The sequence below is a fragment of the Phasianus colchicus genome, chromosome 4, assembly GCF_987193195.1.
Source record: "Phasianus colchicus chromosome 4, bPhaCol1.hap1.1, whole genome shotgun sequence".
NCBI classification, from domain to species: Eukaryota; Metazoa; Chordata; class Aves; order Galliformes; family Phasianidae; genus Phasianus; species Phasianus colchicus.
The window spans coordinates 35,389,628-35,461,500 of NC_143439.1; the positions used below are offsets into that span (position 1 = coordinate 35,389,628).

At 40.9% G+C, this 71,873-nt stretch overlaps 1 protein-coding gene across 3 annotated transcripts; it reads left to right on the forward strand.

The window, feature by feature from the left end:
• The first annotated feature begins 1,294 nt into the window (after positions 1-1,294).
• On the forward strand, positions 1,295-27,857 carry ANXA5 (annexin A5). Of its 3 annotated transcripts, XM_090139181.1 has the most exons (14): positions 3,959-4,097; positions 4,179-4,228; positions 11,160-11,214; positions 12,485-12,569; positions 13,718-13,812; positions 15,693-15,806; positions 16,591-16,681; positions 17,515-17,594; positions 18,000-18,056; positions 21,337-21,430; positions 23,339-23,434; positions 23,986-24,044; positions 26,146-26,268; positions 27,279-27,857. In XM_090139181.1, the coding sequence occupies exons 4-14, from the start codon at positions 12,557-12,559 to the stop codon at positions 27,339-27,341; spliced, it is 885 nt and encodes a 294-aa protein (XP_089995307.1). In that variant the 5' UTR covers positions 3,959-4,097; positions 4,179-4,228; positions 11,160-11,214; positions 12,485-12,556; the 3' UTR covers positions 27,342-27,857. The 3 variants fall into 3 exon arrangements, with proteins under 3 accessions (XP_031452746.1, XP_031452744.1, XP_089995307.1); XM_031596886.2 differs by lacking the exons at positions 3,959-4,097; positions 11,160-11,214 and adding an exon at positions 1,295-1,355; XM_031596884.2 differs by lacking the exon at positions 11,160-11,214 and having other exon boundaries at positions 3,958-4,097.
• Positions 27,858-71,873: the final 44,016 nt, after the last annotated feature.

A 71,873-nucleotide genomic window follows, 5' to 3' on the forward strand; every position in this document is an offset into this window, starting at 1 on the left:
AGTAACTTGAAGCTCTTTGTCTTTTTGTAGTCCAGCACCACACTCTTCACAGCAGCTGTGAGAGGCCATGCTTCTAAAAAAACTACTTTTGTGCTAACTTTTTATCCTCTAAGGCTTTCACCTTGTTTCTGAGAATAGTAAAAACAAGAACAAAGAAACAAACAAAAAATCCATGTAGATGCTATTTAATATTATAACCAGTCTTAAACTCTTCAGTCCCTCAGAATTCCCTTGCCAAGTTAATTATTTCATATACCTAGTGATTGTTTTATCTTGTCTCTGCTTCCCTTTTACAGCTATGTTGGCAATTTTCAATAATTGATACAGTGGTCAGTGGCCAAGGAAAGTCTGCTTGCTTATTTTGAATAAATATGTCTAGGCTGACTTGCACATCTGAATTTCATACAGAGGCCAGAAGGTTTACTGAACTCATGCTTCTTTGGGTAGTGTTTTGCAGCCCTGCCTGCAGGCTCTTGATCCTTGGAAGTGTAGTTTACATTGAAGCGGCTCTTGGTTTTGTTTGTTTACTTGTTTTTCTTTAAGAAGAAAACAGAGCAATAACTTTGGAGAACAAAAGGTGACTTTTGAAGCCAGAATACAATCATACAATCACAGTGACCAGCTGCCTCACATCTCCTTGATGCTGATGTTCTGTCAGCTGCCCACCCTGAAGCTGAGCATATCTTTGGGACGAAACAAAGCCCATCTTCTTCCAATAGGGAATAGTCCTCATCATAGCCTTCTGTCCTCTTCTCCTGCCACCTCCTCTGCAGGAAGATGCTGTGAATAAAGTGGGATTTCAAACCAGCCAATGGTCCTCAGCTTGTAGGAATGGAAATGTGCAGCAAGCAAGAGTTGGTGTGCTTTAATAATCTGACTTGTTGTTATTGTGCTGTTTTGCATTAATATATAGCTTTTAAAATCCCTTTTCAAGAGCTTAGGTCATGGAAGTGCTGAGGTCTGACACAGCAGCCAATGTATCTCCAGAACAAAAAAAACCAAATTCAGAATATATCCCTACGTTGATTCATTCCCATCTTTTCCTTCTGAAGAAATGTGAGGTTGCAGATGTAGTCTGTGCTTCTGAAGTTACTTTGGTTTACAGGCTGCTGAGCACTTCGTTCTTTAACCAAAGCACGCACCACCTCATGAGGTATTCCACCATTTTGTTACACTTTGAAAGCATGATTTTGAGACCAACTCCAGAATTTCACTCTATGGATAAGATCCATAATTTGAAGCACATTTACTTTGATTGTTTTCTTTCATTCCAGGTGTTTACAGCTCTGTGCTAAGGACGGATTGGAATTACCTTGTGCCAGCAGCAGCACTGGGGAGCAGCGTGCTACATCCTGGTAAGATGCTTTAGTGGTTGAAGGAGGGGGAATGACTGCTTTCTCCTAATGTTTTTTGGTCATGTAAAAAACAGGCTTTATTAAAAAACCAAATCTTTTTTGTGGTTTAAATGTGAATGTTATTTAATACTAGAACAGCAACTAATAGTGTTAAATACTTGCACATGGTAACCATAAATGTTCTGATGCTGGGAGTCACCATCTGTAACTTTTCCAACCTGACTTATTTTTTTTTCTACTGAAGGTAATCAGTGTGACTTGCATTCCCTTCTAGCTGTATGTTCATATCTTTTATGTTCATTCAGGATTTGTTGATATTGCTATTTTCACCTCTTCACTTTGCATTCAAATCAACACAGAGTAAAATTCTGTAATTAGGAGAGTTTTTCAGAAATCTGCTCTTGGCAAATAGACTGGCAAATCATTAATAATTTTGTTGCAAAACTCCTCTAGGCCCACTCACTCCATGAAGTTATGCAAATATTTACTTGCTTAATCAAATCTTGCAAACATTTTAGTTTTAACTAGAAGTTTTATTCCTAACTTTGTCTGTTGGCAACTCTCTTATGCTCAGTTGAACTGTGGCTCCAACCGTGGAAAAGGTTAATCTTGCAGCATGTATTTCAGACCCCTCCAAAGAGGGAAAGTGCTCTGTTCTTGCATCCAAGATTCTTTTCCTCCTTCTTCATGAATTTGAAAGCCAGAGGTTATCTTTGTTTGGCTGAACAATACCTCATCTTCGGCTGTGGGTGAGACTGCATGCAGGACAGAACAACAAGGTACTTTGTGTAAGCTGTTCAAAGGTAGAAGAGATGAAAACTATTTCCAATAGCTTGAAAAGAATGATGAACTTCCTCCATGATATGTGATAAGCAAAGCATACACACTTCAGAACAAATGTCTTAATTTGTTCCCAGATCCACAGATTCCAGCATGATGTTTATGGATGAAATGGAATGGGAGTACAAATTAGTAAAGATATTAAATAAGGTATAGGAAACAAAAGACACATAATTAAAAAAAAAAAATCTATCCTCCGAGCTCAGAATAGATGAAAAAAGTTGGGAAGAAGTACCATCTCTTGTCTTTTTAAAAAATGTATTATTACAGGCACAACAACTTTGCAACTCCTTCATTAGTCTAGCAGAAATTTGGTATCATATTGCCAGTCTAAACCATGCTTGGTGTTATGGAAAGCCAAGAATTCCAAGTGTGCATTGCAGCTCTGTGGGAGCCAGGAGGGGCTTGCTGCAGCATGGGGTGGGACTGCTGTCTTTCTGAGGTGGTGTGGTGACTTTGTAGGTGGTCAGATGCTATTGCTAAATAACATGTTAGACCAATGTGCAACTTTTTCTAAATTGTTTAAAGGCTGCTTTTATTACTTGTAAAGCTTAATAGATGCATTTATGCCATTAAAGGCACTGTATCTGTGCATTGCTGAAACAGATTTTACTAACCTATTTCAAAGTGAAGAGGACTAGAGCTTTATCAGTTTCTAGATATCTGACTAATAGTTCAAATAATACTGATAGAACCTTTAAAAAATTTCTCATTACCCAATAGCTGCTCCTTATCACGTGTCTGAGTCACCAACGAAGTTTGAATTCCTTTTGGCTGTGCTCACATCTGTGGCTTTTGGCACTCAGAATGCAATTAGCTTTGTTCACATGCTTCCATCTCATTAGCAGGATTGTGGAGTGCATTAAAGAGGGCCCATTTACACCTTTTTGTGCCTGCACGTGTACACTTTCTAGATAGTAGAGCTTGAAATGTGATCCCGGTGTGACCTGTATCTGCTCTGGATACAATGTGGAGGGAGAAAAGGACTTCTGCTTTCCCAGAAGGGGATGGGTGTGTGCAAGCTCAGTTGTGCTTAACGTGACAGCAACAAGTCTGAACTTTAGCTATGACTTTTGAAACCATTTCAAACTCGGTGTTTCCTTGAAAACCCTGATCCCACGTCTAATCTATGTGTATGTTTTTAGATGTACATAATGAGCAACTCACTGTTCCCTTCATCCATCTTGCAGCATGTGCATGCCGCTTCAATAGATTAAAAGAAAATCAGGCTTCGGTTAGGAAATCAGGGCATTTTCTCCAACCATGTGGCTTCTGGTTCTGCAAATCAAACCAGCTGGGTGATTTTAATGTTTTTTTTTTTCTGAACCTTATGTTGCTGGAACAGGAAATAAGAGACAAAAGGTTTAAATTTACCCTAAGATTAGTGAAGTCGGTGTTTTCTGAAGAAAAACACGACCACGGCACGTTAGAAACATCACGGAATGAGATGATAGCGTCTCATTTTGGCAAAGGCGCTAGATTCCATTTGTGTACTCTTTTTCCTCCTTGTGCCTAACGCCCAGCTGCATCGCATCGGTGCGGGTGAGGGAGCAGCTAATGCAACATCCGCGCAGCCCGCCTCCTCTATGGGGAAGCACTCGGGCCCCTGAAGCGCTCCCTCTGTAAGACGTTGCAAAAGTAAAAGCCCTCGCAGGGAGTTCCACGTCCGAGCTCACGGTGCTGCCCGCCCGGGGGCGATCCCCGCCTTGCGGCCGCAGTTCTCCAGGCGCCGGGCCGAGCACACCGCGGTCACCGCCCGCTGGAGGCGGCCGTGGCTCTCCGCCCGCCCGAGGCGGTCCCTGGCCCGGCCCCCGGGTGGAGCAGGCGGCGGTGGGGCCGGCGCTCGCTTCTTTTTCTGCGTCTCACTCGGCGCTCTGTGCGGCAGCTCGACGGACGCTCGCGGTGAGGGGCTCGCAGCCGCTGTGCGGGCCGGGCGGGGTGCGGGCGGAGGTCGGGCGCTCACTGTCGCGTCTCTCTTTGCAGACTCGGACTCGGCTCTAGCCCCGACCCGGCGAACTGCGGAGATGGCGAAGGTGAGGCGGGAGGCGTCGCGGGACGGCCGCCCCTCAGCGGGCTCCCCTGCCTGGCCGCGGGCACGGCGCTCCTGCAGTTTCTGGTTTCTTTCTGGTCTTCCTTAAATCGGCCCGTCCCCGAGCCTGGCGGGGGATGTGGAGAGAAGGAGGAGGACGGGGAAAGTGGCCGATCATGTGAGGAACACGTCATGCGCAGCTCACTCTTTTTTTCCGTCAGTTTCCACTAATTTGGCCAACTTTTCTGGGCCGCGGGTTTATGTAGCGCCTGGGCGGAGGCGCTTTCCGCTGGAGGAGGGAGGAGAAAAATCCCGGGGCTTTGGGCGTCCCTTATTCGCTCTGTTCTTCTGCAGGCTTTGCGGTCGCGAGTACGGCTCTGCATCGGCTCTGCATCAGCTCTGCCTTCCTTGAACCTGTGCTTGAGCCTGGAGCGGGGCTTGGGATGCGAGTCAGCCGCATCGCTTGTCTATACCCCCGTGCTCTGAGCAGCAAAATAGAAACTTAGTTGCTTATCTTTGGGCTTTGTACGGCTGTGGAAAGTGTAAGGCGCTTCCCAAAGGTCGCGCTGACTGCGGTGCTGTACCGTAGCTCCGTGGCGGTTGGACTGAATGCTCCGCGAGGTCCCTTCTGACAGAGCTGTTCCATTCCTAAGCAGTAACGTTTTAGCTAGGACGAAGTTAGGATTAGTTTAGGACAGAGTTTTGCCCCCCAGTACAAAAAAGTCAGGAACTGTTGGAGAGAGTCCAGAGGAGGGCCACAAGGATGATCAGGGGACTGGAGCACCTCCCCTATGAGGACAGGCTGAAGGAGCTGGGCTTGTTCAGCCTGGAGAAAAGAAGGCTGCAGGGTGACCTGATTGCAGCCTTTCAGTACCTAAAGGGAGCCTACAAAGAGGAGGGGAATCAACTCTTTGAAAGGGTTGATAACTGCAGGACGAGGGGAAACGGTTTTAAGTTGAGGGAGGGGAGATTCTTTACAGAGAGAGTGGTGAGGTACTGGAACAGGCTGCCCAAAGAAGTTGTGGATGCCACGTCCCTGGAGGTGTTCAAGGCCAGATTGGATGGGGCCCTGGGCAGCCTGGTCTAGCATTAGGTGGGAAGGTTGGTGGCCCTGCGTGTGGCAGGGGGGTTGGAGATTCATGATCCTTGAGGTCCCTTCCAACCCTGGCCATTCTGTGATTCTGTGAGTTTTGAATTTCATGAATAATAGCTCATAGGAGCATCATTAAATGAAAGTGAGCTGAGTCAGTTATTTATTATTCATAAAATGATTTGACTTATGTTTGGGATTAGGCGCTCTCAGATGAGCGTTGAGCTGAGTTGATAGAAAGGCTGGCACCTGTGCACAGACACTGAAATGTGTATTTGTGCTCTGATTTGTCTCACCTTTTGAAAGGTTGTTGCATTTAGAGAAGGGAATTTCATAATTTATTTGTTACTTTGCAGCCAGTGCATGAACTGAATATATGGTGATGAGGATTGCTGGCATTTGATTAAATGCTTAATGTATGAATAGACAGTTAAGAACTGCTTGATAACACTGGGAAAGAAGATTCAGAGATAACTTCCTCTTAGTGAAAGCATGCAAATTTGCAATTCATTTGTAGTCTGTTCCACCAAGGCGTTAATTCTTGATCTTTGTTGAAGCCCTTGGAGCTCACTGTCTACATGGTGTTCGAGTGGTGTCTGGATGACGTTCTGCAAAATATGGTTTTGAAGCTCAGAGGTAGTAATGGTGATAGGAGGACTGTTGGACCAGATGATCTTATAGGTCCTTTCCAACCCTGTGATTCTGTGATTCTATCAAGTCTTGTACCAGGGAGGTCTTGCCCTCCAGTTCCCACATTCAGATGGCTGCTTCCCCCTGACTTCTGTGACACTCTGCCTGTGAGGTGATGCAGCCAAAAAAGAAAGAAAGAGTGTTAAGCTTTGCAGCCTGTCATTCCTTTAGAAACAAACAAAATATGCTCTGATCCTCATGGCAGATATCTGTTTTTAAATTTGTTGCACCATGGAGTAATGGCTAAGAAATGAAAATAGGCATTAATTAATAACAGAATGTAGATCAATTATCAGTACTTATTTATATGTGAAACCAAAGGTTCAGCATTCGAAAAGGCTGCACGGCACAGTGTACTGAAGTCCCGTGTAGTCTGGATATATCAATGAAGAACAAAACCTGAAGAAGGTGAGCTGTCTTTGGAGTCTCTGCCACTGCGGTACTTGTTCTAGCTCAGGAATGGCAACAGTGTTTTTTTTTTTTTTTTCCATGTTGTTGAGGGGTTTTCCATGCTCTGTGTCCAGGAGAAAAAGGCTAATTCATTTTGTGGAAAGCTGAAGCGTGCCATATTGTGCTGTACAGACTGGTCTCTCCATGCCTGTATTTTTTCCCTTTCTCTGGAGAAATAGTGCAGTCCTAAGACACAGTTCTTTTCTTACACATCTATATGCGTAGTGGTCTTTGTTTATGCGTCGGCATGTATGAGGCAGTCCCTTCCTGCTTGATAAACTGCCTTGGAAGTACTACTTTGTGCTTGCTTATTGAGAAATCTTGTAAGAAGGCAACAAGAATATTTTCTGTTTGCATGTTGTGGACCGGTCTGTTTTGGCCTGTAACTCCCCAGCTTTTTCTGGAGGCCATTTTGCATCTCCATTTGTAAATTGCCAGGAAGGGACTGCTTGGAGTTGGTGCAGCTATAGCTGCTGTGTGCTGTACAGTGGTTCCTGTTCTGCCAACCTGTGCGTGACTTGGTCTAGCGGTTGGTGACCCTGCACATAGCAGGGGAGTTGAAACTAGATGATCATTGTGGTCCTTTCCAACCCGGGCCATTCTATGATAGTTGTACTTGATCTCAGAGGTCTTTTCCAACCTTAACGATTCAATAACTTAGAGCACAAGAGTAGTATCACTAACTTCAGTGTTGCTTTAGAGGATTGTTTCTCACATTCCAAACTGCAAACGCTTTTCCAAGGCTGGATTCTGAGCAGCTTGTTGGCTTTGCTAGGGTTCTTTGCGAGGACGAGTTCTCTGACTGTTTCTGCACATGTCCCTGCACTAGTTCCCATGTTGCTGTTGCTTGATCTTATCTTTTCCCTCTCTCTTTTCTGCTGTCTCTACCCTCTCTCCCCATCCCCAGTCCGTTTTCTGTCTTCCCTGTCCTCGATACCTCTGTGGTATGCTGACTCAGATTTCAACACAGAAGTTGAGTAATTCCCTTTTGTTCTCTGAAGTTTAAATATAGTAGGACAGTTGTGAATGTAGTCTCCTCCCCAGAGCTTATTCCTTCCATTCAAGTGGATGATCTGAAGCATTAATAAACTTATAGAAGTGTTTTATAGAAGTGACTCGGTTGCGGACTGATAATAGCTGTGTGCCTGTACGCATCCACTCATGGCATTGTTTCTGTCCTTACTGCCATTGAAATTTTGGTAGGCACGTATAATCTTATTCTTATGTGGCTTTCAAATATGGTTTAACAGGTATCTATGTCTGGTCTTCAGTAAGCCCAAAGGCTTTCAGTTGGGCACTCCTTTGTGCTTTGTCTGCAAGATGGGTATATTTATGTGAAAAAAATATCAAGTTAGTCTTTCTTTTATTCAAACACATGACATTCTGGGCTCATTTTGGTGTCCTGAAATAGCATGTCCTTTTTGTTTGTTTGGAAGAGGTTCTCCATTTCCATTCTCACCACTTCACAGTTCTGTGCTACCTTGTAAACAAATGGAGGGATACAATAAAAATGCTGCTGCATACCACCTCCTGGTGGAGGACTGGAGCACCTCCCCTATGAGGACAGGCTGAAAGAGCTGGGCTTGTTCAGCCTGGAGAAAAGAAGGCTGCAGGATGACCTCATTGCAGCCTTTCAGTACCTAAAGGGAGCCTACAAACAGGAGGGGAATCAACTCTTTGAAAGGGTGAGTGACAGCAGGACAAGGGGAAATGGTTTTAAGCTGAGGGAAGGGAGATTTAGGTTGGACGTCAGGGGGAAATTCTTTACGGAGAGTGGTGAGGTACTGGAACAGGCTGCCCAGGGAGGTTGTGGATGCCCCATCCCTGGAGGTGTTCAAGGCCAGATTGGATGCGGCCCTGGGCAGTCTGGTCTAGCATTAGGTGGAATGGTTGGTGGCCCTGCATGTGGCAGGGGGGTTGGAGATTCATGATCCTTGAGGTCCCTTCCAACCCTGGCAATTCTGTGATTCTCTTACTACGTGCTGGGCTTTCCAGTAGGAAACTGGTGAGCATCTACTTCTGTAGCTGCTGTGACATTGTGAAAGGGGGTTAGCTCTTCATGCGTGGGAAACATGGCTATGAGTGGGTATGGGGCAGAAATAGCTGGAAATAAATCTGGATCTGTTCAAGTATGTTTTTTTTGTTTGCTGGTAATGACTACTTTTTATTGAATAGTAGGTAAGTGTTGTGAATGGGAAATTGTGTGCTTGGTTGGAAAAAATAAAGGGAACCTCATTAGGTGGCTATTGTTGATGTTACAGATAATGCTGTTACCTGGATATGTGGCCACATGGTGCCAAATTGTGAAATAAAGTTGTCTGTTGGGAGAAATAAAAATAGCTCTGAGGTGCTGCTCAGGAACAATTTGCCTGATGAGTTTGTAACTTGTCCTTCTGCAAACTTCTGCTAGAGCAGAGTAAACAAATATATGAAGAAACATGGATTTCCTTGCTGAAGGGACGTGAGCTAGATCTTCTCTTTCTTGAGTCTTTTGTTTTCTTTCCATCTCTACCGTTTCTTTTCATGCCAACTTTGTGTATCTAGAAGCTTCACCAGTCCTGTTGGCAAGTGTCTTGTGAAAATGGAGGCTGCTCTTCATTTCTAGTGTACCATCTCAAATTGTTGTCTTGCTACCCACAATTGCTTAACAGTCAGCATGGTGGGGCATGAAGAAAGAAAAACGTGTGGTTAGGCTTTGGGTGTTACAATCCTTCAGTATTCTTTCTGTCAAGGTCTTGCCTATTGTTTTCCCCTTTGTTTTACTGCCCTCTGTGTAGAATGCTGATTTTTACTAAGTGATCCAGATTACAGGTGGATTTATATACAAGTTGATTTGTGTTTTTCTTTCCATTGTTCTTTGGGTGGAGAGAGGAACTGCCCTGAAAGAGGAAATTACTGACCACAACAATAGTGTCCTATGAGGCTGTAGTGTTACAGTGCATCTAATTTGCACAAACAGCAAGCTGCTTGAAGATACTATAAGTATGATAAGTTATTTATCTGTGTAAAAAGTTATGAAGTTTGTAAATAAATCTGTTGTTGTCTTTCAGTTCACTACTTTTCGTGCTATGCCACTAAAGATGGCATAGCAGTTGTGAAGCTGTGATCCATCTGCAAAAAGGAGTCTGTTTTTGATAAAGATGAAACTAAACGTTAACACTCACTTGGATGTCTGACAAATGTCTGCTCTCTGTCAGAAACTCTCTTGTATCAATCTGTTATTTTGTCGGAAACATCTGGTTCATAGCTCCTGCTGCTGATTCTCCAGGGCTGCAAGTTGACTTCACTGGTTCAGACAGTGACGATAGTTGTGAACTGGTGCTTACTTTCTCTTTCTGTGACCCAAAAGTGCTGCATTTGGGAAAGAAGATGCAGCTTTTCCCTCCCTGGGCTCAGTTTCTTGTCACTGCTGATCTTTCTGCCCCTGCCCATTGATTTTTGCAAATAAGAAGCTGAGACCAGGATAACTGATAAGGGCACTCCTTGGACAGTGGAGCATTTTGGATGGATTTGCAGTTATTAAACATAACATGAGATATGCTGCTGTACCTTGACTGCTGAGTCATGCATTGCTCTAAAAAGCTAGATGAGTGGTTTCTTGACAGGCAGGTTGGCTCAACACTTTCTCAGTGCTGGGGCATGTATTGTCAGCTCATAGGTGGAATTTGAAGGTGCTTTTAGAACTCAGGTCTGACTAGGACCCATAAAGCTATGTTCAAGGTTGTCTTATGTGAACAGTCCCTGCTGGTGCTTGTGCTCGATGTGCACGGATGGACAGTATTAAGGTCAGCACATGTAACTGAAGGTTCTGCCACTACAGATGCTGTGTCTGTGGTGCCCAACTGATGAACATTTCTGTTGTCCTGAATGGCAAAGCTGCAGCAGGATTTCTGATCCTCAAGTTAAGTGCCTCTCAAGTATTGCTTAAGGGTGATAGCGTAGCCAAAATGCAGTAAATAATGTGTGCTTGAAGAAAGCGTGTGGAATGTAAATGACATCCAGGCATCGAGATAACATTTATATTACAGCAGCACTAACAACTGTTCATCAGATTTTGTGTATAGTGAGGTTTTCCCCAGTGTGTTTTGAAAAAGAATTATGGAAGATTGTTTGGTTAATAAAAACAAGAAGGGTTGCGCAGTGTGATTTGTAATCTAGTGTTTAGTATTTGCACAGACTTTCTCTAGAAGAGCCAAAGAGAAATGCTGAGCCATTGTTGCAAGTCTTAGGAATCACTTAGGGAAATGCTACTTGCTTATAACAAGATAAGCCAAGGAAAACTTTAACATAATAACCATTTTATCTGAGATAGATTGACCTGACAGGGATTTCCAAAGGAGGATCATGGTAGTTGTATAATATAGGCTTTATAAGGTGATATGAGGCAAAGCAGCAGGAAATACTCTTTTGAATAACTCCATGTTGGTTGGTATAGTAATAATGAAGGAGGAGGAAAACATACACTTTCAATCTTTGTCTGTTCTAGCAGATTAAATTCAATTTTATGAAATTGACACCTAAATCCTTGGGATTTCTTCATGAAAATTTTTGGAGTTATCTAGGAAAAAGACAGTAAGTACAGACTGATGCACCTAAATTTGAAATACCACCTAAAAACATGCTTGTAATGTTGTTGTAACATTTGTTGTTGTTGTAACGCTGTAAAAGAGAACACTTCAGGGGAATTGACATTTCTTTGATGTAGGCTGGCTGCTGGAAAACATTTACTGGAAAGAAGTTTGCTGTTGCTCTCAAACACGGTGATGCTTTGTGTTCTGAATTTCTGATCTAGAGTGGGGTATTCCCAACCTATTACTGCTTCTGCTCTGGGAGTGCTAAGGTTTCTTTGATAATAACACACAGATGGCCTGAGAGGCAGTATTGCTTCAGGGCAGTTTCTGGTTAGTGCTTTCCAGTTCTTTCTCCGTGCTTTTCTGCTGACCTACTCTAGATGAGTACATTGACGTGAAACCAAAACACTGCGAGGCTGAACTTGCTAACTCAAGGGAAAGGGAAAGACTGTGTCACAGAGGCCAGATGGTTGTTCTGCCCGTGAAATAACCTGGCTTCAATCTTAGTGGGTTTCTTTGCGTTTCCTTTTGTACACTTCCTTGAAAATGGAAAAATGCTCTTCCTATGCTAACTGCTACTTCAGTATGACTATACCTACAATGAAAGTTTTCTCCTTCTGCTGTTAGAAAGTCTCCCTGTTCCTAAAAGCCATCTGTTTCCCCTTTTGGCTGTTTCTTGACCTCTGTAGTTCTTTAAATTACCTATATATATAGAACACAGTAGATTCTTGAACTGTCACATTTAAATAAAGGCAAGACTTTTCTGTAAGGATGATGAATATCTTTCTGTGTTTGGCCCAAGCACTAACTCCCTGAAGAATCATTTTCCATGGAAACCTAGTGGAGTTATGTTTATGTTTGGATGGACAGATCTTTTATCTTTCATTTGAATTGTTCTTTCCTTTGAATCTGATTTAAAAAAAAAAAAAAAAGAGCTTATGCCAAAAGGAACACGATGAAAAAATTGAACGATGTTGCACAGTTTGATGGGTCACATTTGCAGCAGGATGGAAGGAATCAGTGTTATACTGACTGAAAGCTCCAGGAGGCTTTGCTTGAGGAAAATAAGTTCTTATTTCCAAATGTGTCTTGGATCTTTGTGCAGCTTTTCTGGCCCACGTAGTCTGTGCAATTTATTTCCCAAACTGTTTTAAGTTATGATAATTTCAGTCATTTTCCTGCATTAAGGCTCCAGTGCAGAACAAATTCTGCAAACTACCTTTATGCAAATAAACCTGAATTTAGTTGGTCTACTGCTGGATGAAAATACGACAGAACCTTTAGCGAGAGCTGCGTTTAAATACCCACAAATTGCTACTTAGACAAATGCATGGAAAATGCTATTTGCCTTTGAGTCTTGGATTCAAATTTAATCTGAGCTCACATGTGGAGAGTTGAAAGACACTTTATCTTCTATTTCACGGCTTTTTCCCTTTTTCTCACTCTCTTTTTTCTCTAGTACACAAGAGGCACTGTGACAGCATTCTCTCCTTTTGATGCCAGAGCTGATGCAGAAGCCCTTCGCAAGGCCATGAAGGGAATGGGTAAGAAGAATTTAATATTTTAGGAAAAGAAAAGGACTCTCACTCCTGCTTTGAAAACATCCTTTCTGAACTCATTTTTTTATACTAGCAGAAAAGGATATGGTGTGTGTCCACATGTTATAAATGACAGCCTCAGAATTGCAGAAATCTGGACATGTCCTAGTTCTGACTGTGCTGCTCTTAATAACATTTATTTTTAGATGAACACAAGGAAAAAAAAATGGCTTGGATAGACCTTATTTAAAAATTAATACTCCACAGTCTTCTCTACATGCAGGATTTTATTGCACAGTAAGTTGGACTATGAATTGAAAGGGTATAACTGTGGAAATTTATTGCAGTGTAGTAGAAGCTCTGTGCTTGGAAAACGTGTGAGTGCTCCCTTGATCTGGAAGTGAGTAAGTGTATTATGGTTGTGATCAAATACAAAGCACGCAGAATGGAAATAAACTAAGGAGTGGTCTATTAACTCAGGTTGTGACTTTGTGCCCCAAATTGTAGTCATGATAACAAATCCTAATTGATACTTTTGAAGCTGTCTGTGGGAATGAGCAGAGAAGGGGAGAATGGAATGCAGTAAACCTCAGGTGTTGACAAATTCAGTACAGCTAGCAAGATGCTGTGCTGTGGGGATCACTATGTAACCTATTGTATATAAAATGGATAATAGCTCCATATTTTCCTACCCTGGGACTTCTAGGGGTACTGGACTGAGTTTTTCTCGGAGTTGACTGAGTGAACAGTCTTAAATATACATTATGTATACAATGTCTTGATACACTCTTAAATTTCTTGGAAAACCTGAAAGCAGGCTCTTCTGTAAGCTACAGCCTGCGTCTAAATGTTTTTTACCTGATAGCTGGAGTGCTGGGTGCACTGTTTGGAACTGGGCTCTGATGGAAAGCAGTAAATAGCAATACTTGGGTCCTCTGCCATATTTTTGCTGTAGGAAAGCACCAGACATGGTGGCTCAGCTAGAGGTCTGGTGACACTTGTTATTTATATGATTATGCTGTTTATCAGTAGATTTTTATTTTCAAAGCATCTTTTATTCCTGTTTGAGTTTGTGCTACTTCTGTGTTTTCTTTTTGTTTGTTTGTTTTCTTTGGAGTTTGTTTATAACCGTTTCTTGGTCTTTCTATCTTCAGGGACTGATGAAGAGACTATTCTGAAGATCCTTACCAGCAGAAATAATGCTCAACGTCAAGAAATTGCATCTGCTTTTAAGACACTATTTGGCAGGGTGAGAAAAAGGAAAAAAAAAACTCTAGAAATTAGCTGTATGTGTCCTTTGATGATTAGTTACAATAGTGAGGCACATTCATCATGGTTTTTGTAAAAGATTCCTTTGAAGAAAATCTAGTTTAGCTTCTGTTTTCCCTTCTTCTTCGTATCCTTAATGGCTAGCTGTTTAGAATACTCAATTTAGATTATTAAAAGAAAGAGATGTTTTTTCTTATGTACACTGTTACAGTATGTCTTATGTTTTAGTGCAAAACCTTGCATAGTTTCCTGTTAGTATGCTTCTAGTACTGATCTTATCCTCAGGATAGAAGGAATTATCAAATATTTTGACTTAATATCTGCCATGTAAAATGACAGCAGAAAGATAGTTTTTTAGAGCTAGAAAATGTGATAGAAACAAAGCAGTCTAATATCTTAGGAGAGGGTGACACCAAATATAGTGGTCAAGAAAGCCATGAAGTTGTTTAAAGGAAAGACAGCTTTCTTCCAGTAGTTAACCATTACTTAAAATAATTAGTGCAGTTAGTCAGTAGTGTTTAAAGAATTTAAATGTTAAATAACATAAAAATCCCCAAAGCATAATATGATACCCCACAGGATCCTTCTCACCAAATTGGAAAGATACAGGTTTGAAGGGTGGACTGTTTGGTGAACAAAGCACTGGCTGCAAGATTGAGTCCAGAGAGGGGTGGTCAGTGATTTAGTGTCTGGATGGATATCAGTAACGAGTGGTGTCCCCCAGGGGTCAGTGCTGGGACAGATACTCATTTAATGTCTTCATCAATGACATTGACAGTGGCGTCAAGTGCACCCTCAGCAAGTTTGCAGATGACACCAAGCTGTGGGGTGCTGTTGATCCACCTGAGGGATGGGATGCTGTTTAGAGGGACCTAGACAGGCTTGAGCAGTGACCCTTCACGAGGTTCAACAAATCCAAGTGCAAGGTCTTGCTCCTTGGTTCCCTACTGCCAATGGGAGTTGGGAGATGTAAGGATGGAGCACAGCCCTGTTGAAAAGGACCTGGGGGCACTGGTGAGTGGGAGGCTGGATGTGAGCCAGCAGTGTGCCCAGCAGCCCAGGAAGCCATCTATGTCCTTGGGCTGCATCAAAAGAAGTGGCATGGGAGGTGATCCTGCTCTTCTGCTTTGTGCTAGTGAGGCCACACCTTGAGTACTGTGTCCAGATGTGGAGTTCTCAGTACAGGAGAGATATGGACTTGTTGGTGCACGTCCACAGGAGGGCCACAAAAATGATCTGAGGAATGGAACACCTCTCTCCTATAAGGAGTGAGAGAGCTGGGGCTAGGCAGTCTGGAGGAGAGAAGCCTCTGAGGTCATCAAAGAGAGGCCTTTCAGTATCTAAAGGGGGACTGTAAAAAAAGAAGTGGACAAGTTCTTTAGCAGGGTCTGTGGTGAGAGAACAAGGGCAAGTGGTTTTAAACTTAAGTAGGGTAAACTTAGGTCGGATATAAAGAAAAAATGTTTTACAATGAGGGTAGTGGGGCACTGGAACAGGTTTCCCAGAGATACGATGGCTACCCCATCCCTGGAGACATTCAAGACCAGGCTGGGCAGGGCTCTGGGCAGCCTGATTGAGCTGTGGATGTCACTGTTCATTGCAGGAGAGTTGGACTAGATGACCTTTAAAGGTCCTTTTCAACACTAAGGATTCTATGATTCAGGTTTGCTAAGTACACAAGCATCTTTTTTTTCCTTTTTATCTGGTTACATTTGTTTAGGTCGTGTGCCAGTTAAAACAAAGAACCCTATCCTGTGTCCTTTTTGATATATCTCCAGAGTCTTCTAACTTGCAGACACATGTGGTGTCCATTTAAAGTCTTTAGTCATTATTCATTATGGTACTTTTGTTCTGCACTAGGATCTTGTGGATGACCTGAAATCAGAACTTACTGGCAAGTTTGAAACATTGATGGTATCTTTGATGAGACCAGCACGTATTTTTGATGCTCATGCACTGAAGCATGCAATCAAGGTAAGAGGGAAAGGATTGAATACGTTTGATAAAATTTTTGTTCATATTTTTCTGTGTATTGGAATGAACAAAGAAAAGGAACATTGGTAAAGGAAAAGCTGATAAAGTTCTTTTTAAATTCTAGGAAGAATTGTAAATAATATGCCGCATTAAAAAAAAATGCACAGTATTGTAATTAAGTGTTGCTTTTCTGAAGTCACTCCTTTTGATGTGTAAACAGCAGTGGTGAGTGGCAAAGCAGACTCAGACATATGATAACAAGATATTACTTTGGCATTTGTAAATTTTATCCTTGTGAAAGTGAGGAGATCCTCTTTTAGCTACATGTAATGAGAGGACAGCAAATATTTGAGGGTCTCAGTTTACAGTTCTGTTGTCAAATGCACTTATTTGTGGTGGAAAAGGGGGAAGGTTTAAACACAGCGCAACCTACAGAAGGGTAAAGATCAATGAAGGACAGCATATGAACTACAGGTAAGATGGAAACCATTCAGTTACCTTTATGTCACTGATGGTGACAGTGAGGAACAGAGATGTCTCGGATGGGCTTATCTGAATCCTGCAGCAGTGAGCTTTTTGTAAGTATTGGGTTGGTTTTGCATATAATCATGCCAGAATTGAAATGAAAAGTTTCCACCTCTCTACTCCCAATATATGACATAATAATAAGAAAAAAATTCTCTGTTTGATCCAAGTGTATAAAGTAATGCTTGCCTTTTGATTGTCAAAGGGAATAGTTATTTTCCTGTTGTTATCAAATCAACTGTTTCTACTTGCACCCTAGGGAGCAGGAACCAATGAGAAAGTGTTGACTGAAATTCTTGCCTCAAGAACACCTGCTGAAGTGCAGAATATTAAACAGGTTTATATGCAAGGTAAAATTCAGTATAAAATAAAGTTCTCCTGGGTTCTCCTATCAGGTCTTTTAATATGATTTTAACACATTTCAAACAAGACCTATGTTTGAATGGAGGTGTGCGTGCAGCAAGTGGAATTTTGTTCTGCTGACCTGGGAAACTTCATATTGCTAGAAACTAGTGTTTGGGCTGTAAACAAAAAATCCTTTTTATTTTGGGCCTATGGCTAAGATATGCAAGGTCTTTTGTGCCTTGTGCTTAGAATTCATTCAGATATATTTCTTTCTTCTAGCCAGAAATTTGTGTTTGGAAATTAGAAACCTGGTATCAGGGTTTTTTAATTATTTTTTCCTTTTTTTCTTCTTTTCTTTTTTTTTTTTTACTTATCATTTTGGTAAAATGCATTTATGTTAAAGCAGGTCCAGCTTTTTGGTTGTCCACAAGAGTATGAGTATGTGCATTCGCCCATAAGGCTGTGTTTATTTCAGCACATTATATCTGTCCTGGTTTCCAGCACAGAAGAAATTCTCATGTTTTAATTAAGTGTAGGGTAAAACAGAGTTTTCAAGAACAAAATGTATGGACACAAGATTTTTCTGGGCTTACGCTTGTTAAGTAGACTGCTGTATTTCAGTATAACCCCAGATGTATATGGTCTTCAGTTCCTTGAAGAGCTGGGCCTGTGTGTGTCACCCTTTATTTCAAAATATTTTTGGCAATCTGCTGATAACAGGTGTGAGGTACTATCTTTTTATCTTTTTACAATAATGCATGCTGTAAGGCTGAATATGCCCAGTTGTTAAAGCTGTTTCTGATGGACAATTCCACAAGAGTATTGCTTTTTTTTGCAGAATATGAGGCCAACTTGGAAGATAAGATCACAGGAGAGACATCAGGACATTTTCAGAGACTGCTGGTGGTCCTGTTGCAGGTGTGTATCTCTTTGCATGCATGCATGCGTGTATGATTTTTTTTCTGTTTTGATGTCTGACGTGTGCTAGTTGTTTTCTGCTTACTGACTAGGGTTCATAGGCCAAATGATAGGCAGGATTGGTACTGAAACTGAGTTAGTTCCTCTGAACCTACAACCTTGAGATCTGCTACAGGCCATTTCTACAACTCTGGCTTGAAAAGCTTCTGTGGTGTTTATGAAATGGATACAGCAGAATGTATCTCTGTTTTTGAAGGTAATAAGGCAAGTAGAAGGGAGAAATAAGTTGGTTTTGAAGAAGGTACATTATGGATTGACTTCTCACAACAACGTTTACAGGCTTAACATAACAGTTTGGTTTTTGATTCAACTATAAGTTTAACAGCTTGTAAAATTTTTCTTTAGGGAAATAGAGATCCTGATGGCAGAGTTGATGAGGCTCTTGTTGAGAAGGATGCTCAGGTGGGTGAATGACTCTTTTGAGGGGAGGAGGGACCATTTCTACCAGTTCTCTTGTAAAGACCCTACACAAATAGAGTTTAAATGTCAGAGATAATTTTTTAGGATTCTGTGTGCTGTTTTGTTGTTGTTTTTTAATACATTTTGCTGTGATTTTATGTGTTGTAGGGAAAAGAAGTGAAAAAACTGGAATGTTGGGATCAAAACTTTTGTGTTTCACTGTAAAGTATGACTTGTTTTGGTGATTAAGTCACTAGAAGAGAGAATTATGACTGCTGAGTCTTTGTGATGCTGAGACCCCACTGCTGGAAAACTCAGATGTGTGAACAGTTTATTCTTTAATGTTCAATTTGGGCTTTTCTAAATTCAATACTTATGTATCAAGTGTTATGTCCTTGTTATGGGGAAATGGTAATGCTAATCAGCAAAGGATGCCTCCAGGGAGGGTGAAACAATAAAAAGAGAAATTATTCCAACTACCCTGTGCTACTGTAACAAAATGGCAATCCAATATTTTTCCTCTATAGAGTTTCTAGGGACACACCTGTTGCCATTTGTGTGTATGTTCCTTGAATGGATTGCTGATCATTAAATTGTGCTGTAGGCAGGAAGAGGCAGTAAACAATATCCTTGAAGAAGTATTTTTCTAGTTTCTGTTGGCTTTGCTGTAGGTCTGGGCACTATTTCAGCAACTGGAGTACAGAATGAATTTAATGCATGTTTCTTCTCAATAGTTTCTCCGGATTACAGATTTTCTTTCATAAACTGTCAGCTAAGATGGAAGAAAATATATAGATTGTTCAAGATGACAAGGAGGAAAAGCAGCATACCAGATCAGATAAACATTCTTTTGATAGTAGAGCAAGATGCACAGAGACATTGGCAAAATATCTTCTTGGCACTGGCCTATATTTTGTTAAGTAAAATAAGAAAGCATCTTTCTCCTGTTAAAATTTGTATGGGGGCCAACCAGAGCCTGGCAATTAGTGAAGCAAATATTTAAATCACTAAACTGACTCTTTCATGAAACTGTGTCAATTTTATCTTTAGCTGGGTTTATGTAGCTGAAGAAAGTAATGAACCACAGTCCTTGCTAGATAGATGCCTCTTCTTGGCTGTCTAAATTTAATAGGCACCATACCTAAATATAGAAAAATTCCTTCTTTTTTAAAATGTTCTTTGTGGTCTGCTGTGTGCATTTGGCTTGAGCTGGGTCCCATACAGAGTGGTGTTCTGTCACATTTCTCCTAATGATATCTTTTGTGTTCAACAGCTAATGTAGCTGGAATAGATTCAGAGCATTTTCTAATGATTATTGCCAGGTACAGATGGTCAGAACTGAAGTATGTGACTGCAAATGCAAGGCTCTTTCTGGCTTCCAGATGTTTAATTGATTACTATGACATTTTGGGAGGGATATGAAATATTCGACTGTAACTTTTTAAATTCAGTGGTAATTTTCAGTTATCTCAGACAAAATTAAAAACAAACAAACATAATTTAATTAAAAGTGGTTGGGGGAAGGGCATTTGAGATGGTATGAATATGTAGGGAACTATTAATTTTTTTTTTTCTGAGAATCCTTAGAAGAGAAAGTTTAACTTTTTGGAAAACGTTTTGTACTGCTTTTTTAATAATAAACTATGCAGGTGAGGCACATCTTGAGTTTTGTACAGTAGCAAGGCACATGAAAATTAGTAGTGTGGTTGTAAAAGATTATTTAAGACTTTTTTATTGTTTATGAACTGTTGCTTCTGGCAGTGATAAGATCAGTAGGAGTAGTACCTGGCTTATCACCTGCTTTCAGTTTCTTTGTAAACGAGTGGGCATATCCCCAGTTGTTGGACTCTGATCTGATTTAATGGGTATTTGAACCATTATTCAGAGTACTTCTTGGGATAGCTATTAAACTCATTGCTGACTCAACTAAGGGGAAGAAATTTTTTATTTGTGTATCGTGATGGGAGAACGTATTGAGATCCATGACTTGTAATTAAGAAAACATTTATAGGAGTCTGTGAAATCAGGCTTGATGACTGTGCTTCAGCTATAAGACATTATTTCTAGAACTTGACATTTGTAAGTGTCTTTACTCCACGGGAATGTAAGGCAGTCTAGTTGTTAGCAACCATTGGAGCTTACATAAAATGTAATTCACAACTTCTAGTACCTCCAAACAAGTGTATTTTTGGAATTTCAAAATGCTGTAGTGAGACTTCACATTTGCTACTGGATAAAGAGCTTAACATACGTTATTTTGAACTGGATATCCTTGCAGTGCTTGAATAGCCCCTTTTTCCCACCCTTTTCCACTCTGTATCACAGTTTAAAAACAGCATTCAGCAGTCACAGATGCACTTTGAATAGGATTGTGGCAGAAAGAGAAATAGGAAATTCATAATGTCACATTCAGATTTTACTATGTGAGCAGATGGTTGGCATACAGTATGGCTAAGGAGCAGATGTGGTTTCTGTGGGTTTTTTTAGGAGGTATTTGATGACCTTAGTACAGGTGGTAACTGTTTGCCCCTCTGAGGAGGGAGGAAAAAGTCTATATACTCTGATATGCAAAACCTTTTTCCTTACATCCAGTTGAGCACACAATTTGGAGAAAGGCTTCTGAGTTTGAGATAGAAGAATTAATTTCTTTTTCTAATTTTTTTCTGATTATTTTTCTTTTTTTCTTCTTCTGTTGCTTATTTGAATTTCTAAAAACATTCTACTTTACCATAGGCTGCTAATAGCATTCAGACATAGCTGAAGAGCAATCACTGTGCTCTAACATAATTAAAACCTGTTATCAATGTAATTTTATATTGGTTAAGAATTTAGCATCTCACAAATACTGTTTCTGAGAGCTTTTGAATCCATTTTGGCCCCTCTGTTTTGGAAGACTCCTGAGCCAAGTGAACATAGTTGTCCCATTGAGATGAGTCACATTATAATGACGTTTTGCCAGTTTGATTTGAAAAAGGGAAGAGATAAAACAATATTAGGAATGGACTTTATCTCTTAGATGATGGCAGTTTCAGAAAACTTGGGGCTTATGAAAGGGACTATGCACACATTCAATTTTAGGGCCTTAAGCAGTATTATTCATGTAAATGCTTTCACAGTCAATTTCAGAATTTATCATTTATTTGCTTCCAAAGTCACGTTAGTATTTTATCTCATCTTTTTCCCTCCAGCTATTGCTCCTTAGATTAAGACAAATGGAACTTTTCAACAAGATGTGTGAACGCATAACAAATTCTGTTGTTTTGTTCTCTTCAATTTACAACAGGTCTTGTTTAGAGCTGGGGAGCTGAAATGGGGTACAGATGAAGAAACATTCATCACCATCTTGGGAACTCGAAGTGTTTCTCATTTAAGGAGGGGTAGGTGATATAGTTCAGGTATGGCTGAAAACTTCTGATTGAAGTCCTGGCATTACCCTGACGATGGTAAAAGTGGTAGTTGTTTCTGGTACTGCATTGGTGAAGTCCAGCAACCTTTATTCACTTCTTCCCTCTTTTTAGCACTTTCGGTTTTGTTTCCTCTAATTTTCTTTCCCCATAGCAAGAAGCAGAGCTGATCTGCTGCTTGAGGGAGTGGTGCAGTAGATCTGAGGGACAGCTGCAGTGCTTCTTGCTGGATGTATGTTTACATTTTCTTTTGAAAGAGGTCATGGCAATAAAGTGACGACAACAGTCTGTTATGAGTCACCATAATATGAAACGATCAGCCATTTCCTAGGTGCGTGTTTTATTAGCTCTTAATAAATAAACAATATTTTTTTTCCTGCTCCTCACCTGTTAATAAGTCTGTTTTACCAAGCTGCTTAGGCTGCTGGAATTAGTGACCAGTAAACTTTTCTTTGGTTCTCCACTCTTTGTTTTCTCTTTATCATGGGATTTTCTCTTTATCATGGGATTTTCTCTTTATCATGGGATTTTCTCTTTATCATGGGATTTTCTCTTTATCATGGGATTTTCTCTTTATCATGGGATTTTCTCTTTATCATGGGATTTTCTCTTTATCATGGGATTTTCTCTTTATCATGGGATTTTCTCTTTATCATGGGATTTTCAAAGCTAATTTTATTTGCAATTTTATTTTTTAAACTGCTGTTGGCAATAAAGTAATCCTAAAGTTTGTTTACCTAACATGATGGGTATGTAATATTTTATAACTACTGATAAGACAGCAGTTTTCTTTGAATGCAGAATAGACTGCCTACAGGGCAGCTTGGATGAAGCTAAGTGGATGTAGCAGCCCAGCATAGAAAAGGTCTCAGATTCAGCGTGATGATAACGTTGCCCTGGGAAAAGTGTTTAAGGCTTCCTTCTCATCTTCCCTCTTTCTGCACTCTCAGTGGGTATGTTCACAGAATCCCACTGTAGCTGAGACTGGAAGGGTCTGCTGGAGGTTATCTTGTCTAAACCCATGCTCAAGCAGGGCCATCTGGAGCAGGCTGCCGAGGCCCCTGTCTGGGTGACTTCTGAAGATCTCCAAGGAGACTGAACAGCCTGTGCCAGCACTCCAGCACCTGCACAATGAAAAAGTATTTCCCAGTGTTTAGATGGAACCGCGTGTGTTCTAATTGATCCTACCTGCCTCTAGTCCTATCACTGGGTGCCACTGAGAAGAGCCTGGCTCTATCTTCTGTGCACCTCCCCTCTAGGTATTTATACACATTGATAAAATTCCCTTGAGGCTTCTCTTTTTTAAGTTGAACAGCTACATCTCTTTCAACCTTTCCTCATAGGAGAGAAGCTCCAACACCCTTAATCACCCAGCATTTCCTTTGCTGGAGTCTCTCCAGTATATCCATGTCTGTCTTGTACTGGAGAGCCCAGAATTGAACACAGTACTTCAGGTATGGCCTGACAAGCCCTGAGGAGAGGGGAAGAATCACCTCCCTCTCTTCTGGCAATACTTGTCCTGATGCAGCCTAGGATACTGTTGTCTTTCTTTGCAGCCAGGGCACACTGCTGACTCATGTTCAACTTGGTCCTTGGTCTATTAGGACCCCTAAGTCCTTTTCCACAAAGCTGCTTTTCTGCTAGGATGTCCTCAGCATGTTCTGGTACAAGGCATTGCTCCTCTCAGAATGTAGGAATGTGCTGTATAATAGCAATCCAGTAAGAAATAAGTAATTAAAATATTTCAGAGCAAAGAAGGAGTGAACAACAGCATTGGAGGAGTGGATAATGAGATACAGATGACATTAACCTGTACTGAGGAGAATTCTGGGAAAAATGCTGACAATATTTATGACTGTAAGCACGCTTTCTATTTTCCAGTGTTTGACAAATACATGACTATTTCTGGCTTTCAAATTGAAGAAACCATTGACCGTGAAACCTCTGGTGATTTGGAGAAGTTGCTTTTGGCAGTTGGTAATTACAGTCTTAACAGATCTAGAACTGGCCTTTCATTTACTCCCAAGTCTTCTTAAATTGCAGTTGTTACAGGATTTGGCATGAAAACATGGCTCTATCTTAAGTTACTCACCTGGGGTCTATTTTTGTATTTAGAGAATAAGCTTTTACTCTTTATGAGATGGAAGCAAGGAAGGAGGATGGGGGGGGAATTGGGGGTAGGAAAAAGTGAGAGCAGTGGTGTTGCTAACTGTGTTCTGTTCAGTAATGTGCAGAAATTGAGAAACCAGAAAGTGAGACAGAGCTCTGCCTTTGGTTAAATTCTTGGCATTCCACTTACAATGCCATAGTAGGTTTGTAACTGGGAGTAGAATTTGGCTAGTGGTATTTCTTTTCTATTATAACTTCTAGAACCCAAAGAGTTGTAGTAGAGGAACAGTCTAGCTAACTGTATGCATAATTGCCCACGCTGGAGAGAATAACACAGAAGTGCACAATTTGTCTTGCCAGTGAAAGATTGCCTTGTGGTTTAATAACAATCAGTAATTTAATCCTTTGCCCTTTTTCAGTGAAATGCATCCGAAGTGTGCCTGCCTATTTTGCTGAAACTTTGTATTATTCCATGAAAGTATGTATATATTTTTCCATATGTCACTTTTCCTCTCCCCTGGCTATTGTCCTCCTTTTTATTTGTTCATCATTTCTTTTTCACTGCAAATGCCAACAGGGTATCATTGTATCACTAAGCATCTACAAAAGGTTTGGGGTATGCAGATCTGGGACAGATCAATTCATATGCTGCTTTTTTTTTCCTTCTGAGATCCCAGTAAATTTCTCAGACCACAAGTATTTTACAGAAAACATCAGCCTCATCAGCAGCTTTTGGACTTGATCTTGTTATAATGGAAAATGTCTGGCTAGATTCACTGAGCACCTTTGTCTAAATAAAGACTTCATTGCCTATATTTAAGTGGTGGATATATTTAGGAAGTAAATATGACCAAAGCTGAACTGTCACTTGTGCAGATCTATTGGTCTTTGCTTTGGATGTGAGTGTTTAGAGACTAAAGGTGCAGTAACTTTGAAACACAAACATAATGACTGTCCTATTTTGAAAAGAAAAAGGAACTTGTAAGGGAAAAACAAAAGCTATCTAAACAGCTATAAAAGCTTTAGCAGGGGAACCCCGTCAGTCACACAGCTATGTTTTTCTTCGCCTCACCTTATCCTAGCTAGAAAGAGATAAGCAGGGAATCTGTATTACTAACGTAAGTTGGACAATAGTAATTAAACCCTAGGAAAGGTGAAGTTGGTGATCTTTTGTTTTCAAGTATGTTATCAGCTTCCCTGAAGAAATCCTTCCTTCCCCTTGCTGAAAAGCACTGAAGTGTGTTTGTTACAAATGGTTGTGGCTGTCAGGTGTCAACATGAGAATTAATGAAAACAGAACAAACGGTAGCTTAATTTTTAAAAGCTGCTTTACTGCTTTTACCACCATCAGCATAAAACAATGTTTAGATAGAAAATACGACATATGCTAACAATATGCTGATTACTTTTACTTATTTGTCTATTTACTATTATTTTTTTTTTTTCAAGGAATGCAGTAGGAAATTTTTTTTTTCCTATGGGTTTAATAATCTTTTTAATTTCTATGATGCAATGCTTTACTAAAGGCTATGGATGAGATCCCAGAGAGATATATATAAATAAAATGGTTAACCTCTTCCCATAAGAAAGAACTTCATCGTTAGTAAATTTGGCAGAAGAATCTATAATTGTAGTTCAGCAGTTTGATATGACAAAGTTCTACAATGTCTGCTTTCACGATAAGGTGGGGCAGAGCCTAGCTTTTACCAGATTTTACTATCAAATCCTACTCAGAAACAACTGGACTCATGACATAACTTCTGAGCAGCTTTAGGGCACTTTTAGATGTAAACCAAGAATGTTACACCCAGTCGAAGGATTGAGTGGCCCTGGACATTAGGCTGAAGATGATCGTGGGGACTCTGCCAAGTCCTTCCTTGAGGTGCACTAGCAGGTCAGCATGTGACAATCTGTATTGCTTCAGCTTGCGTGCAGTCTGACATGTCTGAGCAGGAGGGGTCAGGATGTTGGTCTGGCAGTGCTTGCTAGTGCAGAAACTTGGAATATTTAAAGCTAGAAGAATAAAAGAGATGCATGGTTGGGAAAGGCACAGGAAGTTGCCTTCTAATAAACAGCTGGATAACTTGTGGAATGGATTGGTCTGCCTGTGCTTGCTGTACAGTGTTAAATGCTTCCATTTAGTATTGTTGAGATTTATGTACCCACTTCCAGAACTCACTGTAGGTCTGCAGTGACCTGTGACTTCACTGTAAAGATGATTTCTGTGTGATTCTGGTTGTAGTGATCAGACGTACTACTGTGTAATCTTGGAGCTGGAGGGTTTAAAATTTATCTGGGCATTCACAGTTGGAGTCTGTGAAGATGGAACACAAAATAAGAGGGCTGACCATATTGCATTTCACAGATTTCTGGGGCTTAGAGCACCTCGCGTTGCTGGTCCTCTGTTCTACACACTGCAGTGTGGATGTCTTGTGCTACTGTCCCATAAATCCTGTTTTGGTATAGAAATGTAATGCAGGAGTGTTTTGAGATACCACTTGTTTTTTTTTTGTTGTTGTTTTACTACAGTATTTCTCTAGAACAAATGTATAGTGTAATATTTGAATTCTTCTCTTTAGGGGGCTGGCACTGATGATGATACCCTGATCAGAGTCATGGTTTCAAGAAGTGAAATTGATCTGTTGGATATTAGACATGAATTCAGAAAGAATTTTGCGAAATCGTTGCATCAGATGATTCAGGTAAAACCACTGTTTTGTTGTCAGGAGAAGCAGGGGTACTTAAGAAGTAACTGTTTCCACTGTAAATGAGAGGGAAGCAGTAATGCAGAACAGCATAGGGCACTCTGAGGGCAGCAGTGGTTGGCCTGCAATTCTGTGAAGTACCAAACAGCATCATTTAAGTGGGAAGCATTTCTTATGAAAAGCTAAGCTGTTTGGTTTTCTTTTCATTTTTTTTTCCCTCAGTGTTCACTAGGAGAATAGACGTGGTCTTCCCTAATTACAATTTTACAATTACAAAATTACAATTGCTCATTTTTTCCCCCACTTTTAGTTACTGCATTTCCTCCTCCTTCTCTGAGTTCCTTCTGCTTTTAAGTGCTTTAGAAAGGATGCTGGCTCCAGAGGAATAGCACAGGGGGGTGAAGAGGAAATCTATGATTGAGATGTGGAACCATTAGCACCACTCAAAAGTAGGAAAAAATCTCACAGTGGAATCACTGTCTGTGTCAAAATCTCCTCTGAGTGGATGTGAAGGAGTAGAAAGTGTAGGAGCAAGCAGGAAATCCAGAGCCAGCCGTGGGAGGATTGTCATGGATTTGTTGCAAAGTTAGATCCCGAATGCTTTTTTTCCTAGTAATGTTTTGGGGAATATTTTAAATGCTCTTGCCAATCCTTAGGTGCTGCTCCATCAATTAGGCTGGGTTACAACATAGAGGCTGTTGCTTTTGGTGCTGCTTCCAGATTCTTCTTTGTTTGCAGTTGAATGCTTTCTAACATGCAGTAGGTAGCTCAGTTCTACTAAAAGTTTCAGGGGCATTTATTGTTTCTGAACTTCTTTCTCTGTAAATATAACTCTGACAAAAGAGGCAGAGAATTTCCTTCTGCTGTTCCCAAGTGGGGAGTCATCCACTGATTGGATTTCCCGTGGATGGGACAAGTGTGTAATCTGTTTAGTCTTTCCTTGGCAGCTGCTTTTCCTTGCATTTCTGTGGCTATGACTCATGGTGACTGGTTTGTTGTATTAACAGAAAGATACGTCTGGGGACTACAGGAAGGCACTCCTGCTCCTCTGTGGTGGAGATGATGAGTAATGGTGGCAGAAACATGAAGGATTTCTTGTGCTCCAGCTTTGCAGCCCTTTAGTTAGCATGCCTAGCTAAGATTTTGCATCTTAATGCTTTATGGCTGTTTGAATTTATATTCGTATCGCACTTATTAAAAACAAACATGTTACTACCCAGCTGATAAACAGTCTCTCTTCCTTAGACATCCCAACCTCTGGGAATTTCAAGTGCCTTCTGAGTGTATGCGAAAGTCTTCTTCATGGAAGATGAGTACTGAACACAGAACCCAGTTATTTGCAAGTGTTTTGCTGAAACATAGAGAAAAAAAAAATCATGTATTTCCACTAATAATGTATTTCCATTAATAATTTAAAGACTTTTTTTTTTGCTTTTATTCCTTAAATTTCCACTGAATCTTAAACTAGTTCTAACACTGCAAATGAAGAGAAGATATCCTTTGTATGTAATATTTGAATGAATTTGTAGAACATAATGCAAGCAGTCATTGGAAATCTAAAGAATCAATAAATTTTTTCCCTCTTGGCACTGTTGTATGTGGTTTTCAACGGGCAAAGATTCATTTTCATTTAATTCCACTGCTTGAAAGAGTTGGTGAATTTTTCCTACTAGTTTGCAGGTTTGTAAGGATATATAATGCTTTCCAGCTGCACGTCATGATTTTCAGCCTAGTAGCAGGCAGTATATTGTTGCTGTGGTGATGCTGCTATTTGGTATAACTGCAATACCAAATTATTGATACCTACTGAGCACTGCATTCTCATTTTGTGCTTCTTTTCTTGTTTTCCTTTCCTCCAAAGCTGAGAAAGGAGGAGAGCTGTTAGCATCAGTGCCAGAGTACAGCTGATACGCTGCACTTACATGTAGGATGAGTTGAAGATTTCTGGGATAGGCTCAGTGAAGAAGATGGGAGGAAAGTTGTCTGTATTCAGGGATCTTGCATGAAAAAGGGATGTTGCAGCACCATGCTCTCATCAGGTTAGCAGGGAGCAGAGCATAGTGTTAAAGAAACAGCGGTGCTATTTAAGCTGCCTTAAAATTGCTGTTTTCATTTACCGTTTATGAATGGCTCTGAAAATTAAATTGACATGTGTGAAGAAGAAGAATCAGGAGACTGTTTCGTGCATGATGAAGTCTAAACACCATGGTTCTAAACTTAGCTTATCAGTTAGTCACATACAACAGCTGGAGAATCTCCACATTTTAATAGTCCTGATGAAATTGATTCTTCGCAAATTTAACTTTTTAACTTCCATATTGAATAAATATGAAATTTGATGTTTGGGAAATTATAATGACGAATTATTACTGTTATATCTTGTTAATAAGCACTTGGTTAATCAAGTAAAATATGAAGAATTCTTTTAAGTAAACATGTTAACTAAGGCCTAATCCACTGTAAAACAGTTACTTTCTGTTCTCTTGCAAGCGTACACTCTCACTCAGTGTTCCACTCGCTCTGTCTCTATTTTGTCTATTTTTGGGGGGTCCAAATTTGATACTTACAGACTTAAAACCAACACAAATGATTTTCTCATGGGCAGTTAAGTGCTTCTTTCAATTCTTCCTGGAAGGTTTCCTGAATTTTCCCCGTCACTGCCTGTACGTGAGGATGGCAAGGGGTGTGGTTTGTATTGACGAGATGATCTTAGAGGTCTTTTCCAACTGTAATGATTCTATGATTCTGTCTCCACCATAGCTTAAACTGATGTATAATGCTGCTGCTGTAATCCTGTCCTGCCCTATTTGTCAGCCTGCATGTTCCTCTGACCCTGTGGTGAACTACTGCAGGGCCCCGGAATCCAGCCACAGAAATACAGCTGGAGGCAAATGGTTCAAAAGCATTTAAAATTCCATTTTGGATTGAGAAACAGAGTCTGAAAACTTGAGCTTTCTCAAAGAAGTGGAAAAACAGTTTATTGATTTATGTTTCCAGTATTTGCTACTTAACTTCCCTTTAGGAATACAAAATATAGATTGTTCAATACACTGCAATTGTAAGATAATCTTGAACTACAACCACCTGAGAATTAATTACTCTCTTTATGTCAATTGCTCATAAGAGCTGTGTTTGTTTTCGCCTCTACATCTTCTGATTTTGATTCATATAAATTTGTGTTCAGTTTCTGGCATGGTTATGAAGTGCTCAGAAGTTGATAGTCCTATCAATTTTTTAGTTATTGAAGAGCCAATTATCACATGAGTAGTAGAATCAAACCTCTTACTTATGGAATTCTATTTTAAAGCTGATTTAAGAAGTTGGATTTTGTTGTTTGTGCCTGAAAAGCCTACTGTTCCTCTTTCTTTATCTCTTCCCATCACAAAAAGGTTTTTCTTTTTTCATTGCAGTGTTGTGCTGTTGCATATGGTGTATTGGACAATTTTATGTGTATGGAATTTGCTATCTTATTCACTTGATTTTTTTCTTTCTTTTTTGTTGATGCATATAGAAATATTTTTCTTCGTGATAAATGTTGGTAAAAGAAATGGAGCTGTTTAATTTCTTGTTATAAATATACAAGTCATTTAGATAAAATATTCTGGTTGAATTCATCAAATAGAAATTAAAATAGCAAAAAGGACTTTTGCTGAGCATGGAGCTAGTTTTAAGAATTAAAAAATTTCGTGGGCCTATATCACCAAATCTCCCACTTTGGTGCTCTTCATGTCATCGCTTTTTCATCTTCTTGCTCCTTCATCTTTCCTTGCTGACCTGTCAGCTGGAAAGAAATGGTTTGACATTTACTCTGAAACTCATCTTGAGAGCAGTAATTTAAGAAGAAGGCAATGCTACAAGTGAAAGCCTAACTGATAACATTTTTTTCCACTCCCTGATTTAATGTAAAAGCATTTAGAAGTCACAGATCAGCAAAATACATTCAGACATTGTACTGAAGAGTGTGAATGATAACTTTTGCATTGTGTAGGTGTTTTGATCTCCTTTAGAAGGGCACCTTCACATCATTCAAAGCTGGTGCTTTGTTCCCATTCCCCTGACCTTTGAGGGAGGAGAGGTGGGGACCAGAAACAAGGCAACAGCTTTTGAACTCTACCTTGTTTTCAAGTCAGAGGATGATTGAATCTGAAGAAATGAGATTTCATCGGTCCTTAAGTAAGTCAAATACAGGTTTTTCTGCTGAAGCTGCTAATAGAAATGCTGACTTCAACATTTTTTTTTTTCTTCTCAGGTATGTAATGAAGTCTCTCAGAAATGGGATGTATTCAGAGCTCGTGTTTTCCTTAATGTCATTGCTATGGCCAAAGCTATGTATTTGTCTACTCTTTAAATAAATTAATATCTGTTCATGGAAAATCTGTAGTTGGGTGCTCAGGTCAGACAGAACAGTCAGGCACTTACCTTCCTCCTTTTGGCATTCAGAGCGGGGTGAGGTGATTGGTGCAGAACACACAGCTGCCCTGGGTTGCTTTCATCAAAATTGGTGCCTTTCTCCTCTGAAATGAACAGTGGTGGTTTGGTTTAACCCGCAGCAGGCAGCTCAGCACCACCCAGCTGCTTGCCTATGTTCCTCAGTTAGTACTGGGGAAAGAACTGGAAAAAAGCAGGGGAGCTTGTGGGTTGAGACAGTAAAACAAAAGCTTTGCTGCTAAAGCAAAAGCTCCGTGTAAGCCCTGCTCAGCAACTGCTGAAACGTGAGGTGTTAGCATCAATTCTTTCCACCCCAAACCTGAAGCGCAGCGCCATGCTGCTGGTAAGAAGACACTGAGCTCTATTCTAGCCCAAACAGGACATGTCTCCCAAGTTTTAAATGCAGGGGATGTGGAGAACCTCTTCAAAAAAAAGTGTGCTGAAACGTGTTGTTATTGAACAGAATCCAGAGCGGTGAACAGGTCGGTGGGATGTGACCAAAAAGCACTTTGGAGGTAACGTACCTGTCGAGCACTTGTAGTTCATTTCTACCGACGTTGCTTTCCCGGCTTCTACCGAAAGGCTTCACCTTCTGGGCTCAGTGATGCTGTTACTCGTGCTCGCTTCGGGCCGGCTCACGCAGCAGGTGCGGGCCGGGCCAGGCTGCAGCCACTCCGTTGGTGCCGGGCACGGGGTGGTGCTGCTGCACAAGCGATGGCGGGAGGATAGCGGTGCTGTTTCTCGCCTGACTTACTGTGGCTTTTTTGGTTTCGTTTCGTTTGGGTTTTTGTGTTATTTGCTTGTTCGATTGTTCTGCGCGCCTTCCAGATTGCTTTCTCTGGTTTCCTCAACCTGAAGCGTCAGTTGGACAAAGCATTCCTGTTTGTTGTTGTTCCTCTGTTTCCTGAATGCTACAAGATGTTCTTGTTTTCAGTAGAAAACAGGCGTGCCATGGTGTTTCCTGATGAACAAACGATACATGAGAAATAGTAGCTGGATTTAGGTATAACATAATTTTTGATGTTGAATGCTGACCTTCTGCAGTGTGAGCTAAACAAAACATCTGTTGCTCCTCCTCAGTCATCATCATGAGAAAAAAGAAAACTTTTGTTGAACTCATTCATTTTCAACTCATTGCTGTGCAGTGTTTTATATACACGCAGATTTCTGATTTCCGCTCCCTGAATTACTAACGTGTTTCATAGCTCTGTGGCATTCTTTTCTATCTTTCAAGCCTTGATGTAATTGCCCTGCTCTGTCTGTCAAAACTGAGACTTTTAAGGGTCTAACCATGAAATCATAGACTCATAGAACGGCCCGGGTTGAAAAGGACCACAATTATCATCTAGTTTCCACTCTCCTGCTATGTGCAGGGTCATCAACCACCAGACCAGGCTGCCCAGAGCCACATCCAGCCTGGCTTTGAATGCCTCCAGGGATGGGGCATCCACAACCTCCTTGGGTAACCTGTTCCAGTGCTTCACCACTCTTTGTGAAAAACTTCCTCCTAGTATCTAACCTAAATCTCCCCTGTCTTAGTTTATAACCATTCCCCCTTGTCCTATTGCTATCCACCCATGTAAACAGGTGTTCCTCCTCCTACTTATATGCTCCCTTCAAGTATGGGAAGACCACAATGAGGTCTCTCCGGAGCCTTCTCTTTTTCAATGCAAGATAACACAATATAATACAATATAATTAGAATTGGAGCTAATAAATCAAATATAATGAGAGAGTGTCTGAAAGCCAAAGGTCTTACTCTAATGCTGAGGCGAGATGTGAGGTCAGGATGAGCAGAAGGGAGGAATGCTAGGCTAAGCAACATAGGTTACATTTGTTTTTATTGTTCGTTCTTTCTTGCTACTATTGTTGTTCTGACCAGGGTTCTGTGGCTGCCCTGTGATCTTGCTGCTTCAGAAAATAAGATGGCTGAAAAGTGGGATTAGTGCTAAAAGTCAGGAAGACGTTTGTGTGGGAATTGTGACTTTAAATGCAAGAAGAGAAATAGCTGAGGTAAAAGAGACGTGATCATATTAAAACCTCAGACTGACTTTGGATTTCTAAATCCAAATGGGTAACAATGTTGGAATTAGTGAAATAGGGAAGCGATTTGGATTCTGGCAGGTTTGAGAAAGTTTTAATTGTGTGTATGAATTGTGGCCTGATCCTGTGCTGATTCCCTTCTGTGCCTGTGGGTGGAAAATCCATTGACAGTCCCTGGTGTTACAGAATCACAGAATCACAGAATGACCTGGGTTGGAGGGGACCTCAAGGATCATGTAGTTCCAACCCCCCTGCCTAGCAGGGCCACCAAACATACACCTTTACTAGATCAGGTTGCCCAGAGCCTCGTCCAACCTGGTCTTGAACACCTCCAAGGACGGGGCATCCACAACATCCCTGGGCAGCCTGTTCCAGGATCTAACCACCCTCCTAGTAAAAAACTTCCCCCTAACATCCAACCTAAATCTTCCCTCTTTTAACTTAAAACCATTTCCCCGTGTCCTGCTATTATCAGCCCTTATGAAGAGTTTACTCCCCTCCTGGGAGTAAGTTCCCTTCAGATATTGAAAGGCTGCAATGAGGTCGCCCCGCAACCTTCTCTTCTCCAGGCTGAACAAACCCAACTCCCTCAGCCTGTCCTCATAGGGGAGGTGCTCCAGCCCCCTGATCATCTTCGTGGCCCTCCTCTGGACCCTTTCCAAAATCTCCATGTCTTTTTTGTACTGAGGGCTCCACACCTGAACACAGTACTCCAGATGGGGCCTCACAAGAGCAGAGTAGAGAGGGACAATCACCTCCCTATCCCTGCTGACCACCCCTCTCCTGATGGAGCCCAGGATCCCATTTGCTTTCCGGGCTGCCAGAGCGCACTGCTGGCTCATGTTAAGTTTCTCATCTATCAGGACCCCTAGGTCTTTCTCTGCCGAGCTGCTCTCAAGGACAACTCCCCCCAGCCTGTACAGGTGCCTGGGGTTCTTCCGGCCCAAGTGCAAAACCTTGCACTTTGCCTTATTGAACCTCATTAGGTTCACCCGAGCCCAGCTTTCCAGCCTGTCAAGGTCCCTCTGAATGGCCTCCATTCCCTCCACCGTATCGACTGCACCACTCAGCTTGGTGTCATCAGCAAACTTGCTGAGGGTGCACTCCATTCCCTCATCGATGTCATTAATAAAGATGTTAAAGAGCACCGGTCCCAAGACAGACCCTTGAGGGACACCGCTCGTTACCGGCCTCCACCTGGACATAGAGCCATTGACCACCACCCTCTGTCTGCGGCCTTTCAACCAATTGCTTATCCATCTAGTTGTCCACCCGTCAAATCCACTTCCCTCCAGTTTGGAGATGAGGATGTGATGGGGGACCATGTCAAAGGCCTTGCTCAGGTCCAGGTAAATGACATCAGTTGCCTTCCCTTCGTCCACCAATGCCGTCACTCCATCATAGAAGGCCACAAGATTAGTTAAGCATGACCTTCCCCTGGTGAAGCCATGCTGGCTATCTAGGATCACGTGCTCGTTCTTTATGTGATCAAGCATATTGTCCAGGAGGATCTGTTCCATAATCTTCCCAGGCACGGAGGTGAGACTCACCGGCCTGTAGTTACCCGGGTCCTCCCTGCTCCCCTTCTTGTAAATGGGAGTGACGTGACCCTTCCTCCAATCGTCCGGGACCTCACCTGACAGCCACGACTTCTCAAATATGATGGAGAGCGGCTCAGCAACCACCTCAGCCAGCTCCTTCAGGACCCTGGGATGCACGCCATCTGGCCCCATAGACTTATACTCATTCAGTCTAAGGAGGCGCTCTCGGACTTGCTCAACCCTTACAGTGGGGAGGGATTTACCTCCTTGGTCCCCACATAGAGGTATGGGGGTGCAAGACTTAGGGACATGAAAAAGACTAGAATCCTGGCCACCAGTGAAGACCGAGGTGAAGAACTCATTCAGCACCTCAGCTTTCTCTTCATCTGTTGAAGCCATTTCTCCTTTTAAATTTACCAAAGTAGGTACGCCCGTTTTGGCCTGTCTCTTCTGGCCAATGTACCTGTAGAAGGTTTTCTTATTGTTTTTCACGTCCCTGGCCAAGTTCAGTTCTGCCTGCGCCTTGGCTTTCCTGATCCCACGTCTGCAAGTCCGGACGGCATCCCTATATTCTTCCCAGGTGACACAGCCTTGTTTCCAGAGCTTGTACACCCCTTTCTTCACCCTCAGTTCTCTTAGCAGGTCCTTGCTGAGCCATGCCGGTTTTCTACCTCTCCTGCCCACTTTCTTAATCAGGGGAATGGAGACAAGTGTTATCTTGTGATAAACTGGTGCAAACGTGCACTGCTTCTTTAGCCTTCTGTATTTCCATCCGAAGGACTGGCTACCTGCATCCTGACTCTTTCCTCCTGGTTTGTGTGCGGCACTTGCTGCGTTTCAGGAACAGACACCCTTCAAGGGAGGAATAAAGACAAAGAACATAGTGTTGGTAACATTGTTTATAATTAACAGAACTTTAAACTTAAGCGCTGTAGTCATCATTGCTTTAGAAATACTTTGCCAGTTTCTGAGTGTGATGTCACTGGGAGGGAACCTGTAAGTTATAGATACTCAAGCTCAGAAAACGTTGATCTTCTCTGAGCAGAAGCATTTAAAAAAAAAAAAAAAAGGTAAGTACTGAGAATCTATGAAGGTTGTTCAATACTTAGTATCTATGTTCTATCACGCCCCTGTAACCTCTCTTTCCAAAACCCAACTAGGATTTGCAATGGAAGTGTTTCTTTATCTGTCTCCACAACCCATGAGAGAATCTTTTGCAAATGAAAATTCTGTTGTTAGCAAAAACGAAGCAAAGCCCCAGGGATCCTGTCCAAGTTGGTGAGAGTTTCCCCTTTCTGGCATCGTGGTTAGCAGACCAACTGGATGCTCAGAATGCTGCACAAATTGGTACTGATCCATGACATCTTATTCAGCTGTTGTCACACTTAAGCATTAGTTAATCTGTTTTTATTCTATGAAATGTATTTAAGTGTAGTATGCTTAATAGATCTTGATTAAGCTAAATGGATATTCTTCATGGATCTCTGCTGTATGCAATTGGAAAAAGATCTTAGCAAAGTGTTGAAGAAAATCCTACATCACCAAGTAGCAAATGGCTAAAAGTAGCTGTTTTTGTCATGTTTTTGCCAGCAGTGGTGGTCTTGAAAATACAATGCTAACATAAAGACAGAATTTCCTGAAAGAGTTGGTCATTCTTAGAGGTCACTCAGTGCAAGAAGTGGAAAAAATAGCATGGAGACAGAGAAAAATTTCCAGCAGAGCCCTGCACTTGGAGTTGGTATCACCGCCTGCACAAAGGGTCAAAGTTCTCCTTGTTTTTGATATTGATGACAAGCTCTGAAGCTGTGTAAACAGATGGAACTGCCTCAACAAGAAACCATGTAGTTTAAGCTATTTGGACTTCAGAACTTGCCTGAGTATCTTACAGGAAAAATCAATAGCACATCAGTTAGTAGAAATCAGATCTTGACAAACTACCATTTCTGTTACACAGGTACTGTATATTATACCTTTTCATGCATGAACTCTGATAGATCACATCTAACAAAATGAGGGAACTAGGATTGTTCAGTTTGGAAAGAGGAGGCTGAGGGGAGACCTTATTGCTCCCTACAACTACCTGAAAGAAGGTTGTGTCTAGGTGGGAGTTAGCCTCTTCTCCCATTTAAGTAGTGATAGGAAGAGAAGGAATGGCCTCAGTTTGCACCAGGGGAGATTCAGGTTGGACATTAGGAGACATTTCTTCTCCGAAAGAGTGGTGATGCAGTGGCACAGTCTGCCCAGGGAGGTGGTGGTGTCACAGTCCCTGGAGATGTTCACAAAAGGTTTAGATATTGTACTGAGGGACATGGTTTGGTGGGGAAATATTGGTGGTAGGTGGATGGTTGGACTAAATGATCTTGGAGGTCTTTTCCAGCTGTGGTAATTCTATGATTCTGTGATTCTAAGATGGTACAACTTTTTAATGAGATGGAGATTAGTGAGAACTTGGGATCACATGTGCTGAATGCCTAATTTCTATCAGACCTGTACAGACCATTTGAACAAAATATTTTTGTAGACACAGTTAACTGTTTAGGCATCAATTTTTATAATGAAGCTAAAACTATCTACTGCTCTTCTTTCCCTTCCTTTGGATTGGAGAGACAAAGCTGGGGTTCTTCCTGCCTCAAGGCTCCTGCCTCTAGCAGTCCTGGCTGCAGGGCCTGGGGGTTCTTCCAGCCTGCCAGTCCCACCAAGACCCCTTAGTACATCTGTTGTGGGGCCTTCTGGTTAGCTCCTTCAGAATTGCAGGCTTTTCACTGCAACAAATCTCCCAGCCTTGCCCCTCCTATTCCGGGGTAATCTCTTCTCTATCCCTGTTTTCTGAGCTGTAGAGATGCTCAATACTTTCCTCTCTGTCCAAAATTGCATGCTGTTTTTAGTGCTCAAGCTACTGTGAGTTCAGAGATAGCACTTGGGTTTCTGTTTCCTATAATAGCTGGCATCAGAACACTGACTAGCTGGACAAAATGTTCTCAGATATGATGATGACTTTTAAAATCCATGAGAATCTATGGCTAGTTCTATGGCAGTGATTTCATCCCTGTAACTGAGAGCAGAGATCTAGCCTGCAGCAGCTGCAGTTCCTCATAACTGCTGTGATTGGGATGCCTTAAGCTAATTCTGATTTAAATGATCATATGAAATACAAAAGTGGCTTTTCTTGGAAAGATAAGTGCAGACAATCAATATGGCTTTGCCTGACTTACAGATGAATTTATTTTTTTTCTCTCTATTCTAATATGCAGAATTTATATTTTAAAGCAATTTTTATTCCCTAATGCATAACTCTTGTTCAAATATACAACTATTTTCAGGGCCTTCAGAGAAGAAAGAGGAAAAGACACAACAGAAAAAATGGGAAGTCATGAAATAGGTGGAAGAAAAGTGGAGCCCTGGAACACATTGGCTTTCATGTCATGTTGGCAGTCACACACCAAGGAGTTTCAGGAACATCTGTTATCTGAGGGAGCGTGTCCACTTAGCCAGAAGAATTCTTGTTCCTCCAGGCTAATCAGCTTGACAATCGTGTCCTGAGGCCACATGGATGAGGTACAAACACAAAATACACTGTATGTCCTAAAACAGCTGCAGGGGGGGAGTATGCAGCATCAGGACTTGGTATTTGGTCATTGTGGTGCAGGTGAGAAGGGTACACAGAGCAATCTCCCTCACTATTTCCATTGCAGAAGGAGGATCTAAGTGAGAAAAGTGACAGAGGTTTCTCACCTGGCTTTCCAAGTACTTTAGATAGCTTTTGAACAAGCATCTCACTTCTAAGGGGCTGCTCTCTATTTTAGATACCTCTGTGCACCTACTGCAAAACTAGCTAAACGTAGCATTGCAAGCATGGAGCCGTGAAAGGGGTGCACCTTTTGGAAAGCACCTCTTTTTTGGATGTGCTTAAGTCTGGTCTCAGAGTTCCTATGACCTCCTTGGATTTGGGATGAGGCTCTTGCCTTGCTGTGCTGTGGTTCTGAGTGTTATAAGTGGATAGATCTCTTCCCTCCCTCTCTATGGTTCACCATCTGAGTTGTGTTCAGAGGTGCCGCAGTTTCCTTTCTTCCATGGACCTGCAATTCAGCATCTAAGCCCTGAGGTTTCTGCTGGAAAGAGGGACAGCAGCTGCTGCTTACAGGCTGGAAAAGAGGAGCTCCTCTGGGAGGCTCGAGAGGCATCACAGAGTGCCCTCTCCACACTTGGAGGGAGACAGATTCCCTGCACTTCACTTAAGCACCTGCTCGGGGAAATATGTTGTACTGTTGCCTTTGGGTCTGGGGAGATAAAGAGATGATTTGCATAGCTAGTCTGTGGAACGCTAAGCATAGCAAGTGGGTTGAAGGAAGTCTGATGAATGGGTTAAAAAAAAGATTTTTGGCAGGTCTGCCTCATAGTCTAGGAAAATTTTCTTTGGGGAAAGGGAGCATTGTTTGAAGACAGCCTTGTGCATGTTTTCAGACCAGGGCAGGCTACTGAGTAGCCAGAAATAAGAGTTCTGCCTTCCACAATACAAGCTGAGAAAGCAAGTGAGGAAGGAAAGGGACTTGCCATGACAACCCCTCTATTCCTTTGTGGCAGTCTCTCTCTCTCCAAGTGTGTTTCAAATACCAGTGTTACACAGGCCCAGTGTTTTGACAATGAAAAGTTTTCTGGATGGAGGGCACAAAAACATCAAAGCACACAATTACTTAATAGTCTGAAAAAATGTGATAGAATAATGAGTCAAAGCAGGCTTTTTTTGTTGTGATGATTGCAATGTATTTTCTGTGCTAGTAATTTGTGCTGTTTTTAGTGAAATACATCAGGGTGTACAGTGGTGCCACAAGCAATGTGTACTCTGTAGCTTTCACCCTTCTGAAATTTTGAATAAGATTTAATTTAATGGATGACATATTTAGCTTGCTTTGTGAAACTTGGCTCAACAAATAAGAACATAGAAAAATGTGAGGGAGACTTCAGTGGAGATTAAGGAAACGTGATGTTGCATAGAATGAAGTGTTAGGGAAGTGACAGGAGGTCTATGTGTGTCTATATAAAAACAGCTGAAAAACACGAAATAAAATGCTAACATGCTGGTATGATGCACAATAAGCAAGACCTAAGTAGACTTTATGATTAAATATACATGAACTAATATGTTAAATATTAAGAAAATACTTGAAAATCACTGACTGAGGTTTTCCTTCACAATGTTTATTGAGGAAAAAAGAAGAAAAGCAAACAGTATTCTTTGGCTAATTAATTCCTTCTGCATGCCATACTAAGAATTAGGAAAACTTCTTCCATTGTAAATCTTTGGTTTGTTCTAATTTATATTCCTTCTAGAAGATGTGTGTGTTTTTTTTTTTTTTTTTAAGCTCCCGGAATTTGGATAATTTGGATGAGGCAAATGGATGTGTAATGAAAATAAAAGCGAGAGGCTGAGCGATACCTGTTGCTGGCTCAAATTAGTCCAAACCAGACTCTGACTTGTGAGTTAGTCACTCAGGAGCCCAGAGCAGGTTAATTTGGATACATCTGAACATATTTCTTCAGCTAATTTTATGATAAACTTATTCATAGTTAATTAATTGTTACTGTTTATTGCAGAGTGAGTTCATGATCTCTGAAGGAGGAGGCTTGAGGCAATGATTTTGCACTATTATAATCTCTAGCAGAGTTATCAGATGTCAATTGATTCACAGAACTACAACTTCAGAATCCAAAGGGCTGAAAATAGAATAATTACACAGAAAAGCTGTGAGGTCATGCATTTAGCATCACTTGAGTCATGTCATGTCATATTACTTGAAGGCAGGCAGTTTGAATCATGGAGATAATTGGTACTCAGAACTCTGTTCCCTGCAGGATACATCAGTGGTCACGTAGAGTAGGAATGTAGCAACAGATCAATAGATAAATCTAAGCTCTTATTTGATGGACAGGTCTGCAGCTGTCTTCAAGCACAAAGAATGAGTTCTTGCATTAAATAAATACCGAAATCTATTGATCCTACTTTATGGATCCAGTAAGTTTGAGCTAAGCTTACAAAGAAACCCGTGACAAGAACAATATTCACTTCTGCTGAGATGTGAGTGTGACTCTTGTGCACATCCATGTGGGGAAGGTCAGGGGAGATTCATGTATCAGGAAAAAATTCTTCTCCGAAAGAGTTGCTGGGCACTGGAGGAGCTGCCAAGGGAGGTGGTGGAGTCACCATCCTTGGAGGTGTTCAAGAAAAGGGTGAATACAGCACTGAGAGACATGGTCTAGTGCTGTCACAGGCATGGGTAGATGGCTGGACTAGATGAGTTTGCTGATCGTTCCAACCTTTATGATTCTATGTGACCCTCAGTTGATGGCAGGCTGCAGTTAGCTATTGGGATGGAATATCAAGGAGGGCCATGTGTCTGAAATCTTGCTGTGCTTAGTGTGCCTTTAGTCCCTGAATTGTGTCTGGAGGCCTGGTGCCTCTTGCAGAAAGGATTGAAATGCATGGCCTGAATCCTGCCTTCCAAGCGGGACACCAAATTTTTTCATTAAAACTGTACCAGACAGATCCCTGCTTTAAAGCTATCTCATGTTTATGTGGTCCTGAAGCAGTTAAATCTGTATGTAGCAGGGAAAAAACCTTTATCAATTTTCTGTCCTGTGCAGATATATTCATGCTCATGAAGTCTGAGTGCAAAAGCTTCTCCTTTCTCAACAGCAGTGAAATGGATCTCTCTACTTGATTTTTATCAGACTTCATTTAGTGTGGAAAGCTGTACGTAGAAGCTATATGGCTTCCTTGCAATAAGCTGGGGCTAACAGCTTTCTAGGTCTTCTGCATTTCACCACTACATTCCAGAAAATGTGTCAAATTCAAAATTGTATGTCAGTTGCAATCTAAAGCTCTGGAGCACTTTAAAAGGCAAAGCCACAGTAAATGCCCACAGCAGTGTGTCTGTGTCTCTTGTTTCTCTAAAATGATTTCCCTCTGATCTGCTTCTCAACAATTTTTGCAATAATTTGGATTCTGAGTTTATATTCAGTAGATTGGTTTCTCACTAAGGAGTAGAAACCTTGAAGATTAACCTCGAAGATTTTCTTTTAGATGGCTTGTTGAAAATACCATTTCTGTCTGCAATATAGACCAAATGAAAATTGACGAAAGCACCACTCCAGTCTGGCACACTGCTCATGCTGATGCCACCTTGCTGATGGCAATGAGGGACCTGCCCTGCTGGTTTGTTCCATCATACAGAGCACGTGTCTTTCTGAAGCCGCTTTTTTTCTGTTTTATGAAATGTTAGCCATTTCTCAACACACAGGGAGACATAACGGGAGCAGGCATAGCAGCACATATCAATGGATTAAATGCCCAGTCTTGTGCCTCATCTTATTTCTTGGACTCTTTTCATACCTCTCAGGTACTCTCATCTCTTTTTTGTCTTGCACCATGCCTCAGTGTTGCAGCTAAATGCACTGTTATGCTTCTTTTTCATCAGGATGAAGCCCCCAGCAGGGAGATGGGTATATTGGAAAATGTTTGGTGAAAGAGCCCCCCAGCCCCACGCATGCTGCGGTGTTCTGGGCACACAATTCTTGGCAAGCACTCGCCTGCCCCAGCTGTTAGCTGTGGCTGCAGCTGTCATCTGCACAGCGAAGAGGAGATGCTCTGTTACCTTCCCATCACAAACAGAATCTCTCACTTTGCCCATCTATTTCCTGCTGGAAGTTTTCATGCAGCAGTCGTGGCTTCATTGCTTTTTCATTTGCTCTTTTTAAGCGGATCTCAGCAGACTCCATCTCTGCAGAGTTTACAGCCTTCCCCTTCGGTGTCCATTCTATCTGTACATGGCTTAATTCTTAAAGAGCTAAGGCACTTTTCACATACCCAGATGACATGGATGTGGGAAGAACGACCCAGACACCTGAGCCTTGTACTGTAAGCTGGATTTGAATCCTGCATGACACACAGATTGGAGGGGAGCTCTGGGATCATATCACTGAACACAGGACTAGCTTTACAATTAGGCTGGGTTGGTAGGGGTCTTGTCCAGGTTGGTATTGAACATCTCCAAGGACATCCTGCAGCCTTCCTGAACAGCCTGCTCCTGTGCTTAATAGCTATCACTGCGGATATTTTTCCTATGCCTCATCAGAATTTTCTTGCCGCAGCTTGTGCATCTTAATACTGACTTCTGTTTTTAAATCTTTTACTTCAGATATCCAAGATCCACATGAATGTTTTTTGTTAAATGGTGCTCAAAAATGGTTCATGTTATGTTTTTATATCTGCAAAGCACAGCTGCTGTGGAAACCCCAGGACAGCACGTTCTCTTGCAGTGTTCCCAGATGGTTTCTGCTGCCCCTGCCCTGCTCTTCTGACTTGCTTGTGCCAGGTCTGTCACACACTGCACCACACCTATGCCACAGTATGACAGAACCTCATGGTGTGAGCTAAAAGGCTGTGGTTCAGGGTTGTCCTCCTTTCTCAGAGTAGGCAGATAGGTTTAATTAAAGGAAAAAACTGTTTATTTTGACTCTAATCTTTCTGAAACTGAACAAATTCTAGGACAAGCTTAGAAGAAGCATTCTGGATAATTCTGGAGTTTGAAACAGGTAAAACACTACGCAGAAGGTGAGAATTTCAATCAATCCCTTTTCTCCAATCTCCTCCCTGCTGTTTTGTTGTAACATAATTCAGTATTTTATTATATGAGTTTGCAGATGCCTAGAGGAAGGAAAAGTACTTCATACTTTTTACTGGAATAAATTAACTCGAGCTTTCTTAGCTGTCACAATTTTATGGATACCACATAAGGGTATGAGTAATACTGTAATAATGGCACAGTTGGAGAAGGTGGTGAGAAGTGTGATGGTGACAATATAATGTATACTTTGAAAATGCTTCTGCTGTAAGGAGGAAAAACTTGCTTTTTTACCCCCATAAAACCATCTGACACCTTCAGACAGGTATGGCTGGGTTTTTGTTTTTTTGCTTTTTCTTTATTTTTAAGTTGTCAAATGCAAGAGTGCTAATAAGTTCTTCCTGATGCCTCTTAGTGGCAATTAGTCATAATCACGTGCCAAGTGTCAGCAAGTATTATTAATGAACAGAGAGAAATTGCTTTCTGCTTGGTGTGTCTCTAAAGCAGATTGCAAATAATGCCAACAAATTTCTTTCATTTTCTCTCCAACGTGAATTTCATGGAGTAATTTTCATTAATTCATGCAGCTTCCAATAATGGAGCGGAACAGAAATGGTAAGAATTCTGAATGATCCCAACTTAAAATGCTGATTTGAATGCTGATTCTGTAAAGGAGGCTCACCAATATACTACTCTATGTGATGGACACTGTATTCTAACAACAAACTGCAAAGCATTTGAAAACCTACAAGACTTTTTCTCCTGGGATATCGAACTGGCCTCTGACACCTGACTGTACTGAGCACAGTGTCCCTGGGATCACCACAGAAGGGCTGTTGGCTGTTTGTCTTTTCTGTAGGTACCCTCCATCGCTGTGCTGTGCTGTGCTCATTGTTCTTTTGGTTGGTATTCTGTCTCCCATCCCTGCCTGAGCTGTACTGAATGAAAAAAAAAGCAGTTACCACTGCGGTTCATTTTATTCAGACAGTATAAGGAAATTGTGGATTGGCTGGCTGGCACAGAATGGGCACAAAGGGATCAGGACAGAAGAGATCTCGGGGAACCTGGCGGATATAAGGCTGTTAGTCTGAAAGGATGTCGTGCAACTGCAAACATTTCACAGAGCAATGAGCAGCTTGGTAGGTTCTGTTTCCTTTTATCCACCGTGAAAAGCAGAGTCCTCCTTGAGCTCCTCTCCCTTGTGCCAGCTTTGAGCATGGGTTGCCTTGGTTTTGCACTGAACTGAGACCTGCACTTCTGATTTCTATGAGTTTCTTTGTGTTTGTTTGTTTGTTTCGATCAGCAAAACCTTATATTTCTAGGTGTTGTTTTTTTTTTTCCCCCAGTACTTGTATTCTGGTGTGTAATTTTAGGGAAAGATTATCTGGAGCCTTTTTATTGAAGCAAAGCAATTTCCTAGCGAGCGCACTCTGTGACACTTGATAGTTTACTGAAAATACCATGCTTGCCGGTGTGAAAGTACCAAGGCTTTGTCATCCCCATCTTCCAGATATTTGCTTTATCCTGTGCCTGTCCAGTCTGAGGAGGCCCTCAGATCTGTGGCCAGCTTCTGTTTTTCATATGACTGGAGCTAAGGTTGCAATCCATTATTTAGTGGATTGGCTGGATCAGTTTTGCACGCGTGTGCTAGGTTTTGTTGTTATTGTTGCTGTTTTGTTTTTGTTAATTTAGGGGCATTTCCTGATAATGTAGAAAGCTGCAGTCAAATATTCAACGATATCTGGTTTGCCAGCCCTACTGAGGAGGCAATGGAGGAAGTCTGCTCTTTAAAATTAGCCTCTGGAGTTTGCATCAGAGCCCTTCTGAACTCATTCTGTGATTCAAGACAGACAGACAGCCATAGGCAGGAACTGTCGTTTCATGAAAAGCTGTCAGTCTTCTAAGGCGACGGGGTATCTGAGAGTTTTGAGGGCAAGCAAGGGTTGCAAAGAAAGCAGTAGAAATTAAGAAATTATGTGTATTATATTTTACTATATAATATTATAATATATATAATATTATTATTTTACTACAACATTCTAGTGTACTGATTCTCAAACACTGGCTATCTCAGAGAACATAGTGCAGACCAGTGGTGATGAGTTGTGCTGTGAAGGAAAGCTAACATCACCTAAGGCCTTTTTGGGAATCATATCCTGGCTGAGATCCCTTTGCCAATGAGAGCGGTGATGCAATGTCATGGTTTAAAGGGAACAAAGTCACAGGATTTCTCATGACTGTGATTAATTGAAAACACTCAATGGATATAACTTTACAATACAGGATGAAATGTGAGCTCTTGGCATATCAACATAGTGGAAAGTGTGAACATTGGCACATTTGGGTTTTCTTCGTTCCTTACAGGCACTAGCAGCAACGCAGGGAATTAGAGGCCAAACTTGAGGCTCGTGTATACAAATCCTTATGCTGTCAAGAACCAATTATAAGGTAGGAAAAACAGTCTTCACCCTTATTGCTTAAATATCTCTCTAAGATCTCTCAAATTACTTTCTCCAAAGCATCTGTTGGAGCAAAATACTAATGATTGTGCAAATCATTCATTCCCTGGGTGTGATTGGAGCTGCAAGCAGTTTGCATAGTAAACAAAGTTTTTGCCTTACCCTGTGGCTCTAATTATCTGCTCTGATGCATAAAGTAATGCAACTCCTTGGGTGAAAAATGCTATTTCCATTTTGTGCTGGCTTTTAAGTGGAAAAAAAAAAAAAAGAAAAAAGAAATTCTATGATTCTAGGCCAGCCATTTCTACACTATGCAGAGAGAAGTCAAGTGGCTTACATCTTATTGCAAAGAAAAGAAAAGCTTTGTTTTTAGCTTTTCTTTTCTTTGCAATAAGATGTAAGCCACTTGACTTCTCTCTGCATAGTGTAGAAATGGCTGGCCTAGAATCATAGAATCATGGAAAGGCCTGGGTTGAAGAAAGGTTTTGGCTGCTGGCAGAAAGAATTCTTTACACTGGAGCCGTATTACATATTGAGGAATGCTCACAAAGCAAAAGGCAGGTATGCTAATCTATCTTTTAATTTAGCTTGCAAACTAGTAATGGTAATGAAGGTGGCACAGTACGGACATCATGGTGAATACTCTAATTTGCCATTTCCATTCCTCCAGCAGTGCACACTGAGATCAGGGAAGGTGGTGGCTGGTGACTTTTGATGCTCTGGTTAGTGTTGCATGGCAACTTTCAGAATCCAGTATATGAAAGCTTCAGAAAAGCTGTGTGTAGGATAATGCTAAAAGCAAGACTACGAAGTGTTATCCTAACCAATTATGTGCAGTGTTTTTTCAGCTTTCATTCTGGCTCTTCAAGACTGAACTGCAGTCTGCTTTGAGAATCTCTCCAGCCACTGGAAAGCAAAGTGCAGCGCATGTGGGGTTGGGTAGAGGTAAGACTCCACAGAGCGAGCTGAGATTTGTTCTTGTCAAGAGGAAGCACAGCCTGGTGAGCTGCAGGCTGCTAGCAGCCCAGCTTTCTTCCCTCAGTGTGCTCTGCTATGCAATGCTCACTGCTGAGCTGCACTCTGGCTCTGTGCTCCTGCATGCGTGATGAGGTCCCGAGGCTTTAGGGCAGGCTGACCTAGAGCTTGCCCTTAATGGGAGTGAACTGAAAAGAGTTCTTTAAATTAAGAAGTCAGTTTGCATATAGCTAAACGCACACAAACTGGAGCCTTTTAAACTAGGTCCAACTGGCAGAGGTGTGATGGAGAACAGTCTGTCCCATGAGATGGACAAGACAGGTCATAGGCAATACATAACGAGGTTTTCAGGTGAGGTTAGAGCATAACAGAAAGGAGACATTTGAGCTGGTTTTCCCAGAAGGAATGTGCTGGCTTCATAAGATCTTTCTCAGGATTATCTTCATTATCTCTGAAAGTCTGTGATTGCAATAAATGACTGTTTCATAAATCCATAATAACCAGTGTCCCGAAGGCAAACAAACTTCATAATGTGCAGAGGAAAGGTGTAAGTATAAACAAATTTATTTTCTTACTGTATTGTGATGCAGACAGATTTTGTTCTTCTGTACCTAAAGCCATTTCCTTGTGTTTAGCAATGTCTTTGGGCTCCCGGCTGTCATAGTAGGAGGGAGAATGAGCTTACAGTCTGTTCTGAGCTATTCTCTTCAAAGAACATCTTTCTGATTGTCATACTGCACAAGTACAGGCTCCTCAGCCCTCTGAATCTTTCTAGGTCAGATGAGTGACTTTCTTCAGTGAAAAGAAATAGTGATGTACTTCAAAGACTGGTGAGCAGCTTGCTGCTGTGTCAGGGTTCAGAGCAGTGATATGCAATAACACAACATCCCATTTCCTGAGCAGAGGTGGGGCCGGTAGCCTTTTGCACCCAATGCACAGACAGGGCACTTCAGACTATAAGCATGCATGGCAGTGAGGATCCTACCAAAGCTGGAGTAGAACTGAGAATGCAAATGAAGCTTGAGATGCACAGGTCAGGTTAAAGCTGCTTGTTGAAGAGTGGCAGTGCAGTCTGAAAGATAGTGAGTGAGGGGTTGTTGGTCACCGCTCTGGGATAGATGTGTGCTGTGCCTCTGCTTGGAGGAACTATTTGGTAAGAGGCAAAGGAATTTTCCAGTCTCTATTCATGTATGCTCAGGTGGCTCAGTGATGGAAAATATTGAGAGTTTTCTTGTTGTTGGAGTCGTCTTATCCCATTTGATCATCTCATTTGGTGTGCTGGAGGAAACTTGAGGAACTCTGTAATAAAAGAAGTAAGCTGGTAAGAAGTACACTGTTTTTCCATGGTGGTTTTGTTTTGTTTTGATTAATGAAGCAATGAAATATACAGAAAGTCTTCTCCTTCGGGTTGAAGATTCACTAAAATAAAAAAATGATATTGGAAATATGAAACTTTTGACTACTTGCTTTATGACTTCCTGATAAGAAATGAAGACACGCTGCTGGCCCTTCAGGACTGCTGGATCTCAGAGCCAATATCTGCTTTAGGAGGATCACTTTGAGACAAGGGTAATTGGACTTAAGGAAAGAGATCTAGCTATGCAGCCAGAATAGGGTATGATATTGAACTGGAAATGTGCAAAGTAGCATGTAAAAAGAATAGTTTAAGTGAGGATACAAATTTGGTGTAGAAAAGTGACATGACAAGAAGCCTAAGGACAAACCAGAAGATGGTAACTGATGATGCATCACAGCAGCCTCATTGGCTTAATCCAGGAGCTTTGTTACTAAGCAGGGAGAAAATCCTTTTCCTAATACATGGTAGTTGTTTAGAAGATTTCATGGTAGGTGTTTAATAGAAAGATTTTTTGAAAATGGGATAGAACAGACAAGAAGGTAATGAAAAAACTGATGGATCACAAAGATTAAGCAGAGCAGAGATGAAGGTATTTGTAGAGTCTGAAATAATGAGAGGTACAATGTTTAGGTTGCATATTTGGGATGATATTTCCTCATGATATACGTGAATGACTTCCTGGGAAGGGCTGACACGTCATTGCTCAGTCTCTTTTAGGATCAGTCTGGGTGAGAAGCTGGTAGAGATGCAATGAGGAAAACAAAACTATGCTGAGAGAAGGGTGCTATAAGTTCATTATGGGGACTTTGATTAGAGTCAGTGAAGCAGCTTGAACAAGAAGAGCTTTATTACTGCAGCATAAGCACTTTACTGATCCCCCAGCCTCTTCTTTTTTTCTCTAACTTTTCCTACCTTTTGTAAGTTTGCAGTAGGAGCAGTGTCAGCTTTTGGAGCTCTCCAGTGTGTCTGGAAAGCAGCAGTGGAGCAGCAGATAGATGCCAGCCGTAAAGCCCATCCTCCTGGGCACCTTTCTTGACCATTCTTTCTTCTTAGGTTATCAGTGTTTTCCTTTCAAATACTCTATCACAAAAGTAATGTTTTGTTTTGTAACTGTATCCCTAAAACCTTATCTGGTGCAAGAATGTATCAACCCCTCTGTTCCAGTTCTGCAAGCTGGTACATTTTCCCAGTGCTGTAGTAATATAATTTGAACAGTCAACAGGATGATACATCCTTTTACCTTTACTTTCTAACTGTGATCCAGAATTCTCTTGAAAAGACCTGTGAATCAGTGGATACAACTCCTGTTGCATCTCATGCTGTGTTTTGTTGAGAATGTTATACCTTTTGTTTTGTTTAAAACAAAATACCCAACCTGTGTGTGTAATCACATTTTGTGATATTCCATCCTTGAGGGAGAATCCTGGGATTTCAATTATTTGTCAGATGAATGACAAATAAGTGGTTTTAATTCAAGTCACGTGTTTAATTTAATTCTGCAATTATATTAGCTCCCAAGATTAAAAAAATAATATTTTTTCCCCCCAAAGCTATTCTAGGTATACCTTTGTTATTTTTGCTTCCTCCTCACACCTCTATTCCTTGTTACTTCTCTTTTCTGATATTACCTTTATACACTGGGGCTTAGCACAGAAAACAGCTGATTGGTTTGATATATTTAAGCAGGTTTTGTAGTCATTTCTCAGAGGATTCAGTCTGCTCTACAGGATTTTTGAGCTGGGCCCACAGCTGCTAAATGTTTACACCTTCCTGTAAAGCTAATGGAGTGCAATGCTTCAGTTTTGGCTATGTAAAAAAAACAAATGCCTGAAAGGTTCCTCTGGCATGGGTTATTGTCATGGGGCATTATCAATTCAGCCTTGCAGGGGAAGTAAAAGATAGTGCTTGGGAATTTAAAGTGGAGAAAATCTAGTCATAGGAATGAGAATTCACCCAAGAGCTGACAAACTCTGGAAGAAGAGGGGGAGTTTTAGGAGTATGAACAATACAGATATTTAGATAAGAATGCAGGATTTATGTAAAAATAAAATAAACAATCACAAACAGAATTGGATGTGTGCTTCTGGTAGCTAAAATCCCTCCAAGCCCTCACAGGGTCTGTTTGATGCTGCCTCATGAGTGAGGACAACAGCTTAATTGGCAGGGATTTGGGCTGTATGGGGAAAATGGGAGGGATTTCAGAGCAGCCTGTGTGCAGCAGCCTGGCTTTGCAGTGGAACTGGATCAGCTCTGCTTTTCCCCCTCTGCAGAGACAGCTCCCTTTTAGAGGCTTTCAAGGGGCAGGAGGAGACAAAAGCAAGCTTTTTGTACAACTTTCTTTGACTAAAGAAAGGAAACCATCAGGTATTCATGAAAGCAGGCCCCGGGTTAGACTTACCCTGATTTCAAAACATCTGCACGAGTTTTGTTCTATTCTTTCAAATCAATCCACGACTTGCTGGGATTAATCCCAGGGTTTTTGCTCCACTAAATTCCAGTATAAACATATAAATTAGCTCATTCTCAAAGTGTTCTTTCATTAGCAATGGGTTCAATTAAATAGCAAATTTCGAAACGTTCTTTGCTCAGTCAGGGCTCACTCCAGGGGCAGCCAAGCTCTCTGATGTGAGACAGGAGTTTGCTCTGCATCTGCTGCAATGTGGCTGACATGAGGATCTGGAGCCTGCAGCTTGCGATTGCCTTTAATTTCCTTGTTTGTTGTTTAATTTATACTCAGTTAATCATTACCTTGTATTTTTTCTAGTGATTTATGTTTGTGCAATGTGGCTGTAAATATTGCAGCTGTTTATGGAACGCAGTTGTGCCCTTGTGAATATTATGGAGGGTGTAAAGCAGTGAAGAGTCAGGACAAAATATGTGCCATTCCATCCACTGTGCTGCTGCTTCGCATTCAGTTATGTGATCCTGAACTAAAACTTGCTTAAGATGAGTGCAGAAACAATGACTCTCAGCTGTGCAGTATTTTTCTGCAACAATTAGAGTTTGATGCTTGCATTCTTCACCTAAATTTAATCTGCATACTTCTATTGGTGCTTTGTGGCTTTTTGTCCTGTTTTGCTCAAGTGCAATGTGTTTAGTGGAACATGAAGGGAAAATAAATCAGTGGAGCAGACTCTCTTCTAGTGGTTACCATTGTAAGAAAGGAAATAAGAAAGGAAATATTGTGGAACTTGTCAATCTTGGAAATGGTCTGGTTGGGAGAAAGTCCGGTACAATCTGGTCCCACCTGAACCACATCAAAGAAGTCTCCTGTTTTACTGTTTCAGTGGTGTTTTGAATTATTTTCAGTGTTTTTGTTTCCATTTCTGTAAGGTATTTTCCCTCTCTAGTGAAATGAAGTGCATTTGCAGTTCTTATTTAAACTGGTAGTTTAGGAGTTCTGAAAAAAAGAATTTTTTTTTTTTTTTGGTTGTTGTTGTTTCATTTGCCAGGGGGTGAGGCTGCAGTTGGAGACGTTTTCATTTAGAACAAGAAGAGTTTTTGTTGGAATTTCCCATATAGCAGAGGATACAGTCTTTAAACAGCTCAAGTAATTATTTAATCTTTCCATGAAGACACTTGTATTACTGTAGGTATCAAATATAAATCCTAGTTGTCATGACGGTGTATTTTCTTTAAATGGATAATGGTTGTCTTAGCCACGTTCTACATGGAATTTGTTTGGAAGTATCTACACAAGGGACTTGGTGATAGCCAAACAGGGATTAGCAAGTGCCTTCCCAGGAATGAATGAAACTCATTAGCAGTAGCTGTGTGATTGTCAGAGGCACAGTAGCCCCTCTCCCTGAGTATTGGTGCTGCTATTCCTCTTCTATTTTTCACTTTGATCTTGTGGCAGTTTTCATCTTTGCTCTAGGTTACAGTCAAGAGAAGACCTTTTGCAATCACAGCTGTACTATCAAGCGGAGGATTGCATTAACTGAATACATATTTCATAGCATATTTTAAAAAATCTCATGCTTGTCTGGAGTGTACAGGGTCCACTGTGTACTGACCTGCCATCCAGAGTGTATGTTTTAATTGCCATTGCTGCCTTATTTTAAAATTCTGCAGAACTGGGGCTTGACAGAAATGCAACTCAAGTTCTGGTTGTTATATTATTGTATTATCGTAGAATCACCAAGGTTGGAAAAGAGCTCAACAATCATCCAGTCCAACTGTCCACCCACCACCAATATTTTCCACTAATCCATGTCCCCCAGTACAACATCTAAATGGTTCTTGAACATCTCCAGGGATGAAGATTATGATAGTAAACACATGGATTTTTCTTGTTCCAGGTAGCAGAGTAGCTGAGAAAAGTTTTCTTCTAGAGTGATAATGCCTCTCCTTCAGTCAAGACGTCTCTGAATATTTATAGGATGTCAAAAATACAACAACAAAAAAAAGGACTCTTATCTTCCTCATTCATCACTATAAATACATCCCAGTCACCGTTTCTAAGAGACATTCTTTTACTGAGAGCAGAGGCCATTTTTTCAGGAATGCTGAGTCCTGCTGAGTTCATACCCACAGATAAAGAGATCTCTGGAGCCTGGCAGGAGTGCAGAAAACACATCATCTTTGCTTCCTTCGTCACTCCCTGCCTCATGCTGTCAGCAGGCAGTGCTGGGCGATGGCTTTGTCATTAGTTTGGAGTCCTCTGGGCTCCCTGTGTGACCTGAGCATGGGGCCACCTATTAGTTGTTCTGGGCAGAACAATCTATCCGTGTGGCTGCTGATGGCAACCCTGATGGGGACAATGACAGTGGATTGCTGGGCTCACGCAGAAGCTTATGCGGGACCCAGGTGGAAAGTGAGAAGTTCACTTGACCTTTAATTTTGTTCTCCATGTGTGAAAGTATTGTTTCTTGCTGTTTTCAATCTTTTTTTTTTTTTTAATAGAGTTTTTGTCTCCCCAGTGCTTTATTCCAAGTAGAGTATTTTATTTGGGCAGGCTGTTCCCTCAAGGCTGAAGAGTCCAATTCTCCATTATTTTACGTCATACAATCATTTCTATTTGCAAAAAGTGACATTAGGATGATACCTAATACAAGTGCAGTGGGTTATACAGTTTTGGCCTAAGTATAAACATGTAATGTGAAAAGAAAATTGAAATCCAGCCAATGTCTGCAACCTTAATGCCTTAATGCATGCTGTGCTTTCTCTTTATGGCAGCTTTAACCTTTGCCTTCATCAACATGCAAGTATTACAGCAGGATGTGATAGCAGTAAGTTGGAATGCCTGATATATTCTCAATTTGTATTTAATTCTGAAAGTTAGTCCATTATCTATTTAACGAGATATGCAGTGGTTGAGGTTCACATTATGAAGAAGACAATTTGTCCTGGTTTTGCTAATACTTCTGCTATTATATGAGTCTCTATGGTATTTTTTGCATGATTGATTAGCTGTGTTGTTGGAAGTTTAAAATTTATCCTTTTCTTTCCATTAGCTTTTAAAATTTCACACTGACAATGTATTCTTTTCACTGGTATTACATTCTTACTGAAAAATTACATACTGTGTTCAGCAGGAAAATGTTTTAATGGTTACTTGTTTTCAGGGGAGGAGTGGTTACTTGTGACAGCAGTACTTAATGTAATGCTTACAGTGTATGAATTAGTACGAACAGTGAGTTGGACAGGCTTCTTGCAGAAGTGGATGGTTAACTGCTGAGAGAGTTCTGGAGTGAAAATCTGTTCCAGCAAACTGCAGCTGCAGATGAAGTTGCTTTAGAGCCTTTTGCTGTATTGAATGATGTCTTGACTTGTGAGCAGCGTTGGGGCAGTGGATAGAGCTCTCAATCTGATTGTGAATTGGGACAAATGATTTGTAGCTTGAAGTGAGTTTAGAGGTCACAAGATTGTATCTGGGTCAAGTCAGAGGTGGAAGTGGTTGACACCAAGTTTGTTGTGGGATCTTGAAAGGTGAGCGGAAGTAGAATGGGGATTTGTGAAGGCCAGACTTTCCAGTTTGTTGTGGTACAACTGAGGTTGCATGGTTGTAAAGGTGGGATTAAGTGAGGGTATGGGTTAAGGTTTTGGGCAGCAGTAGCCAGAGCAAGATTTACTGGTGTATTACATACCTCCTGTAAAGTTTGGTTAGCCACACTTTGGTGGGACACAAAAGATTTCTCAAGGATATCAGGAAAAGTAACATAAGGAGACAACAGGGATGAAATCCTTTGGGATTATATTACTCGTTGTCAAATATGTCGGTTATAAATAAATGGCTCAGAGGTTGGTGCAAAACAAGAATTTTGTTGTTTTTTTTTTTACCATGGGGCAATTTACTCGGCACCTGGTGTGACGGCTGCAGATGGAACTCATCTGTCTGCAAGGGGTAAAAGGATCCTAGCCCAGGAACTGGTGGAACTCATTGAAAGGTGTTTAAACTAGGTAAGAAGGGGGAAGGGGACAAAATGAGGGCCACTGGAGTTGAGCAGGTAGTTCAAGGCTCAAAACAAAGCTTGATGGGTGATGAGGGTGGAGTTCAAAGGGATGGGGAGGGGCAGGGGGATGCTGGTTCCCTGAAGTGTCTGTACACTAATGCACACAGTATGGGAAATAAACAGGAAGAGTTGGAGATCTGTGTGCGGTCTCATGGCCACGATCTCATTGTGATCACAGAGATGTGGTGGGACAGCTCGCGTGACTGGAATGTTGTCATGGAGGGCTATGTGCTTTTTAGGAAAGATCAGCTGGCAAGGTGGGGTGGTGGAGTTGCTCTTTATGTGAGAGAGCAGCTAGAATGTATTGAACTCCACCTGGGGGAGAGGGGTGTAGCAGTGGAGAGTTTGTGGATGAGAATCAAGGGGCAGGCTGGTATGTGGCACTATTGTGGGTGTGTACTACAGGCCCCTGATCAGGAGGAGGAGGTTGATGAGGCCTTCCATAAGCAACTGGAAGTAGTGTAACGATCTCAGGTGCTGGTGCTTATGGGGGACTTCAATTATCCAAATATTTGCTGGATAAGCAATATGGCCAGGCATGTGTGGTTCCTGCAATGTGTCGAAGACAACTTTCTGATGCAGGTGGTGGAGGAACTGATGAGGGGAGGGGTGTTGCTGGACCTTATTCTCACTAATAGAGAAGGGCTTGTCAAGGAAGTAAAGGTCGGGGGTAGCTTGGGTTGTAGTGACCACAACATGGTGGAGTTCAAGATCTTGAGTGGAAGAAGCAAAGCAAAAAGTAGGATTGCTACCCTGGACCTTAGGAGAGCCAACTTTGATCTCTTCCGGGACCTACTTGGAGCTATCCCGTGGGCTAGGGTGTTAGAAGGTAAGGGGGCCTGTGAGAGCTGGTCAGCATTTAAACAGCTCTTCTTCCAAGCTCAGGATCAGCGCATCCCTGCGAGCAAAAAATCAGGAAAAAGTGGCAGGAGACCTGTGTGGATGAGCAAGGAGCTCGTGCACAAACTCAAAGGGAAGAAGAATGTCCATGAAATGTGGAAAAAGGTATGACCACTTGGGAATAATATAGAAATGTTTTCAGGGCCTGCAGGGATGTGACGAGGAAGGCTAAAGCCCACCTGGAATTGAATCTGGCAAAGGTGGTAAAGGATAATAAAAAAGGCTTTTAAAAGTATGTTAACAGTAAAAGGAAGACTAGGGAGAATGTGACTCCCCTACTAAGTGAGGGGGGGATGCTGAGAAGGCAGAGATACTGAATGACTTCTTTGCTTCTGTCTTCAGTGAAAAAGCCCTCCCTCAGGAATCCCAGACCCTGGAGGTTAGTGAGAGGGTCTGGGAAATGGAAGACTTCCCTTTAGTCAGGGAAGAGGCAGTCCAAGAGCGCCTAGGCAACACCAATGCTCATAAATCCATGGAATCTGATGGGATGCACCCGTGGGTGCTGAAGAAGCTGGCGGAGGTGATTGCTTGCTGAACTGCTCTCAGTCATCTTTGAGAAGTCTTGGAGAATGGGGGAGGTGTCTGAAGACTGGAGCATAGCCAATGTCACTCTGGTCTTCAAAGAGAGCAAGAAGGAAGATCCAGGTAATTACAGGCCAGTCAGCGTCACCTCTGTCCCTGGAAAGGTGATGGAACAGCTTGCACTGGATGCCATCTCCAGGCAACTGGAAGAAAAGGAGGTTATCAGGAATAGTCAGCATGGGTTCACCAGGGGGACCAGACCAACCTGGTAGCCTCCTACAATAGGCATTTGATACTGTCTCCCACGACATACTTATAACAAAGCTGAGGAAATGTGGGATAGATGAGTGGACAGTGAGGTGGGTTGAGATCTGGCAGGGCACAGAGGGTCATTGTTGGGTGCAGAGTCTGGTTCCTCAAGAGTCGGTGCTGGGTCCGGTCTTATTCAACATCTTCATCAATGATCTTGATGAGGGGATAGTGGCCACCCTCAGCAAGTTTGCTGATGATACGAAGTTGGGAGGATTGGCTGATACACCTGGAAGCTCTGCTGCCATTCAGCGAGACCTGGACAGGCTGGAGAGCTGGGTGGTAAGAAACCAGATGAGGTTTAACAAAAGCAAGTGTAGAGTCTTGCACCTAGGGAGGAATAATTGCATGCACTGGTACAGGTTGGGGGATGACTTGCTGGAAAGGAGCTCTGTGGAGAGGGACCTGGGTGTCCTGGTGGACGACAGGTTGGCCATGAGCCAGCAGTGTGCCCTTGTGGCCAAAAAGGCCAATGGCATTCTGGGGTGCATTAAAAGGAGTGTGGCCTCAGGTTGAGGGAGGTGATCCTCCCCCTCTACTCTGCCCTGGTAAGGCCTCATCTGGAGTACTGTGTCCAGTTCTGGGCTCCCCAGTACAAAAAAGACAGGGATCTCTGGAAAGAGTCCAGCGGAGGGCCACAAAGATGCTGAAGGGCTTGAAGCATCTCCCCTGTGAAGTGGGAGTGAACTGAGTGAACTGGGTCTGTTTAGCCTTGAGAAAAGAAGACTGAGAGGGGACTTGATCCAGGTCTATAAATGTCTAAGGTGTGGGGGGGCAGAGTGGCGAGGCCAGACTCTTTTCAGCAGTGTGCGGAGACAGGACAAGGGGAAACGGCCAGAAGCTGGAGCATAAGAAGTTCCGCACCAATGTGCGCAAGAACTTCTTTACGGTGAGGGTGACGGAGCACTGGAACAGGCTGCCCAGGGAGGTTGTGGAGTCTCCTTCTCTGGAGATATTCAAGACCCTCCTGGACACCTACTTGTGCAACCTGGTGTAGGGAACCTGCTTTGCCAGGGAGTTGGACTCGATGATCTCTGGAGGTACCTTCCAACCCCTACGATTCTGTGATTCTGTGATTTAGGTCACCTTGCAATTCATTACTAGTTATGTCACTAGGATTTATGAAAGCTTGATTGATATCCAGGGTGCTACAAAGAATGAGGCTGACTGCTTCAAACTGTGTTGAATCCAAATGTCCTAATCAGGTTTTTTTTGCAGGAAAGGATCGTGATGGTTTTGCTGAATGTGGGCTTGGGGGTTTGAGTTGGGCTGTGTGTTAAGATCTGAAGAGCTACATTTATTGTTTGTCTTGTAAGCCTACAAGATGAAAATAGGGGTGATCCTGGTCAACCTGCTAGCAGATGATTAAGAGCTGACAGGTTTGCGTAAGGATGAGTGTTGTGTTAGGGTTAGAGTGGGGCCTTGAATACCGAACACTTGAAGAATTTGTTTTTTTCTTATTTCCAGCCCTAGAGAGGTAGTTTTTAGCAGTAAGATGGGAAGTGTTAACATCCTCTAGGACATGTACAGGTAAGGCTTGGATGCATATGGATGTAACATTAAAGCTTATGCTAAGGACCAAGAGTGGCTGAAAAGCTGCATTCATTGTTGAACTCTCAGAGCTAGGGTAGTGGCTGAGAAGGCAAATTTATTTATGATTTATTATTAAAGTTGGATATTTTGCTTCACTGGTTTGAATGTGAACAGTGGAGTCAGGGCCAGACCTTGAGTAGAGTTCCACCTAGCATTTTGTGTAACTACCAGATGAATTTGATGATTGGCCAAGTATTCTTAGAGGCACAGAGCTGAATCCATACACTCAGTTTTGGAGACTCTTGTGAATAGCCGAAGTAAGGTCAAAATGCAGACACATTTAGTGCTAATTGTCCTTTTGTGCAGGCAAAACCAGCAATTTGGGAATTCAAGAAGTTCTACTTGCTGAAAATAAAACATCTCGGACAAAATATATTATATCCTAATTCTATATGCTTGTGGGAGGGGAATTTGGTAAAGATTTATGTATGAATACTTCAATTTTAAACTGGCACAAATTTTAGCTTCATTTCACATAGTTTCTCTCTCTTATAATTAGAAATGCCTTGTGAAATGTCTGTGGGACGGATCTGGGTAGATGAATAGGACTGAGAGCGAGGGCTGTACAAATAAGACCAAGTGTTCTGCACTGATGAAAGAAAGTAACACTTTCTGTGCTTCCCAAGGTTATCTTTTGTATTTTTAATCTGTTTTCTGGTGATTTAAATCAAAGTTGTATCTTTCTGAAAGGATAGGTAAAAATCAGATTTGCTAGCATGGGCTGTTATTTCAAGAAGATGATGTAACAGAAATTTCTCATTGCTTGGTGCAGCAAGAAAACTACTGACTATAGTGTCCTTAGTTTCACTACAAATAGGAGCCGTTAATTATTTTTGTGTGCTTGCTTTCATGCTGCTATGTGAGCACAGGAGGGATTTGTACCATGATTTCTTGGCTGTTCCTACCTAGTTCAATATAACAACTCCATTCTTTGGGGTGGTCCCATTTAGCCTCATGCAGAAACAAACAGGCAGCTTCATCTTTTGCCAAACTGGCATGGATTTTATGATCTTAATAATAGTATCAGCGATATGCATCTGTGTAAGATGTAGTCCTGTGAGTACTGCAGAAAAGGGAATTACCTCTTCAGTTCAATTTAAGTGCCTTTGGCACAGGTACATGCAGGCCTTCAACATGCAGAGTAATGGGGACCTACTACTCCTTCCAAGCTTTGGGATCAAGGGGAAAGAATACAACAAAAGACAAAGGTGAATTTGTAGGGTTCAGAGAGATTTATGTATTTTTTAATTGTTCAGGGCTACCCTGAAATGTATTTCTAAGGACTTTGTACAAAACCTATGCCTACTTTATTGAAACACTTAGAAAGTTAATATCAAGCTTCCAGTAGGAAAAGTCCCATGTGTAAATTCTGACAAATCTGAAAATAGAAATCTAGAATAATTTCTAGTTAGTACCTTATGGTAACTCTGTGAGTATCCCCAGTTTTAATGACAGGCTCATTTTTATTGGCTAATAGCAAACGTGAAAAAGCAGGCTTTTTCATTTCACCTTTGAGAAGGAATGGAATAAGATACTTGTAACTAAGTAAGAGACATTGAAACATGTTTTGTACATATGACTTGAACTGATTCCTCAGGGCAAAGTGATGCATTTGTAGAATCAGTTCCAGTCAGCTAATTCTTGTTTTCTAGAAATCAGTGATGAACGATGGGAAGCACTATATGAGGAGGGTGTGCAAACAAGGCTTTCGGTATCATGGAACACTAGCATCTCTTCTGAGAGAATGAAGTGCAAGGTGAAATGATAGCATGAGGATGTAGAGATAGAGAAATTATAAGTTTCAATAGAACTACCTCATGTTTTTTTTCTGATGCATTTTAACATTTTCAAGAGGACGCATAACTTGAAATTGAGAATTTGTTTCAAGACATTCATAATAATTCAGATGCATTGTGTTTCAATGAATTCATTTCTAACCACACTGCCACTACCATAAAACATATTCAGTACTTCTTGTTTCCATTCCGTATAGCTGTTGTTGCTTAACACTGATGTATTGAACTCATGATGGTGTTACGAGATTAAAGTATTTTGGTGTAGAGAGGCTGAAGACAACATCCAGAAATCAGTCTTGCTGTAAAGATCAGAAAAAGCCTTTGAACTGTATTGGAGTTGCTTGATTCTTTTTCCCCTGTGGAAATCTTCCTTATTGCTCCAAGCCATTCAGTACTAAAAAATGGAACAACAGGACTTTGTTTTCTTGCCCCATTTGCATATAAAATCATAGAATCACTCAGGTTGGAAAAGAACTTAAAGATCATCAAGTCCAACCATGACCTAAGCATACTATAACTCTAACAACCCTCTGCTAAATCATGTCCCTGAGCACCACATCCAAATGGTTTTTAAACACATCCATGGATGGTGACTCAACCACCTCTATGGGGAGCCTATCCCAGTGTTGTACAATTTTATCATTTGCTTAAATGGTCAAACCTGGAAGCATATGAGACAGTACATAACAGAGAGAGTGATTTCCTGATGTCTGACACCTGATTGTAAGTGTTCATCTCCTGGACTGCACAGATCCAGGCATGGTAGGGGACTCCCTACAGGGTCGTGAGGGCTGAAGCAGTGGAGAAGCTGGCTAAGTTTGTATTACCGGAGCATGGTTTGTGTGGGACTGATGTGTCTGTTTTGGATTTCCCAGGTATCTATCATCACACTGTTTGAGCAGGAGATTAGAAACCAACTAGTCTGTTACATGAAGTAGGGTATTATCCACCTGATCAGATAACCTTGCTTGAGTGTAGTTGCCATGGATATACTGGGTGACAGCTGAAGGAGTGTGGTTCAGCTTACAGGTGGGAAAGGGCTGGATCTGCACAGGGGCAGACACTACTTGTAAGGTGCATAAGTACATAAACCAGCAGGTTTTCCTTTACATAAAAAGGGAATTAAGAATACTTATCAAACCACTTACATCCTATTACTTAAGCATCTAATTAGAACTTAAATCTTAATTTGTCAACAGTCGGGGCCAACATCCACTTAGGATTTAAAAAAGAAAAGAAAATAGTTTGTTGAAGTAATTTATTTCTTGGCTGATGTTAGTATGTCCTAAGTTCAACAACCACGTGCAGGAAAATGATGCTTCTTACACACTGAAAAAAACAATGAGATCCTAAATGCAAGTTAGGAAGACCACTACCAGTGAATATGTTTAGTTGCTGTTGGCAATCTTGTAGGACGCATGAGGAATAACAGGCACTTTACAGATAGGTAGCAGGTGCTGAGATAATTAATTGTAGAGAGCAGTCTTTCTCATTGCCTTTATTGAGTGGAGTGTTCTCTCCTGTTGATTTTTTTCCTTATCCATCATGTAAATTTTTATATTGAGTTCTGAAGAAACGTTGCTGCTTCCTTTTTCAGATGGCAAATTGTTTACCCTTGCTTCAGAGGAGGAAGGCGTTTGCGTCAGACTTGTCCATCAATATTGTGGCACATTTCTTATCAGCTCTTGCAATGTGTTCTTCACTCAGTTCAAGCTTTGGTTGCCGTTCCCTGAGCTCCTCACCCTGTGCTGCCATTATATTTCATGGAGGGAAATCTGTATGTTTAGGGCATGACTAGGTGTATGCTTCAGGGTGGGATGAACCTCAGTCCAGAAAATGTACTAAAAATATCTTGAGCTCAAGAGAAGCACCTGAACCACTCTTCCTTTGCCAACTGGGGTTGCCATGGATTGTGCTGCTCAAGAGCCTCTTGTTCAAGAGAAACCTTGAAGCCTTTGTGGTACTTAAGGAGGTTGTGGGGAAGGCTGCACCAAGTGTTTGAATGTGACCCTGTGGTTTTGTGGGTGGGACTCTCCACAGCTGACAAATTCACTTGTTCTGGAAGCTCAGGCATTTTTGGACGACACAGAACTTTTTATTTATTTATTTATTTTATTTTTATTTTTTAATTTGCAAATTGTTTATTATCAGGAAACAAAGAATACTTAAATGTGAATTATTTTCACTTGTTCAGAGGCATTTTTTAAAAGCTATTTGAAATACCTAATCTTCCTGATTTACCACAGCCTCTCTAATCACTTGGGAGTGATAATGACTATGAGAAAATACTTACCTTTAATCTTGCAATTGAAAATCTGCAATCCTGCTTCAGGCTGTGGGAACAGTGAGACTGACTGCTGTCAGGGTTGATATTTGCAGTTCCAGTCAAAGTGAGTTGAAATTGTCCTTCATTATGATGGGCTGGTTTTGTAATTTCCTGACTGACACTTAAAATGCTGTTTATTTCTTAAAATAAAACGTAACAGAAGAGACAGGGAGGCATGAAACATGAATTGAGATTATGAGCATTGCACAGACATTAATGGGAATAGATAGCTTGCTGTTCTGATGCAGCTAATTGGTATTTCTGGAAGGTATTTCTACACTGATTGAAATGTTTAAGGTGAAACCTTAAATTATGACTTTTTTTTTCTTTTTTAAGCAGACTCACTCTGTAGGTTTGCAGTCTTTTACTGAAAGACAGCTCACCTACACATTTTTTTAACAAAACTGCAGCTATTTGTGTAGGAAACCCTTTCTTTGTACTATATCTAAGCAGGAGGAAGAAACAATTTCTCCTAGTTTTATTTCTGTTCAAGAACATGGAACTGGAGGAAAAAAAAAATCCTCAGTGACCAAGTCCTACTGCTTGCTATTACAGCCACCACATCATACAATTCCCTTTGGAAATGTATTGTACTTCACCTTAAAAGTGGTTCACTTGTTTCCATTACCTTCTGTCTCATCTCTCGTGGGACATCACTGCTCTGCTGATGAAGGATTTCCTGATTTTTCTTCTTTTTTTTTTTTTTAAATTCAATATCAGCCACTGTGTTCCCATTTCTTTGGCCAGCACTGTCTTTCAACTTGAGCAGCCCCTCTTCCCCCCAGTATTTTATTAGTGGGAAGCAGTCACACTGTGCCTCCCGCTCTCTAATTTACTGGCCTGATTGCAAAAGGCAATCTCTTACTCTCTACTAGATGAGATGTTCTGCTTCCCTCTTTGCCATTCCAGTTCTGTTCATCATTTCTAGTTTGGGCTCATGTTCTCAGGTAAGGATGACCAGAATTGCATATGAGATGCCAACTTTGAAAGTACTGTGACAAACAAATCACCTTTTATTTCTACAGTGCCTGACGGCGCTGATATGTCAGCAGCCATTAGCATATCTGTGCAATCATACTTGAGTAAACTAGACCAGATCACACTCCTCAATGAATGTGGAGGGTGGAAAAAACAAGTAGAAACTCTCATGTTGGTTTGGTTACTTGCTCTGAAATGCTTGAAAAAGGCATGATTGTAAAGTAGGCCTTGTGTGCCAGGGCTTAGAACGTGTTGTCTTGTTTGCTAATGTTGCTAGATTTGAGAGTTGCTGCAGAAAAATGCACACATCATAGGAAATAGTTGCATGGCTTGTTGATTCAGACAGTGTAATTGAATTTGCACAAGCACTTCTCACTGCTGGCTGCTGAGAGGGGGATAGTCTTTCCTTTTCATATCAGATTTGTTGAGTGCCAGCTGCCAAGCAGAAAAGGCGGCCCTTGCTGAATGGGAGGTAGATTTGGACCATCAGTTAGCTTTCCAATGGCAATTGTAGCAATTAAACCAGATAACATAGACTGTCTTAAAATTAAAACTAAGAAATAAACGCGTGGTTTTATCTCCTGGCTGCCAGATTGAGCTTCCCTGTAATTCCTGTTTCCAGAAATATTATCTGAGTTTTCAGCTGTGCCTTTTGCAGAAGTGCTGAGGAAAGGCACAATCTGATCTTCCCAGGTCCAAGGGTGACTTGAGCTCAGCCCAGGCCCTAGAAAGGAGCAGCTACCAGGCATTGCTTGAGCTGGCTGGCAGGACCCTGTCCCCAACCTGCCACTGCTCTTCAGCACTGGGAAGAGCTCAGATAAATGATGAATTCATCTGTTATAAAAGCAGATGAGGGTAGTCATTTTGGAATTAAAGTAGAATTAGTTTCCTAGTGCTAGAATTGGGTAGGATGAACTATTGCCTAATCCAGCTGTAGCACTAGGCTGCAGGCATACTGCCTGTGGGGCAGTCATTGCTCACCCTTTCTTTCTCTGCAGGTCAGCTCAGGCCCAGCAGCTCAGTGCTGTCACCAAAACACTGGGATCACTGACATCCTACAGCAGATCGTGTGTGTTTGTTTGGCTAAGCCTTCTATTAAGTCAGTGATGTTCAGCTGGAATTGTATCCTTCTGTCCTGTAAGCTCAAACTCCAAGACTACTCCTCATATGAAAAAACAAGACAGTATTTTGCATCAGTTAAATCATGTCGAAGAAATACTTTTTTCCCTCCTCTTTGCAACTAAAACTCTTCAGCAGCAAGAGTTTTATTTTACCTATAAAACAAACTGTTTTTTGATCTGCTAGGATTAGGACAAGAGATTTGATTTTCAAAGAACAGTGATCCTAACCTGGCTATAGATCACTGCATATTTTGCAGTCTTTCATCAGTTCTGCTTTCATTTAGGATTTTGGGATCAGCTCAGAATATCTGACTTTTTTTAAACTAAAGTAAAAATTTCCTTCCTGTAGCTATAAAATTGAAATGATAGGTCAAATAGGCTAAATAAAACTTGAAAAAACAAGCAAATGATACAAAGGAACACAAATTTAAGAGTAGGATAGAACCTAGAATATAGGTGTAGGCAAGCAGGATTTTTGTGTGGTTTTGACAGAGGTCATGTGCACTCACGGGTTGGTAGAAACATGACACAAATTTTGTAGCCAGTTTCCCACAGAAGGACGAGCTGTGGGTCTGCTTCTGCAGTGTGTTTTCCTTGAAGGGTGGGGAGGAATTGCAAGAACAGATGTGGTATTTAGCCTACTTCTGCCTTGAGCAGCAGGGCCCGGTAGTCCTGCTTTGGATGTCATATTTACATACGTATGTGAATTGCATTTAGGACATGGATTTGTTTTTCACTTCTGGTGGTATCTGTTGTATGAATTAGGAAAATTGTCCCTCTCAGTGGCAGTCTACAAATAAGGCAAGAGCTAAATGCAGGAATGAGACCTTTACTGAGATGGAAATGTCCACTATGTCAGCATAGTGGTAGTCACTGAGAGCAGAAGTACTTGCCATTTTCATTACAAACTTATTTCTTCATTTGAGTCATCCTTGTGCCAATTTTGCATTAACTTTAGTGAAACTAATTCTACTTTATACAATTCTGTATAGTATATAATGTGCTTTTCTTAAAACGTAGTGAGAATCATAAAGCACCTAAAATCTGAACTGGCTCATCTCCGCATTGCAGTTGATTTCTTTTTCAGGTTTTTGTTACATCATCTCACCTAAAAAACATACCTTATGCCATAAACTTTATTTAAAAGGTTTTCAAGCTTATGCATGAAAGTAATTTAGTTTGGTAGAAGGCATTTATGCACATTTACTGATGTTCTTGGCATTATTTAAACTAGATGCAGCATTCATTGTGCAGCACTGGGAAGTGAGCAGTGGAATTGCAGTGGAACTTTCTATTGCAGAAAGCTGTGTTTTGGATGAGATTTTGAAATATAGATGAGGGACCATCTTTCAGAAGTTATTTGTAATTTATATTTTTCTTTGACTGTAAAGATATTTAATTACTTCTGTCAAGCTTTGGGTTTTAAGAAAGATTTTTTTCCAAAATTTTAATAGAATAAATTTCATAAAATTGGAATCAACAGAATTATTTTACAGTAGTTTTTATTTTTAATACAGGAGAAATGTCTGATTTAATTTTCAAGATCAAAATTTAATTAGAGCTCTAAATTTATACTCATCTGTAGAGCTCTAAATTTATACTCATCTGGAAGGTTGACTTTTCTGTGTACTGCAAGTAATTGTGAATAATGCTTTAATGTGTTTGCTGATATAATCTTAAAAAAACAAACCACACACATACAAAACACCATCTCTCCCAAACAGCAACATTAAATTTGTAAAACATTAAGAGCACAACTGTCCAGATAGTTTACTGTGACATACAAGCCACCATAAATTTTATTATAAGGCCAAATTCTTTCAGACTGCTATTAAGTAGAGAGAATAAGGCAAAATGTGCAGAGACCATGTTTTTATTATACCAGTATTGTGACAGTGCTTTATAAAACTTAACACCTTATGAGAATGGCCACGTGTTTAATTCGTGCATATCATTTGTGAAAAGATAGCGTCAACCCACAGCAAAGAATTTTGTAACCAACTTGAAAGTAGACCAGCGTTACCTTGAGACTGACCACTGACCTTTTTTGGGGAAATATCTTTGCAAAGCATGTGTTCTCTAAATTAGAGCAGAAAGAGCTATCTGTACACCAACCACTGTGGTCTTTCTAGAGATTATTTCCTGACTGGTTTAGAATTAGAGCTATATTATGTTTGACCACTGATTCTTGTCTCAGCATTATGCACACAAGAAAAGCATGGGAACCAAAAACCTCAATTTTTTTTTTTACTGTGGTTGGGTCATTACTCAGCAGCTTGGGTGGATTACTTTTGTCAAGTCAAATCAATCTGCAGTAGAGTTTCTGTATTTAATGAAAGATGTTTTCATTGGAATATCTCTTGAGAAAATAGTTCAAAAAATGGTTGTAGACATGCAAGAAGATCTTGATAGATTCCAGTGTGGATGTTTCAGATGGGACCTTGACCTCCTTATATTTCTACTGGCTTCAGATTTTAATGGATGGCAGCAGCAAAAGTATGTAATTTAATCTGTTACTGGCTATTGTTTTTCACTGCCTGCTTCTTGTCTCTTGGATCATTTGAGATAATCCAGTTGAGGTATGGACTGGTGGTAAGCAGCAAGACATGGGCTTCAATAAGTTATATAAAGCACTAACTAGCTATAGTAGAAGTTATTATAAAACTACTTGCAACTGCAGTGGTGTGAGTAGGTTCTTATGCATACATTAATAACGAGTGTGTAACAGCAGATGTAAAGCATTGACTGATGAAACCAAAGCATCCAAGGATGTATTAGTCACTGCCCCATGTGAGGAATAATATAGGAAAGCAATAAAAAGCCAAAATTGAGGTTTTAATGAGAGATCAGGAACTTTTTACACACATAATGCTCTACTCTTGGGGAGTCTTCAGGCTTTGTGGTGTTAAGCTTGGCATTGTTTTTCATGATTAATATTTACATAAAAAATAGTCATTTTCCCTCTCTGTAAATGGAGGCTCAAGTATCAGCCGTGCTGGGGCACTCAGTTACTCAATGGAATGGGAAGATAAAACAGTGAGACTGCAGAAGAAACGATTAGATAGCAAGATGAAGTTCTGTCCACAAAAGAGAAAGCCTATCAGTTTTTAAACAAGTGTTTTACTGAGACAGATATTGACTTCCTGACTGACTTAAGTTTAAAATCCTTCATCCATCCTGATTGTGAGGGTTAAAATACATTTGATTCTGCAAATGCAGGCACACAAGCACACACACTTGAGCTTGCAACCAGAAGAGAGTATTTGATCCTAATTTTTCAATCTTCAGAAAGTAATGATACACAAGTCAGAGAGATTAAGTACTTGCTCTCTGTCAGTCAGATGTTGGGAAGTGCTCTAAAAATCAGTATCTGTAAGCTGAAATAAATAACTTCAAAAGAAAGACTTGCCAAGTACTTATGGATAAGAGGTAATGTAACAGTAACATTAAAAATGTTGGGGGAAAATCCTTTAGGCTGCTAAGCCCCTTAGTTATTTCCCTTAAGCCTTAGTTGCTTTCCTTTGTACTGGAAAATGTAATAAGAATTGCTTTCAGGTGCAAAGGCTTCCAAATGCCTTTCACAAAGATAAAATCCTACCTACCTGCTTCACTGTTACTGCACCATGAATTTTAATTATCTTGACTTCTAATCTGTTAAATACATGTAAGATTAAAGATATTCTCTGCCTTTTAGGTTTTTGTTGTTGTTTTTCCATTTTCTTCTTGATTAGCTTTGTTCAGTTATTGAATGAATGGAACAATTCATTATATCCATAAGATTTCAACCTATGTGGCATAATGAGGCCGAATGAAATTCTGCTGAGAGGCTCATATAAATACTGGAAAAAAGAAATAATACCAAGATATAATTTATCATTCCATTAGTTCATAAGTCCATGGAAATAAATTTTAGATTTGTAGCCATTCTGTTCTGCTGTAGTATTTTTGATTACAAGAACTTGTCTTTGTCACCATGTTAAAATTTCAAGCAAAATGTGTGTTAAATTTTTTTCAGTAAAGCCTTTGTAATATCACAAAATAACTTTGGAGTTGCTTGCTTATTGCTTGTTGTATGGACAAAATTTTTGCCTAGAACTTGTTTTAATGAGATTGATACAAACCCCTTGCAAGTTTGCGTGCATACTACCACTCACAACACAATATTTTGGAGAGTAACATACTGCTAAGTGAAGATAATATTTTTGGAGGCTATTTTTATAGCACAGAAATGCTATTAATATTCCTGTGGTCTTTGTGTTGAAACGTATATTTGATGGAGTCAGTTGCGGCAGATTGAACCTCAGACTGGGAGAAGGAAGAACATCTGGTACGAGCATAGAACAAGTGATTTAAGACCTCTTTTTGAGATGTGCTTGGGGTGGGGCACATAATGCTAGACTAGATTTCTGATAAGAGATGTGAAAGAGAAGATACTTGCTTGAAATGTTTCAAAGGGATATAATCACCTTGGGAAAAACGCTTGTAATCCCATGAAGGAAAAATTTTACTTAGACTGAGAATTTCATTTGTGGCATTTCGGAGAGTGGATAATGAACTGTACATCTCCAGTAAGAAAAATATCATAGGAGAATCAGTGATTGAATGTTGATGTTAGGACTCTCAGTTTCTGGAAAGTACCAAATAAAAGAAAGTACCATGAAAAAGACCTCGAAGTTTTATCAGATTTATTTGATAATAAATTAGATCTTAGTTTGCCATGGTTAGAAGAAGATAAATCAGTGATGTTTGAAGCAGTAACCAAAGGGCAACCATGATACAGATATATGCTTTTCCTTGAGTTGGTACAGTCTTCATGTTTCCTATACCATGTGGGTGTACATATTATACACTGTTGAATACATCTATTTCTGATTCCTTTATTTCTATCTTGAGATTAAACTGCAAAACATCAGCCAGCAGTCGAAAACTTTATTTGTTGTATGTCACATTGCATGCACAGTATCTCAGTGCTGGCATTAACCACCCACTGAAATGTTTACCTTTAATTACCTTAACAACTTAAGGTGCTGAAATTCAGGGCACTGTTGGATGTTAAATGAAGCACTTTACTTGATGGAGCTGATATGGCTCAGGGCAACACTGTATCTTAAAGCTAAAGATAATGAGCTTTACAACCATTGTGAAGGGGTGTGCAGCTAAGCATTTTGCAGAGGGTGCTGAGATATTAAATTTTTGATATGGTGCAATCAACCGTTGGGGCCCACATTCTGCATTATCAAGGGACAAACTGGGTCCTAACAGATTTCCTCCTTTTTGACTTCAGCTAAGGTAAAATGCGTTTATGTGTTTACCATGTCTACTGGCAGGCAACCATAGCAGCTTTGGTAAATGTGTGAGATGGGGTCAAACTGTGTGAGCAGAAGGTGAATCCGCAAGGCAACTATATACTCCTGGCTCAGTTTGCAAAGCAAATTGGTATAAGTTTTTCATAGGTAAATTGGATATCAAACAGGACTGTGGGTAGACAAGGTGACTGGAGAAACAGAATCAATGGGGAAAAAACCTTATGAGTGATGAAAGACTTTCCAAGTGGAAATCAGAGAAGAGTTTTGTGGTTTGGAGTTATCAAGCAATATGAAATCTAGACTGGCAGAACAAATGGTTGAAAACCTGAAGACATTGTATTGCTGGGGGAAAAATAACAACAATGCACCTCAGAAATATTGAAATTCAACTAGCATCGAGCAAACGGTAAGGGTTTTTAAAGGTTTCAAACATATGTTGTTGTCTGCAAAACCATACTACAACACTCAGAGAAAGGCTTTCATAGAAACATTTTTTTTTCTATTGGGAATAATGTAGTAATATTTGCCTTCAAATCAGTTTTCTGCCCATGACAGAAAAAGGAACTGCAGAAAAGTAACTTACTGAGTGGAAAAGGAGTGAAGATTTTCTTTACCACATAAAGGTACTGCATGTCAGTCTGATGATAGCAAAGCTTCATTATCACACTGGAGAACATGATTATCTCAAGTAGAAAAATAGGAAAAGCAGACTAAGGACACAGAATATGATGCTTCACAAGAAACACTTCCTCAGTTGATACTCAGGCTATTCTTTTGAAAGCATCATACTCTCGCCCAGACTGCATTGTAGCTGTTGGTTTCCAAGGCCTGTTTATAAATCTCTCATTCTCTTACAGCCGATGGAGCCTTGGCAGTGGCTCGGGGACTAATTCCTCTTGTACAACATCAATCAAATTACAGACTTTGTTGTTTTGTAAGTCTACGAGAAAGCTCAGAAAGATGGAAAACAGCATGGTATTGTTCTTCAGCTGTGCTTGTGCTGTCTCCAGGTGGAAAAAACTTCTTCACTTATTAACACAGGGCAGTTAAAATTGTCCTGGGTTACGTTGCTTGGGAATCAAGCAAGTTTTTAAATTTGAGATGAAGCACGCCACTTCAAAAATTGATTCCACAGATGAATGTGTTGTTTGATCTAAAATAAGGGGATGTGGGGAGCCTGGCTGTGAGGAACAAAGATTTGCACTGTCTGAATTTTGTTTCAGTTTAAAAAAAAAAATGTTGGAGACATAGAACAATACAAAGGAATCCTGGATGTGGGGAAGCTGATGGGAGGGATGTCTTTAATTTAATGATGGCACATGGCTGGGAATGGGATGGGTCAGGCTATTTTATTATATTATTATGGTTATAATTGCAACTTAATTCCAACTGGCCAGCACAACTTTGGATATCATCACCATTTGTTAATTGGCACAGACTTTGGAAAGCACTATAAAATTTGTTGGTGACTTGCCAACTTGCTGTGCCTCCAGATGGAAGAAAACACAGGCCTGTATTTTATTAATAATTGCAGACTATGCAAGTAAGAGCCAATTGAATTAAACTGTAAGTGATCAGCTGTCTGTGTTCTGTGTGCCCAAAGGAGCAGGGAAAACCGATTTACAGTACAATTTGGAAAGTAAAAAAGAAGTTTCTAAGCTGAGTTTGGATTTTGGGGATTTTCCTGACTTATCAGCCACCACAAACATTAGCTTTCACATCGACTTAAATATTTTTTACATTTACTTATCTTGGTGTTACACAGTTCTGTTTTTCACAACCAGTGCTTTAGGAGGAATAAATGCGTGATAGGACCAGTTGGTAGCAGAGAACTCTAAGGCAGATGTGCTAACAGTTAAAGAAAAATATTACATTGGGTCCTTTTGAGCAATTTTCAGTTATTCTTAGCACTCTAGACAGCTCAGATGAAGTAGCCGAGGTTCAATGCTTCCCAGTACTGATGCTCAATAAAGCAGGATTACAGGACTAGTTTTACAAATAACTTGCTTTGGTTATTTCATTGGCTTGGAAATATCCCAGGGAAGTTTTATGGTTGCAGTGCCTGTGGAAGCTCATCTGGGCAATTCAGGGAAATAAATGTACTTCGAGGTGTCATCTTGTTAAATGAATGACTTGCTTTTGGTAGTCCAAAAAAACAGTGGGTCAGAAACAATTTCTGTATTTTAACAATTGGAGAAATGTCCATTTAAATCTGTTTCTAAATGGTTGGAGATTGTTGTTTTAATATAAAAACAAGATATTTGAGTAAAAATTAACACTATCTGTAGGGCTCTATTTAGCTTGGAAAAAGTTGACAGATGCAAGGTGAGGTCTTAGCAAACATTCCTTCAAAACTTAAATTGCCTGGGGCTGACTGATCTGTGTGATTCAGCTTTGCTAAGATTGACCTAAACTGACACTGAGTAAATTGTTCAGGCTGGCAGCCAAAGCATAAATAGAGGAAAAGTTATTCAAGGCAAACTGGATAAGTTTAGGTATTTTTTCTTCACCACTGTGGTCTTGAAACATGGGGAAGAAGGAATGGGTAAATGATCACTGTGAGGGATTGTGGTGAGAACTTTTTAGTATATAGCCTGCATTAAGCTAAGTTCTCAGAACATCCAATGGACTAAAAGTTCTAGATCTGGGTAATTTTTATTTGGGCCTCATAGTTCCTCGGGCATCTTTTAAAGAGCCTGAAGCTTTGTCATTTAACTTTCATGTTTTGTCTCTTTAACCTTACAAGTTACAGTGGTACATGTTTGGCATCTGTGGAAGAAACCTTCATACTGATTTTCCCAACTGCAGTTTTCTCCTGTTCTCCATTCCCTCCTTTTCTGCCCCAATGAAACAGCAGTACCATACAGTCTTACTT

What these genes read in the sequence shown, in the direction of transcription:
- ANXA5 (XM_031596886.2), top strand. An exon ending in TTAAGACACTATTTGGCAGG is followed by an intron (nt 13,813 to 15,692) that starts GTGAGAAAAAGG and finishes GTTCTGCACTAG; the next exon opens with GATCTTGTGGATGACCTGAA. An exon ending in TGCTGGTGGTCCTGTTGCAG is followed by an intron (nt 17,595 to 17,999) that starts GTGTGTATCTCT and finishes ATTTTTCTTTAG; the next exon opens with GGAAATAGAGATCCTGATGG.